Source organism: Pyxicephalus adspersus, chromosome 6 (genome assembly GCF_032062135.1).
Source record: "Pyxicephalus adspersus chromosome 6, UCB_Pads_2.0, whole genome shotgun sequence".
In the NCBI taxonomy this organism is placed as follows: domain Eukaryota; kingdom Metazoa; phylum Chordata; class Amphibia; order Anura; family Pyxicephalidae; genus Pyxicephalus; species Pyxicephalus adspersus.
The window spans coordinates 39,791,163-39,863,251 of NC_092863.1; the positions used below are offsets into that span (position 1 = coordinate 39,791,163).

The 72,089-nt window shown below is 35.5% G+C and overlaps 3 protein-coding genes and 1 long non-coding RNA gene across 9 annotated transcripts in view; 3 read left to right on the top strand and 1 right to left on the bottom strand.

The window, feature by feature from the left end:
- The window catches only part of KIAA1671 (KIAA1671 ortholog), a 55,884-nt gene extending 54,086 nt beyond the window's left edge, over positions 1-1,798 (top strand). For both annotated transcript variants that reach the window (XM_072415410.1, XM_072415409.1), the window contains exon 8: positions 1-1,798. This exon is cut by the window's left edge and continues 1,957 nt beyond it. The gene's annotated coding sequence lies outside the window, so the exon portion shown is untranslated.
- Positions 1,799-5,708: 3,910 nt separating this feature from the next.
- Positions 5,709-13,575, top strand: CRYBB3 (crystallin beta B3). Of its 5 annotated transcripts, none has more exons than XM_072415412.1 (6): positions 5,709-5,756; positions 8,834-8,914; positions 9,912-10,030; positions 11,609-11,741; positions 12,530-12,672; positions 13,216-13,575. In XM_072415412.1, the coding sequence occupies exons 1-6, from the start codon at positions 5,724-5,726 to the stop codon at positions 13,427-13,429; spliced, it is 723 nt and encodes a 240-aa protein (XP_072271513.1). In that variant the 5' UTR covers positions 5,709-5,723; the 3' UTR covers positions 13,430-13,575. The 5 variants fall into 5 exon arrangements, with proteins under 5 accessions (XP_072271513.1, XP_072271512.1, XP_072271516.1 ...); XM_072415411.1 differs by lacking the exon at positions 5,709-5,756 and adding an exon at positions 5,817-5,933; XM_072415415.1 differs by lacking the exon at positions 5,709-5,756 and adding an exon at positions 5,993-6,019.
- Positions 13,576-16,177: 2,602 nt separating this feature from the next.
- Positions 16,178-26,354, bottom strand: LOC140333627 (uncharacterized). Its single transcript, XR_011921398.1, has 3 exons — positions 25,750-26,354; positions 20,605-22,189; positions 16,178-18,992 (listed from the first exon to the last, which is right to left on the bottom strand). It is a non-coding gene; the product is annotated as an uncharacterized lncRNA (long non-coding RNA).
- Positions 26,355-26,385: 31 nt separating this feature from the next.
- Positions 26,386-41,039, top strand: CRYBB2 (crystallin beta B2). The gene is made up of 6 exons (XM_072415416.1): positions 26,386-26,436; positions 27,872-27,946; positions 31,783-31,901; positions 34,770-34,902; positions 39,334-39,476; positions 40,717-41,039. Exons 2-6 carry the CDS (start codon positions 27,893-27,895, stop codon positions 40,883-40,885), a joined length of 618 nt encoding a protein of 205 aa, XP_072271517.1. The 5' UTR covers positions 26,386-26,436; positions 27,872-27,892; the 3' UTR covers positions 40,886-41,039.
- Positions 41,040-72,089: the final 31,050 nt, after the last annotated feature.

Genomic DNA, 72,089 nt, shown 5'->3' on the forward strand with positions numbered 1-72,089 from the left:
GCAAATCATATTCGATAGAAAGATATTGGAAGCTACTGGGTCATTTTCTGTGCCATATAATGAGATGGGGAAACAGCAATAATTGTACATTCTATTCTACATGTATTTTAAATAGAAAGCCAGGGATAAACTAAAGGTTGCTGACACATATTTCAGGCCATTGACATTTTATAAATGGCTTCATTTTTTACTCACAAGATAAACTATCCATGCCTTGTTTTGTGGACCAGTTGATCAGCCCATTTGTTGGAAAGTTCCATTATTCAGCACAAAAATGCCTTTGAGGACCAGTCTGTAAAATTCAGAAGGGGGTTCCTACAAATTACATTGTACAGAACGCCTATTTCATGTGTGAGGACGTGGAACATCTACAGTGTATTATATTTTCTGGTAGAGAAATGGCTCACAGCCATAGACTTTCAAAGTTACATTTTAAATGTGTTCCAGCAAGTTTCAGCAGAGATTAATAATATTTTAGGTGCAGACAACTTTATCAATAAATTCTGTAAAGGACGGTGCTTTCTCTGTAATTACATGGAAAACACGAGGGGTGTGTGCAAAGCTGTGCAGGGCTGCCATGCAAAAATCACTGGAATGAGAAAGAATTTAATGAAGTGGGATGCACTCTTTCTTTACTAAGTAGACCTTTCATGCAAGAAATATGGAAGATAACTCCGCGGGACTCCTGAATATATTAGTTCCTGTGCTTGACCCAATACATGTATAGAAATATGAAGTCAGAGGTGATACTCATTCCATGTCAGTGACTTAAAGTAAGATAGTTTGCATGACACCCAGACATCTAGTATTTTAGCAGAGATCAGCAATGGTAGATTCTGTTGCTTTTTATGGCAAGCTTTCTTTAAATCTGCATTAGTGTGTCTTCTTGCACCTGCCATCATAAAGCCTTCATTATCTTAATATCTACTGTCCTTGCTGTATGCACTGCTACTGGGTGTCTAGGAATTAGGGAGGCCCACGGATTATTTGTGTATTCAGGGAAGGAAAGGTTTAGAAACCTTGGGATAATCTGATCTGCTTCCAAACAAAAATGAAATCCATATGAATAGAGTTCAGTCCATTGCTTTTTGGTAGGAACAAGTGACACGTTTCTGACTTTCTAATGTTCTAGTAGACTAATTATTGATTATAGAACCTTCAATTCTTTCTCTGACAGAAAGGAAAAACACTGTAGAACACAAGTTCATGGGGTAAACAAAACTGTTTTGACTACAGGTGACTTCATCCTGAAATAGATTGTACATTAATGTAAATTTTAGTGTCTTAAAACATTGAATAAAACACATTGCTGTAATTACCTTTTATAATATGATGAGAAAAAATGTTTGTGAGCCAAAACCAAATTATTGTCAACCCAGGTCTTCACAACCTGGTAGAAGTAAAGATGACCTCCTGAGTGACAGAGATGCAACAAGTAATGAGAAGGGGGAGCAAATGAGTTGTGTATACCTGAAATGTCAGTAGCACTCCCACTGTAAACAAAAGTGAAACTTGTATATATTCTCAAAATCCTTTGCACTTACTGTCGTACTACTGTACCAGCAGGAGATGCTTGAGAAGAGGCCTTTCAATGTTCCTTGCATCTCAGTGACCTGCTGCAGATTGTATTGTTGTTGCTCCAATCAGTCACAGAATAAAGTTTTATTCCACTATGTACAAATGATCTGTATACAGTGTGTAATATATATATACATGTATATGTATACACACAAGCACACATTATACAAATATGGTTGCAATAAAACTGGTTTTGAATACACAGAATATATATTTAAAATATGTCTCTGCGTTGTTATTGCTCTCTTTTTTATGTCCTACAGTGTTATCAACGAAAGCTTGGTGAACAGCAAGCTAAATGTGTAAATGACTGCAAAACTGAAGGTAGAAATAAAAAGTTCCTTCCAATAGTGTCCTCCAAAACCTTAAAAAAAATAGGTGTTAAAGACTTCCAGTGTGAATTACGAGAGATGTAAGTAACAGTGAATCCAGGAACATCTTCCAGTAAAAGCAGGTCAAGTCAAATTTCCAGCCCATCTAATGCAAGCTAGCAGTTAAATCCTCTAGGAGCATTATTTCATGAATTTGTTTAAACCATAAACCAACCGAGGGGCAGGTGATAGATTTCCAATACAATGCAATGCTTTTAGCCCTTACTAGTTGTTTTACTACAGATTGTTTAAAGAATTTAATAGGAAGTGTACTGGGGGATAGAAAAAAAGGCAGGATCACCATTATTATCATAGTAAACTTTTTATTAATATTCCTTATGTCTACCCAAACAGGCCTGATAGCTGGGCAAGACCAAACAATATGTAGTATAGTGCCATCTGCTTACTGGCACCTCCAACAAAGACGTCAGACTTCTAGGAGAAAGGTGTGTGACCATACCTGGCTACTATACCATCTGAACAATATTTTGTAAATGGGCGCCTGGTACCTACTACTATCTGAGGAACAATGAGACAATTGGGTAATCTGTTAAGACTGGAAAAAACAGAAGGATAGTAATCCTGTAACGGGGTATTAAAAGCTAAATACATGAAGCATATCTAGGGGAGTCCTGACCATCACATAGGGCTTTGCAGGGATTTGGGGAGTGGTTTGCTCTACACACATTCCATTTTAAAAAGAAAAACCAAAAACCCGGGTCCTCCACCCCCAGTTTGAATAACGGGTTACCTAAAATTGGATGTAGTGGTGACAGGCAGATGTTTTTTGTTTTTTTTTTTTAAACATAATTTTTGTTTCATTTGCTTAACTAGGTTTTCTTCATTTCCTTTAACACGGTTTGAAAATCAGTTGATGGTTTAGTTCATTTTCATATCACAATAAAGAACATTTTTAAGGGCTCACAACTTTCAAACATATATAAATATTGTCTTATAATATATATATATATATATATATATATATATATATATATGACAAATACATGCATTTTCACCACTGCCTTTTCTTCAGTATCTGATATTTAAACAATATTAATATAAATACTAAAACATTGCAAATATTGGATAGAATACTTACATTACATCCCTCCTGTTTCAAGCGAAACCCTATATTTTCTTTTTTTTTTACACCTCCTGGACCTTTAAAGCTGCAGTTGGCAGGTTTGGTATCAGCCAATATCCCCCATGTGATAAGTGGATAAATCAAAGCAATAAGTACATGAATAAAACATAACATGAAAAATATTCAGTTTTCAGTGTAGGTGTAACTTTTAAAAATTTAAAAGTAACTTTATCCCACTATACAAAAGCAAACATAAAAGTCTTTAGTACAAGGAGGACTTCTAAGTTGGTTGTACAAAGCCTTTTCTGATAGCAGGCAGGGGAGCTCTCTGCTACTCACTCACTGCAGCTCTTCTAACCATGATACCCTCAAGCAGGCAGTAGTAACACAAGCCTTAGGCAAGGGATGTCCAACCTGACTTTTTAAAGGCAGCACCTGTCCCCCCAGGTAGCATTTTACAGTACAACTTGTCTATGATGGTTACTAAATATGTCTGCTTTATTTTGGATAGCAGCAATAGTCAGGGATTACCAACACTAACTAACTATATATATATATATATATATATATATATATATATATATACTGTAAATGATCGTTTTATGGATTTTAGTTAGGAAGTAAAAGGACATTGGGACTACATGGCTTTATTAAAACCTTTTATTAACCTTTTATTCAAAGGTTGTTTTTTTACAAATAAAACTCAAACACAACTCTGCTGAAGGGTACAAAGTTTTTGTCCAAATTCATAATTTTAATAGTAAAAATCTATTGAAATAGAACATTTAATGTGAACAAAGCTTTAGGGAATGTCCTATTATAATGAGTATGTGTCCTGCTGTATTTAAGCCAATTTCCTGTGTGAGCTTTTATGATAACATGTCATCTATTAACTGCACCAACTACAGTAACTACATAAGGTTCAGTGTCTTTTGGCAGCTGCCAGCAACAGACTGATATCATGGTCCATCCATGGTACACTGGCCGGGAACAATGAGCTTCCCTTATTTAACTGCATGCACGGCTTTGTAGCACACCTCAGTTTTTTTTAAAGCATAAACATAGAAAAATGAGGGTGCTATGTTGTAATAATAAATAGTAAAGTTTATATACAAAAAATTTTCATACTAGATTTGTAGCAAAATAATTTTTTTATTTTATATTTTTGCTTCTGTAAGCAAACTATTTTGTAATGGCCATTTGGAAATAAAGTGGAGTTAAAGTGAATCGGATCCTGCATCGTACTGGTATCCTCCTTCGTCCTGGTGTGGAGGAAGCGCCAGGCATTGACATCCTATTTATCTTTCTTCCACCTTCTTCCTACATCACCGTATCTCGCACTGCGCAGGTGCGAGATTTAGTGACGTACATGGGAAATGTTTTTTTTTTTTTTACCTCATTGATGAAAAAGCTCCTTCTGCATGCTGTTGATTGGACTACAACACTAACATTTTCACAAAATGAGGGGTTCATTTAGAGGCAGATTTGTTTCACAATATTGTAAAGACAGCTAAGAGCGGCATATTCACCACAATTAGGTCATCTGTTATTATTACACAGTATTTATATAGCACCAACACGCAGCACCGTACAGTCCATAGTCATGTCACTAGCTGTCAGTCAAAGGGGCTCACAAACTAATGTCCCCACCCCAGTCATATATATTTTATACATTCCAATAACAATTATAGGGGGAAGCCAATTAACCTAACTGTATGTTTTTGGAATGTGGGAGGAAACCAGAGTACCCGGAGGAAACGCACTATACAAAACACACCTTGACATGTTGGACTGCAGTGGTTTATAGAAGATAATAGAGTAAAACTTACCTTTCCACCAGCTAAAATTGAAGTTCTCCTGAACCCAGTCTCTGGTTATTTAAGTATTTACTGTGTAAAATCCTAAGAAGCAGTAAAAGAACTTTAAACCAATTCAGTGCATGAATTGTTAATATTTTACATGTATTGATTCACCAAAAGATGCATATAGCATTCTTGTACTGTAATGCTAAGTGCTAGGCATCATCTAGGCAATGGTCAGGTGAACTTTTATTATTCATCCAACAGGTTATGGGGTGCTACTGCTTGTCTGACATTTAGAAAACACATTTTACAACATAAAGTTGTTTTAAGTGACTTTAAAACATAATAGATTGCTGATAAAAGAGTGCCATAAAATGTAATATTTCTAATAAATATACATATTTTAGAGGTAACTTCAGAAAACTAACACATACCACAGGGAAATTTGATATATTTGTATTAAGTGTGGTACAGAAAAGATAAAGTTAGGACACACTATCTTAAGACATGATTTAGTTTAATGTATATCTATTCACTTTTATGTTTCTCTTGTTTATTTGGATGTAGGGATTCAAATTTTTACTTTAGAAAATGCTGAGAGTTGCAGTAGATCTGACATATTTGGCATGAGATGGCGGAGTGAGGCAATCTGAACATGCTGACCCAAAGTTAATCACTAATCTTTTGTAAATGAGCTGTTGAGCTGTAAGGCAGGGCAATGTCTGATGGGCTCAGTGGATGCCCAGCTCAGGCTATTCATGTGAACTCTGATGGAGACAATGCGATAGACACACTTGCTGCCTCAGCACCTGTGTACTCTCTATTCATCGCTATCGCTCTATTCATTGCTATCACATATATATATATGGCACACCAGTCGAGCAGGACATGGACATTTGGAAAAAACAGTCAGCAGAAGAGGTACTGTGTCTTCCCTCCCTCTGACATTGGGGTTGGCAAATCTCTGGATTTCTACCTATTCTTGACCCTGGGATGATGGTTTTATCCTCTGTCCTTATATTTCTCTATACTTTGGTTTCTGTTACCTTATGCTGTGACTTTACTGCTTCTTCTATGGTGGATAGATCTGATGGAGTGGTAAAGAGACCAGCACAGTGTGGTTTTTAAACCAGCCAGTATATAGTAATTTGGATCCTCAATTTACAAGCGCCATGCACCATTTGGTACAGAAATATTCAATTTAACAGAGATGGTCATTTTAATGTTTAGAGATCTATTTTTATCTAGGTTATTTTAATATGAAAAAGGTGTTGTACGTATTGTATAACAGAAGTGGGAAAGTGTGATCAGGGAACTAGGAAATGCTGTTAGGTATGCTTTGCACTTTTGGTCCTAGTTAAGTAAAATGTGTTCTTGTTTATATGATTATTGCCATGATACAGGTAATCAGATGGTATAATATGTATGAAGTAGTATTGGGATGTTTTTAAAAAGTCAAATGATCAGCCATTAGCCTAAAATGTATGTCAGGCCGTAATGCAACTTTGCATGAACAATATTTCCGAAATGTGATCAATATTATAATCTATAGTCAATATTGTACTACAACGGCATGTTGATGAATACCCATCAATAGCTGTTAATGTGAACATTGCTTTTTTTACATTGAAATATAGTAGATTCCCACCTACCTTTCACTAAATGTATGTGATGTTTAGCTTAGTTTATTCTTGTTTTAGACAAGAATCTCCTGTTGCAGAGCGGGGTGGGCAAATTGTTGTAAGCTCAGCAAATACTTTTTTAAATTTAAAACCTAAACAAAACTCCTTATGATAACAGCTTAGGATAAAAGAAATGTTAGATTCTCCTTCAGATTTGTAACCCTGCAGGGGCCATTCACGGTATAACTGTTAGCAGTGGATACTGTTCTGATGACAGCTGTCAAAGCCATGATTTCCTTTGTGGCATGCACATAGTTTACTTCTATTCTGAAGCTAGGAAAACGTACTGATGTTTTCATTTTAGGTAGCGTCTTCATAAAGTTACAGATTGATCTTTCTTCTATGGAAGTCTGATTATGTGTGTTCTAGATCATGGCTGTCAAACTCGTTGGAGATCCGCTTGGGTTTTTAGAGCAGTAAATATTGGGGCAGAGATTTCCACAAAGTCAGAAAATGAATATTTAATATTTTATGATGTCTATATGAAAGTTCTGTCCTGTGTGTTGCCCTCAGAAAAGGCAGCAGTTGTAAAGCCCAGTTCTAGGTACTGTCCTTGTATTACTTTAATGCAGCCAAGCAGCCAGCACTTTCCTAAATATTCAGTTCAGGCATTAATGTAAATATGGGATATAAATTACTTTGATAAATGTGGGCAAATATACAATGATCCTTTAGTTTCAACTTTTTTTTTCTCTACATTTTTTAAGGCTAGCTATAGTATGGTGCCAAATGTTCTGATATAATTAACATTGATTTCCCTACAGAAATATCCACTGATGAGACCTATTGCATGTACTATATAATATTCTCTAGGAGTGACCCTTTAGTGGTAGCCCATATATAATTACTGATAAATTAGCACTGTGACAAACAAGGTGATAGTAGGGGCTGTGTTTGACATTGGTGGGTTTATTGTCTGCATGAAAAATAGTACCGTGGATCATAATAAAGGGTTTACATAACATGCACCTTCTATAGGTCAAAGAAAAGAAGAGTCAACCAGAGCAGAGACTTAGTTTATTACTGATGAGAAGACCTGAAAAGCTCATTCATCTGGTTAACTACAAAGCCTGCCGGGCTGGACGCTTTAATGTCTAGCAACCTCTCATTTCATGTAAAGGTCATAGGTTTTATATTCACAGATGGTTCTTATATTTACGCCTACATCCACTCAGAGTATTTGAATTGCACTTATAAGACATTCCCCAAACAGATTCCAACATTTAACGATTGCTTTATGTCTGTATTCATCCAGAGTTTTTCATTTATTAAATATTTATGTATTACCAGATGACAAGAGAAATAGAAAGCTACAATTTGATTTAACTATGTTTATGTAATGTTGTATAATGTATAATATACTTCACTATATCAGATGGAAGACTGATACAGACAAATAATCTCTATATACTTAGAAATATTACACTAAAATGGGTTTTATCTTATAGTGATTTACAGTATATGAATATCAGTGAAAAGGAAACAAACATGGTGAAAGAGAGTTATTTTGCGGCATTCTACTTATTGCATCATATTGTTCTTCTCAGTAAGCCAGCCATTCACCTAAACTTGTCCTGAATATAAAAAAATTGATGTGTTATAGGGCAAAAGTTAATTGTACCTAATTAGTACCCTTAAAAGAATCTTTTATTTGGAATTTCTTCTGAAAGTTATGTATTGAGTGTGCCTAGGCAAACCCGTGCCTGCACCTCCATTGCTGTATATCTGCAGTGTGAGATCTAAGGCCCCGCTGCCTCTGCTAGGCTCAGGTAATATCAAAACTGCTCACCTTGATGGAGACTTGACATGATGGCCACCTCCACACACACACTTTCTCCTATTTCAGAAAGGATGGTGCTGGCTGGGTCCTAGGTCTGCAGAACTAGTGCTGGGCTTTCTTATTAAACAGCCCTGCATGCACTGCAGACATTGACACATTTAACATTGTTTTAAATGTCTATTTTTAAACTAAGGATTTTGTACAAATTATAAAACAATACTATGATGTAATAGATTATTAGCTGATAAACAACATTAACCAAAACAGCTGTACACTCACCATCACACCACTATATTGCTTGCAAAGCACATTTTCTCGCTTTGATAACATACTAAAATTCAGCTCACTGACATCTGCTTTAATTTTCTTGTATGAAAAGTGTTGTGGAGGCTGTGCATGGGTCTTTTAAAGGATAATTAGTGTGAGCCGTCTAATATATCTTGTACAGAAAAGCTATTGCTAAGTTCTGCACTTTGCCATGACACTTTTTTTAACAATAGACAGTTTGCACAACTAAAAGTTGTTTAACTTTACAGGCAATCATGACTGAACCACAAAGTACCCCTGAACAAATGGCAGCTGGCAAGAGCCATGGAGGAATTGGTGGCAACTACAAGGTACGAAATGTCACACTCAATGTTGTAAATGTTAGGTATGCAAAATGATTAATGTTTATAATGATGTATTATATTTGCTTTGAGTTTTGCTAGGTTTTGACTATAAAACTTAGTTCATATCTAGGTTGAAGAAAAACATCAAGCATCAATTTAACCAAAACCCAAAATTGTTGACTTAGAGTAAGGCAAACATCCCACTTCCTACAATTTAAAAAAAATGGTTTGCCATACATACAATGCAGCATACTTTATTGGGAACTGGAAAGCAGACAAAACATTATTTCATCCACTGAATACAATACTGTATTACATGCATAGCAGCCATCACATGGATCTTTATTATTCCTTATTACATTTATTGCCAAATTGTGTATGGAAGATGCACAGACACATCATCCTCTGCCCCATGGTAATCAATGAAAGCACCAACAGGCAGACTTACGTAACCATTACCTGAACAGCAGTCATGCATAGAATTATCCCATAACACTCTATGGTGCATGCTACACAAAAAAAAACACAGAGTGCTTTTCACCCTTTTTGGAAAAATTTGCCAATTAATGTAAAAGTTGCACAGGCAGTCCTAAAAAAAAAATAGGAATCACCAAATATTTGTCTAATCATTCTCAGGATTTAAATAAAGGTTTATTTAGCACACTTTACCACTATATGTAGAAGCTTCATAACCTCACTTTATGAAGATAGACAATTCTCTGACATAGTCTCTGTTCCTGCTGTATTTTCTAAAAGAAAAGTAAATTAACAATGCAAAATGTGATGCCTCTTTGCATAGCTATAGCAGATTGTCACTACACTTCCCATGTGTCGCTCATACTGCCTGTACTGTATATACATCTACACAGAAATAACTCTCTACAGAAATAAGTAAAATGGGAAATGTTTTCTATTATATTGCTAGCCATGTAAAAATTTTTTTGGGAAGGGTAAAAAAAAGTTCTTGTCAAAGCAAAGTAAAAATAACATTATGTTCCTTCAGATCACACTCTATGAGTTGGAAAATTTCCAGGGAAAGAAGTGTGAGCTCACTGGGGAGTGCCAGAACTTGTCAGAGAAAGGACTTGAGAAAGTTGGATCCATGCAAGTGGAATCTGGACCGTAAGTAGTTCATACATTTCATCACAACATACCCAGCCTGATTCATGAAGTGTACCTAAACAGTACTAATGACCTTTCACCAATCTATTTCTTTGTATTTGCTGTCATCTCTAAGTAATAACTTCATTTATATAAGGTCAGCATTGGAGACGCTCTACTTTTTATTAACAACCATTCGCTTTAGTCCTTTGGTATTATATAACTATAACATATAATATGACTATAAAACAGTGTATTGATCCTTCTAATATACTTTTGGGTTGTGGAAGGAAACTGCATAACCCAGAGACAATCCTCAATCCTCAAAAAGACATAAAAACCTTTTGAATATTGTGTCCCTCGTGGAAAATTATCCAAGACACCAGCACTTTAAGGCTGCTTTGAAAAGCAATTACCCATTCTAGGACTTTCTACAGATTTGTCAGAAATATGATCACAGTGCTCACAAACAGAAGTAACAAACTTAAGTGCTTTTGTTTCCTAGGTAATAAGAGATTAGTACAGAACTCTGTGTTACTCAGAATCACACTGCATTAAGTCATTGCTTTGACAATTAAATTAGTCGTATATGTCTCGGCTATTTTGGGATCTTAAGTTTTAATAAACTTTTTGTTTGTGATTGTAAATATCTATGTCATCTGTGTTTACTGGAAGAGAGTTTATGGTGACACATAATCAATACCTAAACTAGTAGAACTAATGGCTGTGTGTGTTCAAGGCCATTTAAATTAAAAATTTTCATACATAAATTAGCTGGGCGTATTGCCAAATCACATTACTGCTGTAAATAAAAAGTACTCCATTACTGCCAGGAATAAAAAAAATGATGTTCTTGAGTTTGCATATGCCATGAAGCCATTGTGGATGTTTCACAACATTATAACTGCAGTGTATGCTCCATCTGGTATGCACGGTGTGTAATAAGATCGGGATCATTTACTGACATCTGTATAAATTTAAATTTATTGTCTGCATTTCAGTACCACTGATCTGATTGATCACATATAGAGGATCTTAAAATCTAAAGATAGAAACATTTAATATAAACAAAGATCCAGAACAGTTATTTTTAAACAATTGTCAAGCAATACAAATAATCATCATTCTGTCTGTCACTTTATTCTGTCCTAAAATTGACAATTTAATAGGTGATAGCATGTCACTTTATGATATTGCAAACACCAATATATATTTTATAGCTGCTAACACACCAGTGATGTTTATAGAATGAATAGAAAAGGATTTTGTATGATTTATATGATAAAGACTAAGGGTAACAAATAATTGGTAAACTAGTAGAATGAATAACTGTAGACTCAAGGTTGTCTTAACAGTACGTCTCCCATAAATAAAATGTCAGCACGATCCTTGAGAATGACAGAAAGGACGTGTTCATTGTCTGTAGTGCTGGGACTACATTGTGTCTCATGCATTGATTGTTGCCCCTCTCTTCACAACACACATAAACTTATAAAGTAATTCCCTGCACAACACTGCTTCTAATATGACTAACAAAGAACTATGTGTCACTGCTTACATTTAAAATAAATTAATCATTATTATCTCTTTCTCTTGTAGATGGCTCAGCTTTGAACGGCAAGCTTTTGCCGGTGAACAATTCGTCCTGGAGAAAGGCGACTATCCACGATGGGACACCTGGTCTAACAGCCACAGGAGTGACTATGTGATGTCCATCCGTCCCTTGAACATTGTAAGTAGGGAAATGCTGTGAGCTGGACCAACTTACTAAATGCAATATGTTTTCAGTGTTCAGTGGATCACTGAAATATAAATAAATAGGTAAATTGGTTGCTACATTTCATTTTTTAAACTTCACAAACTTTTAAATTGTTTAGTATAACAACAGCATTGTAAGGCTCAGGTAATCAAAAAGAAGACAAAAAAGGAAGAAATACATACAAATACTAGATTAAAGAGAACTGTCGGATTTAATTAAAATCTAATTCTATTTTTAAACTAATTTTTATGAGTAATGTGAATAATTGACATAATAATCCAGTTCATAGTAATGATTGGGTTTTATTGGTCTGTACAGGCATAGTGCTGTATATACTGATACATGGACATGGGATAGTAATCATCCAATTCAGATGTTTGCAGGCAGGGATCTTCTTTTATTGAAGGCCCCTGGAAACCTCTATGGGAAAACAGAAGAATAAGTGGGTTATGTGTGTTAGAAACTTGCCCTAATCACTCTTGTTTCCCTCCCAACATAAGAAGTGGTAGAAGCATCTAGTCCTTTATTATTATTATTAATATTACTCCTCTATATTCCCAGGAACAGAACTATTTAGGTGAGCCAGCCATCCATGTGCATAAAACATCCATAACGTAAAAAGGCTATTAGATGGTCTCCATGCGTCCAAATAAAATTTATATATATCCTCATGACTACAATTTTTGTCTTACACTATCTAATTTTTTAATTATGCATCCCGGTCAAACTCTTCAATAATATATATGATTTTTGTTTTACAGGATAGTGCTGACCACAAAATCCACCTGTTTGAGAATGCTGGCTTCAATGGAAGGAAGATGGAAATTGTAGATGATGATGTTCCCAGTCTGTGGGCTCATGGCTTCCAGGACCGCGTAGCCAGTATTAAAGTTCTCAATGGAACGTAAGAACATTTACTTTAATTGACCATTTTATTCCTAACATTCTGTTACTCAACGAAATATTAATTCAGAGATTGGTCTTAGTTAACATAGCAAAATAAACATAAAGAAACTCACACTATATACAGCATCCAAAGAAAATCTATTAAGACCTAATATTACTAAATGGTTAGAGGAAAAAATTAGTTTGACATGCACGAGATGCTTAAAATGAAATATTCAAATACTTGCAGAATCCGAGATTTTTCCGGTTAGCAGGTAAATCATATCTTGGTATAGACGTACCTTTCTCTAACTCTTGGGAACCTATTGGGCAGCAGAGACTGATCTAATGGCAGATATAGTGACAGAATTGTGGTCAGGGCTGGCTTCTTTATCTTTAGAATATGTCATACTGCTGGGTATGCTGCAAAGGTCATATGGGAAGGATTTAATCAGGTTGGTTTTAAGACAATATTTATATAACATGGTAGTTTTTGTCCATTTCTATGTTCCTGGAAAACACCATGAAACTCCTCTTTCAACCAGTTTGTCCTTCATTTCAGATGGGTAGGCTATGAATACCCCGGCTACAGAGGTCGTCAGTATGTATTTGAGAAGAATGAATACAGACACTGGAATGACTGGGAAGCCAACCAGCCCCAGATTCAGTCTGTTCGTCGTATTCGTGATATGCAGTGGCACAAGCGTGGGTGCTTCGCTCCTGCCCCTGTGGCTGCAGCTGCTGCTGCCCCTGCCCCAGCCCCAGTCAGTAGCTGAAGGAGAACAAAACAAGCTCACCAGATGTCACCCTCTTCTGCTGACAAGCACGGCAAGAAGAGACGCATAATATGATTTTAAAATGTGATAACGTCTCTTTAATGTGTCAGTCTGTAATCTTAAATAAAGGTTACTGCATCACTAAATCAAGGTGTTGGATTGAATTCTTTTTTTCTGTAAAAAAGGAAAGGTATACTATTTGTGGTGTAATATCATAATGTGCTAATAGGGCCAATATGGAAGGATAAGTTGACTAAAAAGCATATAGAAACAATAATTCATGTTACTGGGTATTCATAAAAAAAACTTCATAATCTAACTACCTAAAGTCTTGAAGACTTACATAGGCTTTTTAAATTCATAGATTGAAGATACCTAAATCTGTTCTCAGTTGTTGCCTTTTTGTAAATTCCCTATACAATAGACTTTTAAATGTTATTTACACATATGATAACAAGGAAAAGGAGAGGGAAGCTCATCAGTCTTCTGCTGCTCCTTTCCTGTCCAGTCAAGGTGTGCTTAATTGCAGTGGAGAAAAGTCCGGTAACCAAGCTGGTTGTGCTGTCTGGCCAGTAAAATCTCAATAGATGAACAAAACAACAAATGCTTTGTCAGGTAACACAGCTTTATATTAAATATTTCAACTTAGTTTGGCTTTAAAAAATAAAATGTTAACTTTAGAAAAACATTTTAGTATTTATAAGGCAACCAATGCCAACTTGATGACTTTTGGCTAGAGGACATCTGGCATCACTTAGCTCTTTTCTCCCCATCCCCAGTATCCCTGATCTTTTTTCATCGGATTTCAGTTCACTTCCTATCATGTTGGCCCAGAATTACATGGGCAATAAATATGGCGGTCACGGTACATTGACATCAAGCCATCAGGGAATTTTAGGGAATTTTACCTGTTTGAATTTGATAGCTTGACATGAGACTTTGGACTGTATACAAAATACTATTTTGGGAACAATGGAAATGCCAAACACCTAATAAATAATAAGCGTAAAACACTTAATAAAAACTGTCATTCCAGGTTTGGAAATAACAGGTTATTGATTGGTCAGTAAGTAATTTTACTGTTAGCACAATTTTCCTATATTACCCCCTGTGGGAGCTGAGCTCATTTCTAAAGCTTGCCCATGTAATCAGACATCACCAGATTTATTCAATGGAGCAGGAAGTGTACTTGCTGTGGAACTATAGATTTTTAATATATAAAAAAAACCTCTTCACAACTCCTTTTAAAATTACCAATACATTTCATTTAAAAAGATATATTAATACGGACGTGTTAAATATTTCTAAGGAGAAGCCTGAGAAATGTTTATCAGCATTTACAATTATAATTTGGAGAACAATCCAGAAAAGCATTTGGATCCATTATTCATAATTGGTGAACAGTAAAAAAATGAAATCCTATTGATATCCCCCCATCTACTTTTGGATGGGGATTTGCTCAGCTCAATATATACATTGCCAATGGGCAAGTCTTATAATTCAGCAGATTTAACATATCTTTATATGATATGATATCTTTAACATATTTATATTTTGATTCCATGTATAGAGGATGTGTTTTGGGCTGCTACAACAAAGTAAAATGCATGGAAGTGGAAGACAAAGGTGAGTGACTGTAGGTGATTGTCACTCTAGAGTGAGTTGCAGGTAGATGGTATAAAAGAATTCAAATTATACAATTTTTACATAATTATTGTAGGAATTACTACAGGAATGCATATAGCTATAATCCTTTTCCAATGGTCATTTCTGCCATGCTTTTTGTTGTCATGGATGTATATACTGCATCATTCACTCCAGAAAAAAAACAGTGTCTAGGTGGGGTACCAACTCCTCCAAAATGGCATAGATTCTTCCAGTAAGCAGTAAACAGTGGCCTTGTACATCCATCATATAGAAGCATACAATGTAACTCCATCAGATAATTTCAGAGAGAGAAACTTATAGTAGAGAATTTGTTTGCTGCCTTTAGGAACTACCCAAAGGAAATTATAGGTGGCCATTAGGAGCTGCAGATACGTTTTTCTTTAATACACACATTGCTTGATTACACCGAAGCATGCACATTGCTTTTTATCCTACACATGAACTTTTTTTCTCTCGCTCATAGTCCAGTGGTTATTATTTAGGGCAAACTTCAGGCAGGCTGCTAAACACATAGATAAAAATCAACTGCTGTTTACTGGTATACCTGCCACAGGAATCGTATTTCTGTATAGCCATGCTTGTCATTTACACACTTTCTAATACTGTACACCAAGACAGGGTACAATCATTCTTCATCGTAAAGTATGTTGGTTTAGCAATGCAGATACTTTTGTGACTTCTCTGCCTCTTCATCTCATAGTAAAATGGCAGCAACATGAGCAAGGGCCTAATCTAGGAAGTCGAATTGCTAAAACAACAGAGGTCTGATTGACTAGGATTATTTATAAATCACATGTATGGCTGGCCAAAATCATAAAATAGGTAAAAATTGAAACATATACCGTATTTTTCGCCGTATAGGACGCTCTGGAATATAAGACGTACCCAATTTTAAAGGAGGAAAATCTAGAAAAAAAAGATTCTGAAAGATTATTCCCTTCTGATCACTCATGTGCCATACAAATTCCCTTTCTGATCACTCTGTGCCTTTCAAATTCCCTTTCTGATCACTCTGTGTCATTCAAAATTCCCTTCTGATCACTCTGTGTCATTCAAAATTCCATTCTGATCACTCTGTGTCATTCAAAATTCCCTTCTGATCACTCTGTGTCATTCAAATTCCCCTTCTGATCACTGTGCTTTTTTTCCACTTTACGGCAGTTAGGACAGGGAACAGCAGGTGGCGCTGTGCCGGCTTCTTTCGCTCTGCTTTACAGACAGGAGAAGACACGCGCTGGCAGAGGAGAGAAGAGACACGCGCTGCATGCAGCCAGAGACACACGCAGGATCGGGTATCGGGTGAGTATATTATTTTAATTATTTTATAACACATTTGTCATATAGGACGCACTAACTTTTCCCCCCCAGTTTTGGGGAAGAAAAAGTGCGTCTTATATGGCAAAAAATACGGTACTTTTTTTACTCCTAGGATTTCCATGGTAAGGTTTGTGTTTAGAATTTCTTTTCTTTATGCTGGTGATAGAGATTCAGGGTTCTCCTTACATATCATTTAGCTGTGTTGTCAGAACTTAGGACTTTGGAGACAGGTTCACTCTGTTTTGTAAAAGTTCACTTAGTGTGTTATCCCTGCTGATTAATCCTCCTTCCTGCTGCATAATGCCTCTGGATAAGTATAGCATATCCATGTAATCCACCTAATTAAGATTTTGCATCTCCTTGTACTGGAAAAAGTCTGCTACCCCCTCCAATTGGCCTCTGGATCTGGAAAGTCAAAAAAGTAATGCTGATGGAGGATCTTTCCTTCAGGCTGTCTCTGGTCAAACGGGGTTTTACTGCAAAATAATATGTACTGTAAAATTGGAATAACCGGCTGGCTACCTTAGAAATTAGACAGGGAATGATGGGTCCTCTATGCCCAATGGCACATGACTAGTTGGCAGAGAGATAGTCTCTTTTCATTTTGTTTTTAATTTTGTTTGCTTAAATTGGGGTGTTTTTTTTCTTTTGTGTTCTATTTTTCACATGTACCATCCCCATCCTTTTCCTCTTGTTTAGGATCCCTTTGCCCCCCGCCTTATATTTCTACGCCCTTTATCTTTGTTCCCCTTTTTTTTATCTCCACTTTTTCCTTCCTCCTTCTTTGCATTTAGATCTTTGCGCTGGCTCTATCCATACATAGAACAAACATCTAAGTCAGTATATTCAATTAATGGAAACTGTTTATTTTGTTTTGTTTTTTTTGAATATGAAAGTATAATTTTTTGTATTTTAACATATAAACAAATGTTTTTAGATTATGAATATCCTCCTGCTGAAGAAGCAAAGAAGGCATCTGTGAAACGCGTTGAGTACATATAAACATGTAGATTGTATTTTGTATTGCCATAAAGTACTGTTTTTTGTAGAGTGTTTAAATAAAAATATTTTATAATAAGAATTATTGAGGAATATGGTAAAAATGTGTGGCCTAAAAAGTCCCTAGGTTATCCAAGATGTTTTTTGGAGACAAACCTTCATGATTATATAGTTCTAGTTGTAGTCACAAATGTCTGGCAAAGTTTAGCCCCTACTTTGGGAATTGTTGTAATGTCTGTAATGGGGGAAAGGATTTGATTCTTCCTGTCTGCAGCATATAAATACCATCTCAGCCTATGCAAAATCACCTGTATGGACCTCAAGGATTTATTTGCAATGTTGTAGTTCGTCCACAAATGACATAGTTGTTGTATATGATGACTTTTTTCATGCAATTACAAACTGAAAAGACTACACAGATCTGATCTTATATAATACAAACACAAACTGTGCAATAAACTTTATCCAGCAGATGGAGGCAGTGTCACATAATTACATTCACAATTGGAAACAGATACAACAAGGGTGTTCCTTGTGCTTCTTCACATTTATCATTTCAAGAACCACTTGACAGGTCTCTTGAATAAGTAGGGGCTTCATTTCTATTTTGTTAGTTGAAAATGTGACTGAAAAATATTTTCACTTTTATTTTAGACTGACGAGAACTCTGTGATAAATTACAATTCAAAAATAAAACAATTCATGTGGCTTATAACAATCACAGAGAACAATCACTTACACCTACTTCATAAATATAAATATCAGTGGAGGTAAAGTACAACTTTGTTCTGCAGCATTTTATATTTTCATACAATATTTGTATATTTTTGCCTGCATTCTATGCTTTTCTCCCCCTAATTTTAACGTTTATCAATTTTCTACCCAATAAACGAAAAGAAATATGATGTCCAAATAGGAACCATCCTTCGTCTAATAAACTTGTCCTACCTTGTCCTTTAGGTTCACTATTCATCTCTGCAGTAACAACCACAAAACTGCAATTGACATTTAGCAAACATCACACCTATCTAAAGTAAAAACACAACTTTACCTATATGTGAACAGTAGAAGACTGAAGTGTAGATTGTAAGCTCTTCAGGGCAGGGTCCTCTCCTCCTGTGTCATTGTCTGTTTTTGTCTGTCATTTGCAACCCCTATTTATTGTACAGAGCTGCGTAATATGCTGGCACTATATAAATCCTGTTTATTATTTAAAATAATATTAATAATAGGTTAACCAGATGATGTTCATTAGATGAATTTGCAGTCCAGGTCGCACAGTCAGTCGTCAGTCTGAGCACCTCTTTCATACTCCATATGTCTCCTGTGAATAATACAACATTCACTGTCACCTAATTTTTTCATTGGCTTTAGCACCTTTTCTAGTTGCTCAAAATGCAGAAGGGGAGAAGCTGACGTATACCATGTGTTCTGGGATTGTCCTAAAATTAAATCATTTTGGAGACTTCTGGTGCTGGTTATGCCACCACTTTTTGCCAATTTCTCCTGAATGGACAATTTTGGGAGTGCAGAATCTGCATAGGGTGTTGCCTGGGGTTGTAGAAACTTCCTTTCATCCCTGTACACAAAAAAAACAATTTTGCAGAAATGTATAGACCCGGATTCACCTTTATTTACTATGTTCAAAAATAAACTGTAAACTTTTCCAATGACCTGGGTCTAAATTAGAAGAATAGATTTATGAGTGTAAACATTTTTTCACATATGGGAATCCTTTATTCACACTTTGCCCCTGCAGATGAAACATGCTATTATATAAATTATTTGAACAGACATCCCGGTATAGGATTAGGTACTGAACATACAGTTTGTTGGTTTTTGTGTTCCATTTTCCTATAAAGAATAGTTATGCAATAATTCAATATAAGTTTTTTTCTTGTTTACTTTTAGACTTTGATACTTCAGTTGTTATTGTATTGTTTGAACATATGCATGTCATTGTCCTCATACTCTCTAATAAAAAGTAATAAAACTAAATTTGTTTTCTTGGGGACTCTTCTTATTGCTAAGAAGTTGGTCTCACAGATCCAGGTCTCAACTTTCCACAGCTATTATGAGAAAATCCTCTTACCTACGATACCTGTTTTTTTTTAAATACAATTCTTAAAGAACATTTTTCAGCCATGTGACAAGCTTGTATATCTTGCAAATAAAGCATTAGTTGTAACAGTATTCCTAAATAAATGCAAGAAAGTCGATATCCGTTTTAATAATATAGTGAAAGTAGTAGGGGGTATTTGGAGGTAAGCACCCTAGATCAGCATTGGAGGCACACAGCCTCACAGGTTTCAAGGTATATGTAACCAGGGCTTCTGTAGTCTCAGAAATGTCCAAAACCCAAAAAACCATATATGTGTGAATCTTTTCCTGACTATTAAAAGTTGCTGTAGATTCATTGCCCTTGGTGAGCCTAATCCTGACAGATGGGGGAAATTGTTTATATCTCAGTCTCACAATTTGTGTGAGACAGTACCATGTACCATCAGGTTTTATTAACCAAACACCTAGAACCAGGTATGGCAAAACAATATGCAAAGTATAAAATATTTCCCTTTGCCCTATAGAAGTTGGCTTTTAGATCCCTTTGGATCTAAAAACTTTGGATGGCATATAGGAATCTGGAGGTCATGGGAGAAGAGTGTATACTTTAGAGAGGGAATGGAAAGTGCACCAGATTCTGCACATCTGTATGGGCATAGGGTTTCTGTAGTGAACTAAACTGGGAAATTAGGAAACGTTATGTTTGCAATTTATTCCATCAATGTACAGGAGGTATGGTCATTGCCTGGATTTCTGACATAAGGAAAGCACCATCCAATAGTCTTAGGGCGAAAGGTTCTAGTAGTGAAAAAGTGTTTTTTTCTAACATTTCCAGTGAAAAATCTTGGCTACCTACAACAGGGGTTAGCCCTGTAACTATGTGTTCTGAGGAGGTGATGTATTCTGTAGTGGCAACAATCTTTATAGTGGTTTCTAAAAAGGTCATTGACCTTCTTTACTAACTATAGTGTACAGTACCATAGAATATTAGTGTTTTTTTTTGTTCTAAGGTGACCTATATTGGTAAGCTACCACCAAACTCAGGAAAGGTGTGATGTGTGGCAGTATTTGATGGAATCAGAAAAAATCCTATACCTTCAACATACCTCATGAATAAATAGAAGTCTTACCTTTATTTCTTTAGAGCCCAAAGGTGATCAATGCCCTGGGTGTGGTCCAATAAAATTGATAACGTATGATAATGGGCAGTGTTTGAAACATGTAAAGCAGTCTGGGTGGGATACTGATCTTGTGTATGGCATTTCAGGTAAGCCAGGTGTGGGTGCCCTTGGAGCGACTCCAGAGATGTGTGTATGTATGATAGACGAAGTAAACATTGCGTTTTGTTAAATCATCTTTGTAATGACACTGAAGTACCTAAATGTACTTCATAGCATGTCCCGTCCACCAGCATGCAAGAATTGTTAAGAAGCCTGCGCAACTGTGTTTTAACGTAAAGCCTAAGGCCTTTTTTAGTCTTGTGGTGGTTCCCCACATGGCCACAAGGTAAATGTTACTTCCAGGAACCCTTGCAAACGCACATTGCAAGGGCAACTGCAAGAAAACATATGGCTTCCCAACAAAATTGCAGTATGCAATACATTATCTAAAAGGGGCCTAACTAATTAAAAAAAAAGAAACAAATGTTTTCAATACCTATTTAACAGAGGGTTCAAGAAAAGTTGGAAAGAAGTTCCCAGTGAAAAGGATAAGCTTTTCAAACAGGAGAAGGAACGATCCTACTTCACTTAGTTGTAGGTTTAAAGTTTCAGGAAGAGTTCATTAATTCCACTGGCCAGGGTACAGCACAGAGAACGCTCTTTTACTCTTTGGTCAGGTTTGACAATCTTTTTGTAGCAGTGTTTTGCATATCCACCATATTTGCAATGTGATTTTCCTTGAACCCTATGTTAAATAGACTTTTAAAACACTTGTTTCTTTGTAATTACAAAGGGGTTGGTCAAAGAAACCAGTCTAATCATCATATTAGGGGGAACAAACATGTTTGGATATAATTCACACGTTTTAATTAGAAAAAAAAAAACTGCCCATGCAGTGGGACTTTGACTGCACTGAAGGGGGTAACAGCTTGTTTTTGTCTAGGGGGACTTTTTTAAGCAAATACATACCTTTAATGCAAAATATACTATTTGTACCTGCAATGATATGTTTGTCTTTTCCTCAACTACTTCAATTACCTAGTTTGATGGCTCTGTCTCCCCTGATGAACCCTTTTGGCGAAATGCGTTAGGCACGAGAATATATTTTTTGATTAATGGACAATACTCTTTTCCTAATTTGTATGGGAACCCTTTGTTATTTAGTTTTGACAACATAAAAATCATTTTTTGTCTATAGTAAACCATGTTAGTACATTTTCTTTTGTTATACAACCAATTTGCTGCAAAGCCCTAATCTTTCAAACTCATTAAGAATAACCCTTTCCAACTTTTGTCTAGGGGGAATATAAAAATAATTTTTACTTATTTCCTTACTCTCACAGGCACCTTGTTTGTTGGTACCCCACAGCAACTTTACTAAGCAGTTCTGAGCTATGGTAGCACTGACATTATCCCCCCAATATAACATGTATTTCTAAGCAAAGTCATTTGATTTTTAGTTTTGGAGAGGAAAGCGTTCAATATTTGATCTTTTTACTGCATCTTCTGTGCTTTGGGGAATCCACCCCTGTAATTGTACTGCTGATTACTGTCACTGAAACAGAAAGTGAGAGAAAATGTAAACTGTTAAAGATGTTTATAGAACAAAAGCTGAAGTGAAATTTTCTAATTTTCAAGGACGCTTGTTCTTGGAACAAATGTCTAAGAAGGGAATTTCCCTCAAACATCCTGTTGTGTTTTTGGGACAGGTGAAGGGACATTTCAACAGTGGTACATAAACAGAAAAAAATACATTTTTTTAAACCATGACTTACTCTAATTAATTTTCACTTAGATTTGTTAGTGATTTGTTCACTAGTGATTTGTCATTAGTGATTTGTTCACTAATGGATCTTTAAGGGTTCTATTGTATTGCCAAGCCTGAAGTTAAAAGAAGAGAATAAGGGAAAGAAAGGCAGGCTTTTTGTGGCAGAATTTCTAAAGTGTAAAGATATTTTTTATAGTGTGTATATTGGACAAACAATAAAATAATACATGAATGACAAATAGGTTTCTTTGGTATTTCATGGTGTACTAGGTAAGAATTCTGAACATATAATTCTCATAATTATCATATAACAGCTGTTCTTTACACAAAAATGAATGGTAATATACTCAAAGAATTCTCATTGTCTCAAATTTCCAGACGCGTTTCGCCCAAAAAGGGGCTTCCTCAGGGAATAGAGACTTGAGTACCATTGAACTGAAAAGAAAATAATAAACCATGTTTACATGGTTTACACTTTTTTTCCTTTTTTGTATCAACGGAACTGATTTAACCTTAAATGTATCTTTATCTAAATGCAAACTGCAACTGATTTGGGTACAATATACAGTACAGTACTGGTAGCCAAATAATTGACCTATATGTGATTGTTATAACAAGTAAGTGATGGGAGGAGGGAGTAGAGTGAAGGCTTATGCGTCTATAATATACTAAATACTAAATAGCCAGATATACTATTTGGTAGGTAAAACTGCTGTGGCATTGCAGCTCTTTTACTGAATGCTCTTTATACTTTTTTTCCACCAAGTTCGTTTTCTTTATGGTTCTTATGTACAGCAGAAACACTAATAATTTTATTACATAAAGATAGTTTTATTTGTAAGAGTGTAAGAGCCCTAACCCATAATAACAAATAAGAAGTCACGGAGCTGAAAATGAGGAATCAACAAACATAGTAAAATGGTCATATTAATTCCCAGGCTAGTTTTCTCTTTATTGCAAATGCAAAATAAGGAACACATTTAAAATGCTGCCTTGGGTATTGCAGAATCATATTCTGCACCAAAAGCATCTCATAGTAATTTGTTTCTTGTTATGTCTTTAAATTAAATTAGAAAATAGTGATTTTTTTATAAGGTTCTCTTAGAAGCATAAAGAAGTACGCTTGATTCTATATGGTGGCATTTATGTTGCAGTTTGTCAGGTTTTTTGTTCTCACAAAGACGCATTAACAGGATGTGTGCTAAGGACCATCTCCTCCCTTTGTTAACCACAAAGGTGTTGAAATAACAAACTGAAATGGTTTCATTGCCGTCTCCTTCCTCACATATTTGCAGTGGGGGAAGGAATAAAGGGCTCAGTTTTCTGCCCATTAACAGTGCTTAAAATGGAATGATCTTTTCAAGTAACTCTTTAACATGCACTATATATACTGTACATAAATATATGCATGGATTTTTTTAAATAATATTTCCATGTGTAGTTGGTGAGTATATACATACATGGCACAACCACATTACATATGTAGGCACTGCTTCCTATGTCTCAGTGTTACACAGCGGTTGTGTTTTACTTCTGTTCACAGAGACTATTCCGAAAGTGTATCTACATCAAGCAAACAATGATATATTGCAGATGTGTTGACTGCATCTTTTTTTGTATTGCCACCTAATATTTCTGCCAATATTACACTTCTTGTCCTAGGATGACAATGCTCAGATCAGATCATGGACTGATAACAGTCAGCATAGGCACATTAGCTCCCAACATTTCAGACATGATTGATGAGTACTAACTTATCCGATAAATATATATATGCTATATTTAACACACCAAAAAGAACCAAATAAAATAAGTTTATTGTTAGGGTTTGCATATATAGTACTTTAAAGCAGAAATACAGTTTGAAAATCAATAACTTTCATTCTGGAGAAGTTTCCTTTAATTTTTTAGCTTGGATGAATCAACAGAAAATCTATATTTATTACAAAGCCGGCCATTCATGTGATAAACTCTCAAATCTAATTTTTGTCAAAATTAGCAAGCAGATGAATAGTGGTTTTGATCAACCACAAAAAGTAGGGATCAAAACTGCCTCAGTGAAACTTCTATTGTTGTTCAATGCCTTCATCCTTTTTCATTTAGATCTTTACATAAACCAAAGCATTCTGTTTTATTTTCAATCTGTGAGTGTTAGATTGGCAAGTTTCCGTCATTTACTAGAAATTGGCTTGAAATTGGCTGAAATTGACTGCCATGTGTTTGGAGGGTTCAATAAAAGTAGGAATGAGTATACCTGTATGTGGAAGTTACCAAAAATGAGTTTATATTAAACAAAGTGCGATCTACGTTATACATCAGTAAGTTAAAGTGCTTGTTTAGGAGTTTAGATCAATTAGAGTTGGGTTATTCAGTCTTTTGCATGTGCCATGCTGTGTGATACAAATACATACAAGGGACAAAGATGCAGAGAGATTTTTAGTAAATGATCAGAGGTGAGCTTTAGTTTTTCCAACTTTATCAGACTGGTAAAAGCTGACATCTGGTTGGCCAATGAAGAGACATAACATTAATACCTTCATAACAGGGATTCATTGATATGTTACAGAGAGAATATAGAATATAGCTAGTCTAGGTAATGTCTGGCAAAAGCCACGATCGGTTGCTGCGGTGAACTCCGGTATTTTTATTTATATGAACTTTGATAACTTAGTGTCAACATATTATGCCATTCATGTGTAGGCCAGATCATGGTGTGGTAGAATATGGTAAATTAATGCAGACATTTTACATTTAATTTTTATATTTTACATTTTAATTTTACATTTATGTGTCTTTTGAATCAATTGCATTAGCTTTAATTTCTCATATTCACACAATACCCCTACAGGAATCTGCAGTTTCAGGAGTTTGTGATCCTGTTCTGTTCACAGTGTGTTGTACCTATGGGGGAGCAGTACTATCACCCAGAATAAACAATAAGGATTACAGAAACTCCCATTTTCTTTAAAAAAACATAAAATAAGTACTCTGAAGTCTATCGAGGGTGCTTGGAATGCTAAACCATAACAGTGAAACAGAGGCGGAAATCACAGAAAATTATCTTACAACATTCAATCAAAAATCAAAGAAATATTACAAAAACATTGTATATTTAAAGCTGAAATTCAGGAGAAACCCCACATTGCAAGGGTAAATGCATTTGTATCTCTAGGAGACTACTCTGATTTGCTAAATGCTTGCTTATGCCTGGGTGACCAGAACGTGGATGAATTGTAAACTTTCAATTCAATCCAAACATCATTTTTTTATAACTTGACTGACAGGTATCCAGCTTTTAAATGTATTTACTTCTCTGCAAACACTTATCATAGTTAAGTTCTGCTTACCTTCTTTATAAATGTAAAGATGAATAGTAGATAAAGAAAAGCTTCTGTAAAAGTCATAAAAGTCATTTGTAGTTAAAAAAAAATATTACAGCATAAATTGCTTTTTACCATCCTGTTGACTTGCGATGCATTTGCCCAATTTATATATATAAATCAGAGTTCAGTAGAGGTTTTAATTAAATTATAAAATTAAAGCTTGGAGTTTGTTTTATAAACTTTCCAAATACTTAGAGTTCAGAGTATGATAACTAAATGATTTCCACTCTAAATTCCTGTCCTGTGCTAGGTGCAGCTTCTACAAGGGACACATTTGCTGGCTCCAAAAAGCCCCGAAGCATAACTGGCTGGCTGCTCTGATTGTTCAGATGAGATGTTCCAGGTCTTGGCATTCAGAGGGCTGATGCATGCAAAGTTCAAATCTCCCAACCAACAGACCAAACAATGCCGGGCCAGCTGAATGTGAAAGCTAATGAAATAATTCTTCAACTCTTTGCTTCTTAAAACAATGCAGGCTGTGCATCAGCAGAGCTGGGTTTTCATTGGAACTGTAATCCAGTATTATCGCTTTGCATCACGCTGGAACTATTTTGTAAATAGTCCTGGCACTGTTCTCCTGTCTACGTCCAGTATAAATGTGACCCGGTGCAGTAGGCCCCTTTACTGGAACAAGCGGGTACTGGCATACGGGTAAGATCTGCTTACTTCTTGGATTTTACTCTTTTGGCTCTGATCTGAGTGTTATCAAGGAAAGCAACATACAAGTTAAATATTTAAGAAGAAAAAGTTATGCATGGTTTCTGACCCAGGCAGAGATCTATTTTTTTAGAATTCCAATCCATCATAAAATTACAAAGAAAATTGAATTTATTTTAAAAAGTCACTAAAGTAAGTTTGTAAGTAACGGTTTATGATCCATTGTTTAATTTTGTAATTTACAATTTGTAGAATGTAGAATGTGAACAATTTAAAAATTAGGTAATAAATAAACTGTCTGCTTCTGAGGCAGCAATGATATTATCAGTAGTAATTAAAAACTTCATAATAAATAGTGGTGGTTGGAATTATGTCATACATACTGACACTAGTAGAAAAAGTAAAAAAGATATAGAAACTAATACTTTCTATTTCATTTCATTTATCTAGTTTGGAATTGTTTGAATATTTAAAACAAACAAATCAGCATAGATATTAATGTATATTTCATAGTCATCAAAACATTTAATGTGTGCTTTCCTATTTCACAATGGTAGGGAAATTTATGTTTGTTGTGTATTGTAAATTCCATTGGTACTGTTTTTGTGAAATGCAATGAGTAGCTCTGAAGCGCAGTTTAACCTTGTGCAGCAAATGTAAAAAACTTTATAAAAAATTGTAGTTATGATATACTCAGTATGACCACTAATACATTGTTACAGGGTTAAAAATATAAAATGAAATCAAATAAAAACTATTACGGGAGTCTTTTTATGTCCCCTATGTCCTAATTTGCTTGCTATCTTACAGCGTCATGTATGAAACATAGAAGACATTAAAAAATATTGTGCAGAGATTTTTAAACTTTTTTTCACACTTAAAACTTTATTAGTAATACCATAAATTGGTTAACATTGCATAATAGGGATAAAACTAAGGAGCACACAATTATTGAAATATATATTTTCCTTCGGAAAAAAATAATCCATTCCTTACTCGTCTAGATTTTTTATTTTTAACAAGATTATTTAAAGAATGGGTCACTGGTACAATAAAATACACATGAATAGAAGAATGCTTAAATAAACTATTATATGCATATATGAAAAATATGGAGCCCATTTAAAGAAAAAGATATTTCTAGTGAGAATATTGTGCTATAAGTATATTGTTGATGTTTCAGATTTTGCTGTTACCTAATCTTTGACATGACTTTCACATGTTTAAATGCTTGCTATTCCATATTTTTCTTGTGTTATGTACAGAGATTTGTAGATTAAAAGTATCTAGTCATTCATAAATACTAAAAAATAATAAATCAGAGAAAAAAATTAGGTAAAAAGTAAAGCAGTTGATCTTGGTGCGGGGTGTCAATAAATAATACATTCGAATACAATTTTGATCATGTTGTCATGTTTTGTTTTTCCAGGAACCAAATATCAGAGTAACAATGGCATCTGACCATCAATCCCCTGCCACTAAACAACAGCAACCTAGCTCAAAGGTAAGTGAAAACAGAAATTGAAATTTCCATATTACATTATATGATAGGAAGAAGTACCAGTTTGCTTGTGCAATGTGAACAGAACTAAGTTATGTGTTTATTTGGGAAATAGAAGTTAATACTGCACTAAGACCTATTATTTTATATAACATTAATACCAACATTATACTTTTACTGCAAATTGGACTGGTCCTTTAAATTTACCATTTCATAAAATGCTAACCCTAACACTAGACAAACCTAAAAAGAACAAAATCTATTCACTGCAGGTAAATTTTCATTGTTTATGTGTTTGTCTGTTTGTTAATCATTACCAGAAACACACATAGGAAATGACAGGGAATCCCAGCAAAATTAGGTGCCTACTTGTCATAGACAATTTGTCTCTACTGGATAGACACAATTGCGATTTTATGGGGCCCTGTCATTTTAATCAGGCCATCTGGTACAGTAGTATTGGTTGTACTAGCACTACCACTGACAACATACTAACACCTGCTCTGTTAAAGTTTTTATATTGCTTTCTATAACAAACACCATATGACCACAATGATGCCATGCTTCATATTTCACAGTATGGTTTAGTGTAAATATGCTGGTTTCTTTGAAAGATTTCAGATGAGTGCTTTTCTATATGTAGAAGGCACAGTTACTGGGCATTTAACAGTCCACCAACCAATAATTTACCACTTTCCCTATTCTCCATTACTTGAATGAAGGAGAGTGTTTTTATCATTGACAGGCGGTTGGCAGGTGTTGGTCAACCACCAAGGCAGATCCATCATTATCAGATACTACTTACAGCATTGTATTGGTTGTAAACACCATTGTAAACCACAATATCAAAGGTGTATGCATTTATAGGTGGCTGCATGCGGACGATTTCTATGCCATAACCATAAGCTTATAGCTTTATTTTACATGTTCTGTTTGTGTTAACTCAGGAAACTGAACATGCTTAGAAGGTTCCCAACAAAGAAAACCATAACCCATATCAACCAATCACAATAATATTTTAGGGATCTTTCTACAGCAAACTAACATCTAAAGGATTCCTGTGTACTTTGTATGGTCTCATTACTGTATGGAGTCAAAGTCTACACTCTAAACCTTGTACGAGCAGTTCTCCATAGAATAAAGAAGTGTTTCTCAGCCTCGGTTCCTCTGGAGGTTGCTGGGGGTTCCTTGAGCAGTGAGCAATTTGTGCCTCTCAGGCCAGTTTCAGAGATACCAATGACAGTGACATTGTTCTGAATAGCCAGTAATGTGAGAAGCATTCTTCCTACTGACCACCACACTAACGTACAGTGAGCTGTAGATATAATAAATATAACAGGGGTTCCCTGAAGACCTGAAAGTTATATCAAGGGGTCCCCCTCCCCCATGTTAAAATGGTTGAGAAACACTGTGTAGGTAAGTATGCATAGTTTTAGGTAGTGAGCGATATTTCAGTTTTTGCCAGCTCCTACTATAACTGGATGCTGTTAGCAGATTTTTCCAGACCTCGCAACATTCATCAGTTCTAGAAGAAAGGATAGTGTGGTCATTTGTTTACCTTACTCACATTTAATGCTAAAAAATGTCATTGTGTTTTGTAGGGTAGAATCACCAGAAATGGCAATAGGGCTACCGCTTATTATTGTATATTTATGATTAAAGAATAGTCTGCGTAAAAGACGTGATAAAGGCAAAAACTGAACAATCCCGAATAAAACATTTATCTGCTTTGCAATATAAAGATATTCATTATTTTGTTACATACGGTAGTAGTTTAATAGAAGGAGATTTGTGAAAAAAGAATAAAAACATACTGCTTAGGCGCCTTGTTCAATCTGTGTGTTTCAAGTTCAGGAAAATATCATAAAAGTAATCAGTATGCTGCTGTGTTTATTATTGACATAAAATTGAGCACATGTTGTATTTCCTTGGATCCCAACCTGGAGCCCCTTAACACTTATTATACAGTCAATAGTCAGTGCTTACAATGGTGTTTGCTGTGACATGATCAGCAGTAGGAAACATATCTGTGCTCTTTTACTGTAAATTTGTATCATTTGACCTCTGAGACAGGGAACAGCTCCTGTGAGACATGTACCAATGTCGGATCAGAACTGCTGCGTTATTACCTGCACTGCCAGAACACAGGGAATTGAAGGGGAATGTAAAACAATTGCTGGTTTTTTGAAAGGACACTTATTCTGCCTGTTTTGGGCAAAGTGACAATGTCCCTTTAAAACCCACACATTCATCCCTCACATTCATGCTCATTCTATGACACCTTCTCTAAACTATCTGAAGTGGTTAATATAATCACTCCTCTAGAAGGTGAATGTAAGTGCAGTTTACCTATCTACATATGTGGTGGTTTTGATATCGGCAGTGTATGTTTTTTTTCATTTATTTATGTGCTTGTAGAGGTTCAAGTTTATAAATTCACTCATTTCGATGCTGTATGATATTAACAACTGAGGAATTGATTACAAACAAAAAAAGTTGAATCTTACAGTAATACAGAAAATCTAAAGCTGGCCATGTGATGACAATATAGCAGATAATTCTGCTAATAGTAAGGTGCCAACTTTGCCATCATTCACATCAGAGACAGATCAGTAGTAGTATTGCAACACAAAGAAAACTGGTGACCTGATAATTTATTCAGTTACATAATATAAATGTATTTAGTCACAACAATAATAATGGCTTTCTGCTTTTAAGTTTGTTACTAACAACTTTCTAAATCCATACGTATAACAATGTGACCTTCTGTGTTTTCCTTGAATAAATTAACAAACACCAAATTTGTCTATGTAGAGATAATGCACATTAATCCCAATAATGCATTTATATTTATGTTAGAAACAGCAAGCCTGGCAACCATAAAGAGTCAATCTGATAACATTAAAGAGACATGAATGATTCTGGCATTCCTCTTGATTGGTTTGCAGATTTCTTTCTTCTAGGAGACATTTATTAATTTTTGTAGATTAGTACAAGGCTTGGCCTTATCGCATATGTTTGTGTGTGCAAGGTGGTTTTTCAGCCTACCTGTTAATGAAAGCCAGGCTAATTCTAATTAGTTTACAAAGACAAAAGTATAGCAACTGAAGCTCTGCCATGGTACCCAAGAGCACAGTATTATACTATAAAATGTTCATGTAATATAAAACTTGTGTTAACACCTATAATGTAGCAGGCTTATCTTCCATGAAAACAGCTCTCAGTGGTGGAATTATGGTGATTTGAAGATGACAAAGACCCTATAATAATAAATTATGTTATAGGGTCACTTTTGCAGCACTGAAACCTGTAGGCATTTGATCTTTGGTACCCACAAGAACCTCACTCAGCCATGGCCACCTCTATACAGGCCATTTACATGTTTATTGGTTCCTAACAAGCTTAGAACATTGTGTTGTTTTTTTTTTTATTAAGATATTGAAGTTGTGTGGTGATGATAGGATAAAAATGTGTGGTTAATAGCTATATGAGCAAAAACGTCATCTTTGCCTATATTTCCCATGGACACAAGCCCATGGTGTCTAATGGTAGAAGTGTTTTTTTGGCTAGGTTAAACCCATGCTTACTCTTGTTGGTATTTTTTTACCAAATATATATTTCCAAATTCCCTATCCTCTTGAGTGAAATGTGGAACAAAGGCGTTCAAATACTTACCAGCTTTAAGCAGATGGGGAAGTGTTTTATTCATGGTAGGATCTAGTATGATTTTTAGTAATAGCACTGATCAGGAAGGAGTGTTGGGTGACTAAGCTTACATTTTAAACAGCGTTTTACAAAATGTATGATTTCTAAGAACATTAAAATGTTTCAACTTTCAGATTGTGCTCTTTGAGCAAGAAAACTTCCAAGGCCGCTGTCATGAACTCAGTGGACCCTGTACCAACCTAAAAGAGGCTGGTATGGAGAAAGTTGGCTCTATCCTCGTACACTCTGGACCGTATGTATTAGAGCATTTTACTGCAGTATATAACATAATTGTATCCTATGACATTAAGGACTATGTTTACCTATAGAAATCTGCATTCAAGATAATATTGCACAGAAAATATATTTTGACTAGCAACTATTTTTTTTTAAATAACATTAAATTTAACAGGTGGCACAGCTACAGTAGAGCTCAAACTCATTTACTTTAAAGGACATTCATGGCTTATCTAAGCCACTAAGTCACGAACATACCCTGGCATTTATAGCCACTCTCTTTTTTAGAGCCATTTTCTAAATACCTAACCCAATCATTTGGTGACAAGAGGTCCATAACAGGTATTAACCCATTGATTTGCATGGTGGAAGGTGTGAATTGTGTTTTAAATTGCTGTGGTAAAGATGTTACAAGATCCTAAACAAGCAGAATGAACTCTGTCACATATGACATCACTTAGTATCTGGCTACTATCCTACCAACCTAGTTAACAATAGAGTACACAGTATTCAGAACTCTAAAAAACCTTTTCAACAAGGCACATAGATTGATGTAAGAGCCAGAAGCAGCAGTAGTGTCCAATTATGTCACATCATTATTACTTGTATACCAGGCTATTGAGGCTGAAAAGAAACATGAGTATGAGTAAAGACTCTTGAATGCCAAACAGAACTCTAAGCCAGACCGAGAATGTTCCCAGTTGAGTCTTTGTTTCAACCCCACATAATTAGACAGAAACATGCCAGTTCAAAAGGATCCCCAGTATCTCTCATTATAGCCAACCTGTAAAAGGAGGCATTAAATAGGGAAAGCATTCAACTCATTCAGGGAGCAACGTGAAGTCATTGATTCAGGTATGTGGATGACAACTGGGTCAAAGATAAGAACATCTGAACTTCATGATCCCAGTGAACACATACGCTCAGTGGATAAAACAAAGTTTGCACTGGGAGATACAAAAAATAACACATTACCTTTTTTGGATTGAGTTTTATGTTTGATAGATGGAGGTAGCAAACCGGTATCTGCTTTGACTCCAACCACCAACTGGAACACAATCTAAAGGTTTATTAGAACTCTGTAACATCAGGCTGAAATGAAAACAATTAACCGTGTCTAAAGCAAAGGTCAATGACATCTGAGAAATTCTTTGAAAGGCAATGGGTAACCAGATTGTAATTATTTTAAACATTCGCAAAGTCAAGCATAAACACAGAAGTGTTGAAAAGAATGGAGACACCAAACACATGGTGTAATATAATGTAGTCATCCTTTATGTAGCTGGAATGTGAGAAAAACTCTGAGCAAAGAAAACATTGCATCCTTGCATTTTGCCTAGCAATACACTAAAACAGTAGCCGGTACATCCAGTACAAAAGAAAAAACAGAACACAAACATAAAAGCAAAATAACTAAGTATATGCTGTTTATATTGAGTGGACAAAACAACATATCAACAAACAGATGACCAACATAATAGGGTGAACTTTGCAGGACAGGACTCAGCAGTTCCTACACAATACATTTGAGGTTGACAAAGAAAACAACTGGTTTGCAAAAAGCTTAAAAGAGGCCATCTAGGTCACAATAGGGAGCTTAAATCTATCTGTCACCTACAAATAATGGTGTTTTAACATTTCTAACCTGGTGGTTTGTCAGCAATTTACACCTTCAACCATGAAAATCAAAGGAATATCAGCTGTTTCAGACTTCCTGGCATTTATATATGAAAATGGAACACAATCTTTCCACAAACTTTTACAGTACACATAATAATCTTGGACAATTAGCATTTGCATTGACACACTTCATTTTGTTTCAATTAATGGGAGTTACCCATGTGGCTATAAATGCTGGGTTATGGTTCTGACAAGCATTAGATATAAAGAAAAGGTCTGAGTAAGCTATAAACTTCTGCAAAAGTACAGAACAAGTTAAATGTGACCAACTACTACTATTAGCTCCATATTAATATCATAAGCTGTTTTCATAAGCTAATAAGGGAAAACAAAAATATAATGCATGTGTAACTTTTACCCGACTCTCTGCATTACAGAATTATGTTAGAGCAGATATGAAGCTGAGACTCATTGCTCCCGATTTACTTTAAAATAAAATATACAGTGAGAAGGAGCGATGTAGAAATCTATGTTGTGTCCCTTGCCATTTACTATAGGAGTGCAGTCCCGTGCTCACTATTTTTGCTACATTCACACATTAGATGATTCTTGTTCAATTATTGGTTCAAGGCTAGTATCTGACGAGTGTATTATGCTTCTGACAAAAATCCTGCAAAGAACTATAATGTTCATAATGACATAATGATTGCCAATAAAAATATAAATGGTGTACATCCTAAAAAGTAGTGGTTAACCTGTATACCACATTTTTACAAATACCGCTGGGAAGGTATGGAGTTTTATAAATTTAGCATGCATTTTGGAGGTGAAAACTTTCAGCCAATAATTCTGTTTGTTTTCCATTTCCCTTGTGCAATTGATTATGTATCAAGGTAGGTGAACATCCATACTCGGAAATGAACATCTGTCTAGTTAAATGAACATCCATTACTCCTTTTGCAAATCAGTTTTTATTTATTTCAATATGGGGACAGTTCCATCCAGAGTCCCATTCTCTTAATTTCTTGACTGTGATGTTTGAGTGGTGGCAACTAATCTTGTGGCCAGTTTTGTTTAAATTAGACAAGAAGCAAAGCCTTCTTGCCTTAGTATTGTTTTAGGAAATTACATTTTAGCCAGGTCTCTGTTGACCTAAATAACCAAATATTTCAGAATAGGTATTAAATATTCAGCAGTAATCTTAAATTACCTAGGCCTGGCTGGCACTACTATCCAGAAATGTAATGTTTCTTCTTTTCCACAGCTGGGTAGGATACGAACAACAAAACTGCAAGGGAGAACAATTTGTCTTTGAGAAGGGAGAATATCCTCGCTGGGACTCCTGGACTAACAGCCGAAAAAGCGACAGCATCTCCTCTCTGAGACCAATTAAAGTGGTAAGAACAAAACTTCGACATTTCCTGATATAATAAATTAAGTTTATGCAGAAATGACACATTCATTAAATCCTGCTTTGCATGATATACACAGGCTCCAGCTGTTTACCTCTCATACTGAAAAAGCCAACTGGCACTGACCTAGAACTAGTATGGGAATAATAATTCTGTCTTTTCTCTGACTTTGACTTGCTGCATGCTTGTTCTGGGTCATCGATTCAGAATTATAGAAGTCAAACACATTCAGACAACAAGAATTTTTAGAGCTAAATTAGGCTGACTCTCTGGTCTGTGATCCGGAGCTGGGCATCAACATTAACCTTCGCTTTTTCCTCTTCCAGACAATCTTTGGCCAACTTGATAGGCAGTGCCAGGATGACATAACTCTCCCCTATAACTCATGTCTGCACATACAAGGGAAGCCAGCTTTGCTGAGTTTTTCTGGCAACCAAAGCTGATACTGCGCATGCAGCTCAACTTTTTGCCCAAAACTCAGAGACATCAGGCAGGTAAGGCACATTATTTCAGAAGGGGTATCGCCTGTCCCTTTCTGCAACAATGACCTTCCTGATCATACAAACCTAAAATTAGAATTTTAGTAAATTTAGTTCCACTTTAAGTACACTTGACATGGGAGAAACATGTAGGCTAGCTTTGTTAACTTTCTTAACTAATCCACAGCAGGCATGTAGCAAGTAAAGTCATTTCCCAATGCAGGTCTACAGTGACCCTAATGTTTTAATTACAGGTTTCCTGACTGTAAATACATGTCCCAACCCATACACTTCCTTACTGTAAATACATGTCCTTCCCCAACAATTCTAAAACACAAACTTTCCTAAAATAATTTTTTAATTAGTTTTTAATAAATTGTATAAGGAGGTAGACCCTCTAGGGAGTTATTATTGTTGTCTGCATTCCTTCTAGGGAGAGTTTCCTCTATAATATTCAAGGTGAATGTTATCCCTAAGACAGAACATAGGTTGAATCTCCTCCTTAGAGTTGTCATGAAAGCAAGAGCCGAGGGTCACTATTCTGCTAGAGACAGCTGTCTAAGATGGGAATTCACAATACTTTGTGGATCTTTACTTATATATCCAGTTGTATCTCCAAGACTGGAAGTAAACCAAATGGTTAGGCTGGAAGGGCTGAAAGGATGCAGATGGTTAATATAACCTGATATGGCTTTTATTCCTTCTCTACTTCCCCCAAAAAAGTTGCCCTGGTGCTATCTAGAAATACATCTAGGCACTATTTGGCCTAATGCTCATTTTTCCAATTTAGGTAACCTAGTACTGCACTAATATTATCAGAAACCTATATTCTGTGGCTGGGAAAAAATAGCAAATAATAATCACTACTTGCCCTGTACATAACAACACATAAATGTTCTTTGAAATACATCAATATTCTTTAATGAACAATGCATTTTTATTTTATGAAGTAGCCCAAAACAATTAAATATATAAGTCAGTTAGCAATGACAACATAAAGGCTATACTTATAAAATGGGGACTCTAATATTCCCTCAAACATTCCCTGGTAAGAATCAAATACTGCTATTGAAACACATAGATCTTGAAGTTTCCCACAAGGGAATGTTTGAGGGAAAGTCTGATTTCCTGTTTTTATAAAAAGAGCTTTCATCTTACTTTATGTGAACCTGAGATCTGCTGGGCTCCAAAAGTTTATAGATAGCAACTACATTTTTGAATCTAACTTTTTCCTCTTCTATTAAAAAAATTAATTAGGACCAGCGTGCATTGTTAAAAACTCACAAGCATTAACTTCAAGTATTCATTCTATCAAAACCAATATTTTAACATAACACGGCAAAATGGACACCCACCACAAATGGTGGGGTATTACTCTATGCTATTGTGCATTGGCAAGGTTGCTAGGGGTACCATTCAGAATGAATAGCACCGCAGCACATTAATACACATAACATGCATTATTATAGTGCGAGCATATGAATCTGTCATCGCTAAAACAGTGAACTCCAACAAGGGTAGCAATAAATTCCAGACAGTGATTCTAACCTTTCCCCGTGCAATCCAAAGCTAAAATTAGCTATTGTGTATAAAAATCCAGACAGTTGCTCTGTGTTACTTCAATGTGCACATTCTTGTTTCTCTTACTACATAAACTTGTTTGTCTTTTTAATGGTTTGGCATGTTTTAGAACTTTATAGTGGAATATTGTTGTTTCTAAAGATGACTGAATGCAGCACTCTTTTATTAACCATCAGCTAAAGTGCAAAGCCAATATTAGAACAACAGTACATTCTTCTAGGCCATTGAGTCTTGTTTGTAGTGCACTACACTTAAACTATTGTTCAATCCTGAATATTGTGTGTTATTGTCCCTGGATGCACACTTCCCCATTGTCCAGATGAGCTCTTACAACTAGCTGAATATTATTATTCACTGTGTTTATTTGTCTGTTACTTTAAAGCATTGCTGTCAGCATTCACATACAGTACATGTTAAAGGTTCCTCTATAAATGGTTAGACACCGCTTTAAAAAACATTGCGGATGATTCTTTTGGAATTCACATTTAATTCAAGGACAACATTTAAAAAAATAAAACATACTGTACGTGATATCTTAATGTAATATGAAAATGATTGCCATAAAAGGTTACTAATTTCCATTTTAAACACAAATGGCTATGGGGAAGCTGAATTGATAAGTCCAGTGTGCAGAACTTCCCATAGCACATAGTAAAAGCTCTATTTACCAGATCATGATGCTATAGTACGCATGTATGAAGGTGCACTTTGGTGCAGACATTTTCTTTTTTAATTATAGCAAATCATTTTTAGGAAAACCATTACAGGCTTGCTGGGTCACCCAGGTTTTCTTAAGAGTCTTGAGTCTCGGAGAACTTAGATAAATCAGACTTAATACATTAATAGAACCTCTGCTAAAAAGAGATAAAAGGAGGCTACTGGTTTTGTTTATGAAGGGACTGTAGGAAGAGGCAACTCTCCATGTTACATAGAGAAAGGTAATGCTGCCATTGCCAGACACTTCTAGCTCAGCTTATCAGCCTAATGAAAAAGCATTTTGAGACAAAAACCAATTGACTTAAAATGACCAGCATTACTGATGAATATCTCCCCTTACTTTGATCAGTCAGGGTTTTATCAAGGCATCTTCTGGTGCCTACAGATATGAGAACTATCATCTAATTCAGCTGGACAGAGTCATTTTCATCTCATGTCTGCGGATACAATTACAGAAGAAAAAAAGGAAAAATCGTGTTATCTTAAATTAACTAGGAAATGTTTTTTAACCTGCCTTTTTTTTGCCCCCCCCTCCAACAGGTGCTAGTTTACAGTATCTATTATTATTATAAATAGTATTTATATAGCACCAACATATTATGCAGCGCTGTACAATAAATAGGGATTCCAAATGACAGACAGATATAAACAGTGATACAGGAGACCATAAATGCAAGGTCATATTACCCAACTCAAGTGAATGATGTTTTTCCCATTCTTTATTCTCTGAAATATTCCTATTTAAATCTGTCACATGATTTAGGAAATTGCAAAAAAATGACAAGTGATAAATGATATGACTTCATGCAGACCAGACACTGTATATATAGTTATTTTAGAAATGGCAGATGAGTCAACTGTTAAATCACATCTATGAATACGCTAAAACTGATGATGGGCACACAGTATGTTACTGGAAGTTTATTGGTAATTTTCATTGGAAGAGAGGCCACTTGCTTAGAGCAATGTTTTGTTTTCTACACTCCCCAATTCGTCACCCTGGGATAGTCCTTTAACAGCATTACCAGTGAATGTTCCCCATGACTAAACAAGAAAAACTGTTCCAGGGAAGGCAGGAAGACAAACACAGACATGTATTACACCTTATTACTAAATATATAATACAAACAAATATTGTAATAGCTGTGTAGAATTATAATTAAAGCTTAAAGTAAAAGCAAAACATGGATTAGGTGGAATAAAGGTATATAATTCTCCTGTACAAAGTTGCACTGCACATGCACTGAAAACATAGGCAAGTTATGTGGACTTTTGTCCCAATCAGGTATTTTATTTTAAAGTAACAAATTGAATTACTATTGTCTGGTCATCAATTAGAATTTGTATTTTACCTACAAGCCTTTTTTTTAAAGCTGTACTCCAAGCAAATTATTACTTTACACAGATAAAAACACACACACACACACACATATATATATATATATATATATATATATATATATATATATAATTTCCTTTTTCATTAGTATTATTTGTACGTTAAAGCAGGAAGCATAACCTAATTTCTGCACATACACATAATCACACTTTTTGGAGGGCAGAAATATCTCTCCAAACATACTGTGAATAAAACTAATTATAGAGAATTTGTCTTTAAAGACCTTTTTTTTTTTTACAGGATAGTCAGGAACATAAAATTGTTCTATATGAAAACCCAAACTTTACTGGGAAGAAGATTGAAATAATTGACGATGATGTCCCAAGTTTCCATGCTCACGGCTATCAGGAAAAAGTATCTTCTGTAAAAGTACAAAGTGGAACGTGAGTACTTGTGAGCAACCCCTGGCATTATTTATTGATGTGTTATACAAGAACAGTTTGTATTGCCCATTGATACCAACTAAAGGTAAGTATTTAGGAAAAGGCAATGAAAACAGTTCTTGTTTAACACACAAAGATAAATGTGCCCAGTTGCAGTCATTTGACTGCCATACAGAAATGAAAATTGTAGTTATTTTCTTTCATGAAAGCAATTCAGAACAGAAGGGAAATATCTGATCCTCACAGCTGTTTAAATGCTGCAGTTAACATATGTCATACATTAGGCCTTGGGGGAACATCTGAATATCGAAGATAAGTCTTTAGCTCTTTGTGGTTGTAAGGGAGGCAGGAGAAAGCATAAAGCAGAACAGATCGTGTTCTTTGTACCCATTTCAAATAATTGGTGAAACAGCATAATGGCAAGGGAAACAATTTGTGCTAACATGTTATATAATACATTTTGACTATGGGACCATACACTTACTGCAGAGACTTTTAGATCATGTAACATCGGCTGCCAGGACAGTAATATATCTTTCACCTATGCCTTGTAAGTACGGTACTCACATCATACCATCACCCATACAGCCATCTTCATCTTTTTTCTCACTAACCCCATAGGGCCACTTCTTTTTTGCGTGGTGAAGCCATATATAAAAGCTTCTTTATGCAGCCTAAGTGGATTAGGTTTTTCATGTTACATTTCATCTTAAGATAATTGATCTGTTTATGGACTCTGGACAGAAATAGCTTTTGAAGATGACAAGTACATGTTCTTTGATAACAAAAGGCTAGTATAGACAGAAAGGTCAATAAGCCAAGTATATAGGGCTTTAATTTGAATAATTATCACTATACAAGGCACTAGAAGATAAATATGGCATTTCATACCCTCATTTCTGTTCAAAGTAATGGCATGTAAGCATTCATTACTCACTTATACATTATATGGTTACATATACCGGGCAAAGTGGTCTCTGATAAACTCATTGATAGACACAAAGTAATTCTTTCATTACCTTCTAATTCAATGTAGTAAATGTAGATAACATACTTTTCCCTTTTTTTTAACATACACTTTTTTGTGTGTTCATTTTTGGCTACTGTACAACTGTTACACAAGTGCATGCACAATAAAAATGATCCAGAATTGCCCATGTACTCCCTAATAATAAAAGAGGTAAATAAAAGCAAGCTGAAGTTCATCTATATAAACAGTGTTTGTCATGTTCAATTGCAGGTGGGTTGGCTATCAATACCCAGGTTACAGAGGATACCAGTACCTGTTTGAGAAGGGGGATTATAAGGACAACTCAGAATTTGGCGCCCAGCACCCCCAGATCCAGTCTGTGAGGCGCATCCGTGATATGCAGTGGCACCAGAGGGGAACCTTCCACCCTACCAGCTAAAGGAAACACTCTCTTTGGGCCATTGCAGAGAAAGAGATACCGAAAGGCTTTTACGTGATCTGCTGCTGTTTTCCCTGCGGCATGGTTATCCCACATGCCACTGTGTGACTAAACCTTCTAAAGCAATTTAATAAAAGCTTTGAGTTTCAAACTCCTAGTGACTTCCAGCGTTTTTTGTGTAAAAAAATGTACAAAAAAAAAAACATTTCATATAATATAAAAGACAGTGATGACCTGCATATGCAAAGTTTAGTGGGGCTGTCCCTACAGTGTCCTTTCACCTACACTCTGTTTCACCCATAGACTTATATGGGAATTTAAAACTCAGTTAAAGCAACACAAAAACTTGCTGACACAGGCCTTAACACGTTAGCTGTAGTGCCAACCTTAGGCATTCTATGTAAAGCAAAGAGCAAACAGTAAGATGCAGAATTTAGACTTCCTAATTCATTAACCTGACTGATAAATTATCTTCAGATTTCAGGACACATGGCACTATGGGAAAAGCCATAAAAAGGCCTTCACAGCAAGTGATCTTCCACGTCAATGTTTTAATATATATTGAATGATTCACCACCAGTAACTTTAACATATAAGTCTTTTTAAATTTGTCCCTATCTGATCAAACCTAACTTTTACAAACCCACTTTTACAAAAACAACTAATTTCTAGGTCAATGAAAAGGTTCTCAAAGTAGAGGTGTAAAGAACGACACCATTAGATGATTTTTATGTGTAAAGGATAGATACAGATTTTTACTTTATCCAAAGTTTGTAATCTGCAAAAATATTTAGTTATCCAAAAAAAGTAATCACCTTTCTATGGAGTTCTATGCTAATGACTAACACAATACCACCTACTGCTACCAGCTCCAGCAAAGGCAGTTATGACTAGCTACACATGGGCACCTACTTTCAGAACCTCCCGGCAAAGTGGTACATGTAGCTGGGATGGAGATGGTTCTGTATGAGAAAAGGGGGAAGAATTGTGCTTACACATTACCTAGGACTCATACATTACATTAGGTCACCCAAGCTGGAGCTGGTGGCACCACCATGGAAGTCCAGAACCTCCACAATGCCTGGATGCTTGGATGGAGAGATTAGCAGAGCTGGAAGTGATGATCTAAACCCTCCACCCTCCTTTTCCCGGGCATAGGTCAGCAGAGGTGATTGGTCAACCTTGCTTACCTGCAAAAGGTGTCAAAGGTGAAAAGGTTCATCTTCCCATTTAGGAAGGGAAGATAGCATGTGACACTATACATTAAAGATGGATAGAGTGTTTCCCTAGTACAGAATCACTCCCTGGCTTGGGGACTGAATGAACAAGCAGAAAGTCTGAATTGAGTTCAGGTACACTTTGATACAAAATCTACTAAATGCTCCGCAGAGTTTTATTAAATACTGCAGGAGACTAATTTGTTATTACCACCCAAAGTGGAGCTAATTACCAATAAATACCAAACAAATTCAAAATTGGACTGATCTGAATTTTGCTGGCAGCAGTGGGTAGGTACCACTAGTACAATTTGAGCCCTGATAATATATTTTCAAAGCAATTTATAAATTGACAGATATTGCTTTATACATTGTACAGAAATGAATGTATATTCTGTACTGGCTGGAAATGTGTATATAAAATATTGCACACCAAGTCAATGACAAGTACGTACTATTTACTTTGCTCACTGTAAATGCTATAATTATAGCAAATAACACTTTTCTAAAATATGCTTCCATAAAAGCAAACAATGATTGCACTCAGGTTTAGAAGTCTTCTTGAGCTGCTTCATGACTTTAAACTAGTCATAATCTTACTAGAGTTTTGGCCTCAAGCAGCCTGTCATTAGAATAGTTTGATAAATATGATATCACTCTATTGACTTTAAATGTCTGATAATCTCCAATCATCTACACTGAACAAGAGAAAAGTGGTTTCGCAGGGCAGAAGGAAAACATCCACTACATGTGATGGGTGTTGTGGCAAGTGTCCCAGAATCCTGCACCACATTACAATTCTCTAATCTGTTGTTATTCACATTATCTGAAAGAACAGAACTGGCACCAAGAATCTTGTGCTGCAAAAAAAAAAATGACAAGACCGTGTAATATTAAATACTACAGAAGAGCCTATAAATAAAATTGCTTTTAAGTATATGGCAAGGTCAATGCATTATTAAATATTATCAATCTATTTTGTTTAAAGCTCTTGTAGAAAGTATTAAATATGTATAAGCATTTAATTGATGTACATATTTCCTTCTGCATCTTAAGAGCTTTCACAAATTGCAGCAATTTATGTTAGATTTACCTAGCTATTTATCAAAATTTGAAGTTTTAAAATATAGTACAAAATATCCTATAAAAAAAATCATAGTATAAAGATAAATATGAGAGTTATCCAAGTCATGTAAATAAATAATAAAAAACTGTATTAGTTAATGAAAATTAATAAAAAAGGAATATATTACATTTAATAACTTAAATTTTAGAAACAAATGTGCAACAATACATCAATTTACCAAAATCAACTTCAAACTTTTCAAACACACTTTTCTAAATTAGCTTAACTTTCTGTTGTTATTTCCAGACAACTTTTTAGGGTATTGTTGTTTTACAGTGTGCTTGCATTTATTGTTAACTAAAGAACCACTAAAGTAAATGTTACAAAATATTCAGTGCAAAGTCATATAGCCACAAAATCATATATAAATGATGAGTATAATTTTCTTGTGTATGCTGTGTCTGGATTAACGTGGTACAGCATCCAGCAGTAGTTGCCCATCACACTTACCTTTCTGACTTGGGGAACAAAATACTCCCCTAGCCTCTCACTTCTCTCCTCCAATGACCTACTAATGACTTCCTCACTCATAACCTCATAACACACACGGCTCCAAGACTTTTCAAGAGCTGCCCTGACTCTCTGGAATGGTCTTCCACATCCTATTCAGCTTGCTCCTACTTTCTGCTCATTTAATAACCCATTTTTTCAAACTTGCCTACCCATCTTCTTATGTCTTTTGAAATGATCACTACTTCCCACCACTACATATTTCTCCTCCTATTGTGTGTTACTTCCCCCACCTCCTAAATTGTAAGCTCTTCGGGGCAGGGTCCTCTCCTCCTGTGTCACTGACACTGTCTTATATTTTTTTTGGCTCCCAAAAACACACTAGGTCTTATTTTCAGGGGATGTCTTATTTTTCCATGAAGAAGACTACAGTACACATTTATTGTTGAAAGTCACTCATGATCACTCATGTTCCATTGATTGTCCCCTTCTGATCACTCATGTGCCGTTCAAATTCCCCTTCTGATCACTCTATGCCATTGATTATCCCCTTCTGATCACTCTATGCCATTGATTAACCCCTTCTGATCACTCTATGCCATTGACTGTCCCCTTCTGATCACTATGAAATGACTGTCCCCTTCTGATCACTATGAAATGATTGCCCCCTTCTGATCACTATGAAATGATTGTCCCCTTCTGATCACTATGAAATAATTGTCCCCTTCTGATCACTCTATTCCATTGACTCCATTGTCCCCTTCTGATCACTTACCCGTAATTAAGTGCAGGGATCTCCGTTAGGGCAGGGATCAGCAGCTTGCTTCCTTGTTCAGAATCGCGGGGGCACGTGTGCAGGCTTTTTACTTTCAGTTTGGCTCAGGAATAGACACGCCCTACAGCCAGCATCAAAGACACACACGCTGCAGCCAGCATAAAGGACACACATGCAGGATCAGATATCTGGAGCTGTCTCGGTGAGTACTTTTTTAATTTACCGGTATGTATGCTTTAATTTTCTTTTTCTCCTAGGTCTTATTTTTGGGGTAGGTCTTATATTAGGGCAGGTTTACAAAATAGTGCTAGGTCTTACTTTCGGGGTAGGTCTTATTTTCGGGGAAACACGGTATTATTATTATTATTAATAATAACAATAATAATAATAATATTAATAATAATAATAATAATAACAAAATAATAATATTTTTATTCCATAGGCCTTGGTAGTGACACTCCATTGACTGAATTTCCTGGTGAAAACAATCTTTTTGCTCAGCAGTCACCATGCTGAGATTTTCTGGAAAAAACTCCAGATGGGAGTGCAAGAAGTGTATTTTCAATAGCATACAACAGCTTAGTTTGTGATATGAATTAAGCACATTCTGAACTTCTTCTATGTATGATGGAGACTTACCTAGGAAGCTTTCCCAAAGCAACTTGAATGCCTACAAAGCTTCTAGCTTGTCTACTGAGACTGGTTGTAAAATCTTCAAAACCTGAAAAACAGACTTGATCTGTGCACCTATAAATATATTTTCCTTTATTTTTGCAGTTCTTGTGTTTGGAAATTTTTCAACAAGGTACTGAAAACCCCATGAGATCATCAAGTCCACCTTGATATGAAGTGGTGGAAGAAATATTTGATGCTGATCAACCAAAGGCAAAAATAGAATTGTTTGGATGGTCACTTGGTTCCCTCCACATCATCGGGATTGCACAGGCATCCCTGCTTTTCCTAGATTTAGCCATGCATTCCATTGGAACAACTGGTGCAGGTGACAAGATTTATCCTGGTCGCTAAGTGGACATCCAAAGTACAATTTATAAATCTACATAAGATCTGTGGTAAATGGGCAACGTTGTTTTTTCTTGTTTTTTTTCTTGTTTTTTCATAAAGGAACCACACACATAACAAAAACTGTCTGGATGAAAAATACAATTTTCAGGCATGATAGCAACCTAAATGAATTGCAGTTAATGATGTCTGTAACATAAAAATAAAGACATCTGCTGTATCTTGTAATACATTTAGGATAATTATATAAAATGTCATGAAATATATAACTATCATCATCACAAAGACTAGACATGCTATAGGAAAACCAAACATAGATTTGAAACCCGCATACAAAGTAATACAGAATCCATCCACATAACATTATCACTAATGAAAAAGGCCTCTTGACTTTTAAACACTTATAAAGCTGTACAAGTGTATTGTACAGATTAGGACAAATAGTTTATCTGCTACAAGGTTAACCTATCCCAGTAAATCATACATAAACAGAAATTTGTTTACACATCAACTTTATAAGCTACATAGTTCATAGCTAGGATAGGTTCACAAAATCATATAGTAATTTCAGTACCATGTTTGTTTCAGTATTTGCTTTTTTCAGGTCCCAAATAGATAAGATGGCTGAAAACAGCAAGCAAAAAGTAAAAAAGCATCATGGTACCTTTAGTTCACATAGGATAAACTTTTTTTTAGAATGTCAGGTTAGTATCAGCTACCAATTTTGCAGATTGGCTACAACTATGGAATCATACATTTTTAAAAGTGATAAAGAATTTTATAATCTAAATAGCAATGCCATTTAAAATGCACATTAATAAGCATATATAAAAATACAGTTTATTTGTGCTTGGAATGGACTGTGTAAGTAATCAGATTCAAGAGTAATATTGAAGCAGGAGGACTAAGATTTACATATGCTGGCAATGGTGGAATTATTTTATTGGTAGATAATGCTGACTTCACAAATAATGGATAGTCTTGACTTGCTTTAATAAATAAGTGTAATTCATTATTTTCCTATTAGTAATTACATCAGGATATTGTTGTATTGCCTCATATGCTATTCTGGAATTTGCGGTTTGAGAATGTCAAGAGTGTGTAAACCTGTCATTAAAGCAGAAGGTGACTATTTAGAAGAGTCTAAAATATAAAACTTTTCTGGTTTTTGTTTAAAATGTAACTTCATATGTGTTCCAATGGAAACATCATTGGGTCAGCTGTGTCCAGACTTACCTATTGTTATAATAATATTATTTAAATATTAAATAATTATTTATTATAAATCATTATGCAGCAAGCCTATGTTGACATACCTGTTTAGCGTTTGGTACATCTATACTTATCAAGAAATTTGTATTTACTGCAATCCAGGTGCACTAATAGTGACTTTGTTAGTTGTAGAGTAAGAGTAATAGGTATTAAGTCCTAATATATATACTGATATCCATATCATTTACCTTCTTTTTTCCATTGCAGAAATGGAAAAAAAGAAATGCTGCTAGGACAGTGCCAACAATATTACCGATCAGTCATAACTAGCATCAGTAATTAGTTTTCACAAACATTTCTTGACTGTATTGTGTGTAAAGCTGAGAGACATTTTGTAACATAAGAGATGACAGAAGGGCAATTAGGGAAGATTTGGAAGAAGAAAAACATAGTAGTGTGAAAGAACAAACATTGGGACAGATGGTCTAAGAAGTAGATAGTGAATTTTACAAGCTTGGCAACGAGAACCAGGGTTTCACAAGGAATAAAGGGAAACAGAGAGAAAAACACAAGATGAGACATCTTCAATTTACAGTGATTCTTATAAAAAATAAAGGTCAAACATAATTGCTTTAGTTTTTTAAAAATGTGAAGTTAACTTTTTTTTATGAATATTAAAATCATGGAGACATATGAGCTCATATCCAGCTAATTTCTCTTTATTATTTTCAAAAACTAAAAATATTTCCTTGACCCAGAAGCATTACCATTTCTGACTGTTGATGGTAATGATGCTGAAGATTCTAGCAGAACTTCTATGTCATCTATAAAGTGTTAGCTATATTAGTTAGTTTTTAAATGTATCTAATTTGGAATGTATTTCAATAAATAATTCAACTGTTATGGCAGTGTACTTTTAAACTGCAGCATCAAGCTCAGAAACTATTAACCATAAAAAAAGAAACAAAACTAGGACACTTTCAGCTTCTGAGCCCACTGAGATATCAACCACTTTCACTGAGTGAAAAATTATATACATCGTAAAACAAAACCATTGTCCTCATTTTATCAGCTGGTAGCACTGCAATTTAGCAGCTGGATGAATGTGGTTATGGTGGCCAACAGCAGCTGTCTCAATGCAGCCAGCATACCTGTACTGATATTTACTAAGTCTGGCTTTTTCCTCACCTCTTCTTAGCCGCTAAATTCATCCCTTGCTTCTTATGTTATTTACTTCAACCAATTATCTTGGGCAACTCTTGTTGGGTATTTTTTTTTCACTACTGGTATATTTATTTGTCAGTTTGAGTATGTTTACCTGTTTGGGTTTTAGTAGCTCTTTTATTATTTGCTTTTGAACATCTTGCAACACTGTATATTGCACATATGTGAGTATAATTTTCTCTTTGTTAGATATCAGTCTTTTCTCCATTAGTAACAGTAGTTTTCATCACTGGCTTACAGATACTTATTTAGCCTTCCCCTGCACTGCTAACTCAAATGCTTTTCCAAGGGATGTATTTTCCTGATCATAATTTCTAGAAAAAAAACTGCTATCCACTCTTTTATTAAAAAAATGTTCTTAAAGCTAATCATATTCCAATAGAAATAATAAGAGTATATAAACCCTATGTGGCCATGGATTCTTACATGCCAATCAGTCATCCAGACCATTGTTCTGTAACCCCCAAACAAAACCTACATTACATTTATCTGTTTGGATACATTCAACTCATTCAAACTCATCAACTTTCCTGAAGTTAAAAACCTTGATCTGTTCTTAGGCTTTGTACACACGTGCAATAATTGTTGTTGGAAAGGATCTTTCACGGCTAACAACTGCACGATACACGAACGAGTGTTGTACATACAGCTCTGTTCTGCTCTATGGAGAGGAATGGGGGAGAATGACGAAGCAGCACCCTGCTGCACTCTCTCCCCCTTCGCTTCCATTAAGATAGTTCGTCGTCCATCGTTCCTGGATCCACCAGGACATTCGTTTGGATGACAAATGCTGTACACATGCCAGATTCTCGTTCGATATCGGCCCTGAGCCCATTATCGAACGAGAACCATTGCATGTGTTTATTTAGCTTTAGACTCAGCTAATCTAGCCTATACTGTTTGTTTTTTAAGCATTTATTTCCCATTTGATCTGGTTTTAGCAAGAAACTAGTTTAAGAAAAGTTAACCGTACTTCATCTCTTTGTAATTTTAGAAAATGTCATCACAACCTTGCAGTCCTCATAAACATAACGTATGGGTGTATGGTTTTGCCTGCTTAGGTAACACTATATCAGTTAGGTCTTCAGTCTATGGAAGAAATTTTGTCTTTAAAATGCCACCACAACATTCCTTGCCCTTTTTTTCTGCCAATCCGAAATGTCTGTAATGCATAAAGCCGAACCCTAGGCAGACATAAAGGCCATAAAACAAAACAGCTCTGTTTTCATTATTTCACAACTAAAGTTATTTTTAAATGTAGGCAGTTCAAGCTCCGGAAATTAACTTGGCATCAACTTTTTCCAGCCACTGTACAGCAATGCTCAGACTCGAGAAAGTAGAAGCAGCACAAGGCAACAGTCCGTTGAGCTGCAGTTCAAGGAGCTTACTGAGGCAGGAGAAATGTGACAGTAAAAAGATAAAGCCACTTAACCAGTAAGAACTTTTGGTTTGCTCCCCTTTCATCGATGATTGTAAATCAGATGGCCCTGGAATTGATAACTTGAACAACAGCACTGATTTTTAGGTTCAAAGTAAGTCAAACGAGTTCCTAAGTATTGGGACACTCCTGACAACACAAAATAGAGGTAGTTCCTGGGCACAGATATTATATATATATATATATATATATATATATATATATATATATATATATATATATGCAAAAAGCTTTGGTGATAATGCTCAGGAACTGTAATCTGGATAACCTGATGAACGTGTATCCTCTCCAGCTTTAATAAATCAGGGCCAGTGAGGAGCAACTAACAAGACAAATCCAACAATTTCTAACCTTTCATGTTTTCTACAGATTTAGGGGTATATTCTCAGGAGTAAAATGGCAATCTAATAGACACTGACAATAGGGGGGGGGGGGGTCTTGGTCATCAAATGTAGCAGCACAGTGCTAGCATAATACCATTGCTTGTATTCCCTTCTGAATTATGATGAGTATAATATTTACAATATAGAGATATTACTTTCTTGTGAATGTGATCTATATTATGGAATATTCACAGTCTGATGGTCTAATTAAGAGCCACACTATAATAACAAGCCGATTGAATGCATGTCATCATACAGAGACTTCTACATTGCTTGCTTTAATTGTATAGTATTTATTCATAATTCTCAATGCAGTAGTTCTAGAGCATGTTAAATGCAGAGTACAGGTTCCAAATATCCCAAGGGAAAGGAATCCCCCCTGTATTTTTCCAGCTCAGCCCACGTAGACAACACTCTGCTGCACTTATCTATGACTCAAAGCCATCAGCAAAGTAACTCTGTAGGAAGATGTGCATTTGTTCCAATGTGAGCAATTACATTGCTAAAGATGGATGTCAAATAATAAGTGAGAGGGAACTGTCAAATAAGACCCGCAGACAAATTATTCTACAGTCTTTTAAATTGTACTGTGTTTTGTGAGAGTTTGGCTAGGCTGGTTCTTACCTTTTATATTGCCTGTACCGCTAATGCACCATGATTAAAGCACCAAAAAATATATCACCAAATATAACCAGGCAAGCCAAAGTCACTAGTTGTTAACATGCAGGCTTCTGTAAGACAGTTTATGGAACTTATGTTATTTGTATTTTTTAGGGTAAAACTTCAATATCCCTCTGTAAAAAGTACAAAAAGTCTTTCAACAGTAATATTGTATCTGTGGAACCAGCACATACCTGATCCATAACAATTCCTCGGGGAAACATTTGATTGAGAAAGTTATATAATTCAAAGGATTTCCTTTATTGGCTAAGTTAAGTTATAAAAACACATACACATTTTATTATTATTATTATTATTATGAGTCACTCAAGGCTATTTTAAAGGGTTAGGCTGTAGAGACATAGATAGTTAATAGAGTGACTAAGTCAGCTAAGCACTTACTGTAAGGTTATGTGTGTAAAATGAAATTCAAATTTAGGGCACTGTCAAGAGCTTTAGGGAGATTATTTTGATAATTATTTTTTTATCCATAATTTGCTCACCCTGGTACGAGGCCAGTAGTGACGATTGCTCAATGACATAACAGGAGAAAAAAAACAAAACACTTTAGGATTTGGTTGAATCCCCCCGGACTTGGTGCGCAAGGGATGGTGTGTGGAGATAGGCAGGCAGCCAACCCGGCGCCCACACATGCAGAGTACAGGGTCCACAAATGCGGAGTTCAGAATGTCAGGAAATCCAAAAACAAGCCAAGGTCAAAAACACAGGAAATCAGTCCATCCAGCGAAGTACAAGGGGCAAAGGCAAAAACAGAGTTGGGGTCTTAAGCAGAGGTCAGTCCAGGCAAAGTTTAACGGATAGTCAGGAACAGGCCCAGGTCAGTAACAGAGAATACTCAAAAATAAATCCAACACAGGTAAGACGCTATACCAGGCACATCTGACTGGGAGCAGAGAGGCTATAAAACCCCAGCAGACAATGCCAGCATGGGATTAACATGAACCACTCAGCAATCCGCTGCACACAGCTCCAATTCCCTTCAGCTGTGCAGCCTCAGTGCAGAGGATGCCGAGGGAAAAATCCCAGTTCAGGGCACTGATTCTGAAACCCCAGTGTTACCGCGAGCACAACCGCCGAAGAATAGGCTGCGCACGCCCTCCTGCGGTGAGGAATCACCTGGGATCGTAAGTCCAGAGGGCGCCTCCTAACATGGAGAGTTCAAAAAGAGACAGATGAATCATGGATATTGTGCCTCAAAAGGCCTTAATTATCTCTCAAGGAGAGTGGGCCAAAAAGGTGGATGAGCTTGTTTCATTTTAGTGGTTGTATTAGAATAATTCCTTCAAAGGAGGCTCATATTTCTGGACCAAGAAATCCAGATCAATAATATCATCATCTCTGAGAAAGTCCCCAATTCTCATGAAACACTTATCGATTCAGTGACTCCTTCTCATCCCAGGACTGAATAAGGGATTGCCTGATAATGATATCAAGGGAGTATGGGGGAAGCCCAGGGCTCATCATTGATTCAATATTTTCCACAAAGAAAGTAAGAAGGATTGGGCTGGGCAAAACATAAAATGAAGACCAAACCCTATTACTTTCCGTAGATGAAACTGGTAATTTTTGGAGAGACTTCTTGACATCTTTGCCTCCTAAGAAAATAGCTTCTGTAGAAGGACCTGAATCCTAATAAGCATGGATTTTGGAAAAAGGAGCTATGATTCTGAAAATTTGCTCAGGCACTTGACATTATTGCATGAAACCCAACTGGTCCAGATGAATAAACTGAGACCAAAAAAAGCTTAGTCTGTAAGATACAATCTTTATCATAATTTTAAGATCACAATTATTAGTTATGTTGGTTTGTAGTTAGAAATACCGGGTTTAGGGATAATGCAAAAAAAAAGCCTTATTGCCATCTAATGGCAGAGCATTGTCTGTGTAAGAAAGGTTAAACAGTTTGACCCTCAGTAGTGAAAGTATACTGTATTCCTTTTTTTTCTTGTTTGGGTAAGATTAGGGTAAAAATGTATTTTATGAACATTTTTTTGTGAAGTCCTAATTTTCTCAAACAATTGATTATGCACCTCTTTTTCTCTTCCCTTGTTGCTTACCACGGGTCCAACCGGATATTGGTTCAGAAGGAAACCAACTCCTAAAGAGGACTATACTCCAAAATAAATGAGAGGAGCTGTTTTTATTGAGTTGGGTATGTAAAAAAAGCTGCATGTCCTAGCATATTTTTCTATAACTAGTCCTAATATGCTACATATGTTTATAAGTCTGCATATTTTGTGCACATATGTGTTAAAACATGGTCCCGGACTGCTAAGAATGGGAGCAGAGCACAAAGCATCTTTGTATTTGTAAAACAGAGGTATGGACTTTGATTCTGTAATTTGTCCTTAGGAAGATACATTTTCTACGGCTGAGAGATCAGATGTGGCCTAGTAAGCAACTCAGAAGGAACAATAGAATACAGGAAAATACAGTCAGCGGGTTCCAGGGCAATTAGATGTCTCTGAACTATTTTGTTTCAGCATGAACTCCTGCTGCTGTTGTTACTGAGTTTTATCACTCATGTCAAGCAATATGTCTGTGGCAGTCAACCAAACTAGGATTAAGACAAGGCAGGATAAAATCTGCAAAAAAGTATATTAATCTGTAGAGGTGCTTTTGCTGGCATAAAGAAGCAAAGGCACCTGCTGTGATCACCAGCCACTTATGGGTACATTTGGCACTGACAGCAAAACAGCCTGCAGCTAATTAGCTCTGCCCTGCTGCAGTAACATTCACTGCAGTCAATTAAATAATTCAGAAGAATTTCAAAGACAAAAACAAAATCTATGCAAAAGCAGAACCCACTTACATACGGGACGCACTTAGTGACTGAACCAAGCCCTGTGTATGCATAGCTGTGAAATCTACCTGTAAAATTATTACAGGTAGATTTCACATGCTAATATTCACTTTCTTGTAAACAAAGCTGATCAGTAAGCTCTAGCTAATTTTCTGAGATGTGAAAGATGGACAGCTGATAGTCTTTCATGCAAAGGATGGAAGAAGGAAGATGTACTACTTTTTTCTCTTTGTACTGGCATTAAAAAATAACATATGCAACAATCTAGTGATTGCATGATATCATTAGTATAATTAGTATCCTTACATGTGCTAGCAAAAATGTTACTGAAACAGCCTGCTGGTATACAGAAAAAGTTTCCTTGCCTCTGGACCTAGTGTGCAGAGGTACAGCAGGTGGAACTCCCAACCACATATGAGGACTGAGCAGAAAGTGAGGCCTGTAACGAGCGACGAAGGAGCATAGAGGAAGACCGTCATGATTGGGCAGTCGGGGGCAGATAGCATAGGGTTGAAAGTTTTGGACGAGAGTGAGCGAGAGGAAAGGGGGGGGGGAGGTTTAAGCAGGGACAAGAGTAATTAAAATGGGCGGGAGGAGGAGGGACCCCCCCTTTCAGAGCGAGACAGCCTTCAGGAAAAGTTTTTCTCACCTTATGTGGTTGGCAGTTTGGGTTTTTGATTGCTGGTTTGGCTAATAGGGTGGGTGGTTGAGGTCCTCGGGGGGAGTGTGCTGGTGGCAATATTTTGGTTAGGGTTCCATCTTTGGTATGGAATCCCTGGTTTGGGTTAATGGTTTGGTAAAGTGTTTTGGGCAGGGTCTGCACAAGAAAAGGATATATTCATTCCCGAGCTGGGAGTATAGGCGGCTGGGAGCAACTGTCTTTAAGGTGCAGACCCCAAAAGGTGTAAAGTGGTGGCCTTCGAGGACCTGCAACCAGTAAGAAAGTTGGGAAAGCAATATGGTTAGGATGTGTTATTGTTTATTTGGTACTTATTCTTTAATTATGGTGTTATTAAGTTATATTGGTTATTCTATGTATGTGTTTATTTATACTGTTTTATTGTTATATTGTTTTTTATATTTTATTGGATATTAAGACATCTGCACGGCTATGGCTTGCCGCAGTCAAGTAAACCATACTTGCTGCTGATGTAGGGAGAACACCTGCATCATAAAAGGTATGAAGACTGTCTCCAGGGAATCAGAAGCAGTGAATGGTATACTTGGATCTGCCAATCATAAACCATGAGATATGGTAGGATACATTCATGTTGACAAGATGTTGGAGATAGTTTAAAAGTGTAAACCATAATGCCAGTGTGTTTCCTAAAATATACTCCAGCCCTAACTTCAATCTTGCACAGATGTACAGGCTCCACTTTGCTGCGCTGAAATAGTTTTCTTTGATTTCAAGGCACACTGTAAGCTTATCACACTCTGCATTAGAAACTGCAGCCAAAGTCAGAGAAAGCCCACCTTATTTTATGGCTGGAGGAAGACCAGCGTCATTTTTAGTTTTTTTCACCCAGCCTTACTAGCCTGCCCCCTTTCATTCATGGGTTTCAGTTATTTAAAATGAGTAAGCATCACATCTGGGCATTACCACAGCTTCCTGTTTTCAAGAAGCCATGTACAGCATCCTGCCAGCCCTTTCCACAACTATGACATGCATTGCATACACAAGCACAGATATCTAGTAATCATTTTGCTAGGTCTAATGTTGGATAAATAATGTAAATAAAAAATAGAAAGGTTCTTTTCAATAATTTGGTTAGCTTGTTGATTAGGAGCAACGGAGGAACCAGGAATGACTTCAGCTGCAAAAACAATGATGATAGACACAATATATATCATGGACGTAAAATATCTATTGCTTTGTTACTAACGAAATTCTTTCAACAGAAATGCAGCAAGTATCTATTCTAATTTATTTGTGTGATTGCTATTTATTTTCTTTGAATTGTTAGTGGTAAAGGTCATGTACAGTGATTCTCAAAAACAATTGCCCTTCTGATCTTCTAGTGCTCCAGCAATTCCCTGTTATACACACATGCCCTCTGCATATACAGTTAGGAAATCCTTGCTATTGATGAATTATTAAACACTCTGGTGCTAACCACAAGCATAAATATTAAGCATGCTGTCACCATAGAGATTAATTAGCGTTGCTTAGTTCCCCATGTCCTGCATTTAGCTGCTGTTGTGTAACAATGAGAAGTGAGTAGCAGTATATAGATTGGGAAACCAGTGCTTACCCTTAAGTGCTAGGTTACATCTCAGTCTGGGGTTGCAATCTGCAAATCTACTTGAAATCTGCATTTCATTTCAGACACACTCCCAATATCATGCCATATCATTTGTTAACCTCATCATTAATGTATTTCTAAAGAGCTTGTTCTACTAGCATGTTATAGGACTGATAATTAACTATTGAGAGATTCATTTTCTACATGAAAAATTAAGCGCTGAATGTTCTACTTTGTTGGTACTTTAATAAATTGTGCTTTTAACCTAAGGCTTAGCAGATGTCCAAGATATCATACAGGTTTTAGCAAGGCAATTGCTATAATTTTTATTTAATTGGATAAACCTGGTTTTGGAAATATGTCTGCCTGACTTTTTTTATTGCTCACATAATAATACATATGTTTTTCTACCATCTAATACAAAGTATTTTTTTTTTTAATTTGAACTACCAGGCCCATGCTTCCTAAGAATAATTGTATTTGTTAGTTGGAACTCCTCTTATGTAAATGTACCTACAAAAAGTGTGATTGGTAGTGAAGGAGTAGAAGGGTTGGAAGCAATGTGTATACCTCCTTATCTTGCTCGTTGTGTAGAGAAGTTTGGCTTCCATGGTTATAAAATTGGTGATAGGCCACTTACTGCTGAGGTAGGGGAGTTATGGAGAACTTGATACCCGACCTCTGGAAGTAATTTCTGCATGTCTAGTAGTGGATGGGATTCAGCATCATCTTATCTTGTAATGCTTTCCTTCTCTCGGGCTCCTGGGGTTATTGGCTTCACGGGACTATTTGTATTCTGTTCCTAGGTAGACTGCCATTACCCTGACATACATCTAAAGAATTGTCTAAGATAACCCGTGTATGGGAGACCTCGCTACAAGAAGTTTATCAGAAAGTGATAGGGATCAGAGTCTGATGGACCAATAATACAGCTGAACATCCAAAGCTGAGGAGTGTTCTGATATTACACCAGCTGCTTGTATGACCCAAAGTGTATGTAGAGCCATTTTTTTTTCAATAGAGCTTTTTTTTAGTTTTTTATATATGTCCTTTCAGGGAGATTCTTTAACTTCCTAAATTCCTTCCAAAGTTATCAACATTTGAAACTAGAGAGTTGCCAGAGCAACAGGAATACCCATTATTGGATTTTCCATAACATTGCTCTGATGGCAACTCTAGTTGTTTGAACTTCCCCTCACCATTCTGTTGCTTTTGTTTTAAAATAAATATTGTAAAATATAAAGCATATTTAAAATATTTTTGCAAACTTTTTTACAGTCTATAATTCCACAATTGATGCTGTTCAGGACTGCTGGGATTGGCCTGGGAAGGGAGATATATGTCTCCAACAAATGTAGCATGGACACTTTAAACCAGGGTAGGAAAAGAGTCCAATAATAATGCAGAGCAACTTTGCTAGGGTTACAATTATTAGGATATTTCATGGCTCCGAACTAAGGAATGGGAGATGTGGGTATCCTCTTCCACCCAGATGAGAGTAGCACAGGTGCGCTTTCAGGAAAGCAGTGGAATGGCAGCAGGTAGGCTGCAAGCCTGTGTGGGAGCTTACTAAGATGCTGTGTTTTCTATAAAATGCTATTGATTTGCTTTATACACTGTAGAATCCTCACTAAAGATTGTACTACAGAGGACTGTACTGTGAACTCTAAGGACTCGGCACCCTGCTTGATGTAAGCGAATGTTTTTGTTTTGTTTGACATATGCTGACGGAAGCTATAGTGTTTTGGAATCAAATCAAACATGTTTAACAATAAGGTGTATTAGTATTCTTTCAAGTGAGCATATACATTAGATATTGAGGTGATAAACACGGATCAAGTGATGTATTATTCCATCAATCGATAGTTCATTCTATGGGTGTAAGATACATAAAGAAATATATAAATTATATACAGGCATAGGAGACATGTATCTAGGAATGGGGTTATCAACCCCAATACATTCTGTTTTTAGGCAGAGTTTAGTTTAAATATATGGTTTATCCATAAACTAATGATTTCTGCTCTGTTTTTTTTTAAATGATACCCTTATACTTCTCGGAAGACCTTCAAACTTCATTGACCTTCAGAGGCAAAGGCTTTCTCTGTTGAATGTTCACTAATAAAAACCATAAAAGCCTATTTAACAGTAAGTAGGAAGCCAGGAATCTGCATTTTATCCATCAGAATCAACACAAGGCTGAATTGGACATTGAAATCGCTGCAATCATTCCCCAGTAATACACATTAAGTAAGCAGGGGGTCCATTCAGCAACTGTCATCAATAGGCAATCTTCAGCCACCTGCACAATTACAGGTTAGGAAATAGATAAGCGTACAACATGTAACTTGATTTAACAGGTAAAAGGTAAACCTGGTTCTACAAAATGACCTGGCTGAGGACACTGAAACCAGAGAAGTCTGTCACTACAGAAAAGTAAGATATAATTCAATTTTTTGATATCAAGCAAATCACACACATCTTGCACAGATGAAATATATCTATTTGTCAGCAATCCACAGACACTTGAGTCCCTCCAGTAATAACATATCGCTGTTTCACACTGTGGCAGAAAGCAGTAATAAGTACATTTACAGAGGTTATGATGTTATAGTAACCTAGGAAATATCAATTTTCACTTTCTTTTCTCTCTGGAATCTCATTTTAAACTTAAGTAATTAAAAGAGGACTTTGGGATTACTTCCTTTAGGAAATGTTTGGGTTTTGTTATTGCAACAGTGAAATCAGACAATATTGCAGAATTCAGCATAGCTGGTTTTTAGTAATAGATGAAAAAGATAGGTGACAAAGACAAATTTATTGAAAACATAATATTCTGAAACAAAAGAATAGAAAGATATGTGTAAGACTTGTTTGTTTATAGCTGTTATTGTACAATGCAACATGTACTGTATGATACAGGTTTTATAAGAAAGTATGCTATTGAAAATATTGATTGGTATATGGCACTACACATATACCACAAGTAGTAGTAAAAACTGCACCAGTATGCATTTGACTTTATTTCAGTCTGCAGTTATTACCACAATGGTACAAATTAGCCAGCAACACAAGGAAATGACCATGATGGTCTTGTCACAGAAAAATAAAAACTAAGGTTATAATACAAGATAGTTTAAAAGTTGTACATAGCAATAAAGAAGTCTATGGGGAGATGAAAAACATATAAAGGTAGAATATTTATTGCTAATGACTGGCTAGAAGTGGACTCATAACCCATTTACACTTCTTTTCTGTATCATATGCCCACTCCACAAGTCAAGCAATGTCTTTATGGGTGGCCACTATTACAAAACTGCCCTTATTTGAACTTGTACACCAAATGAGGACAATCACATTAGGAAGCACTGTACACCCTAAGGCCATGCACAACACAATCATTATGTAATACAGCATCTAGATAGGAGCACAGGTGGGTAAGGAACACTCAATAACAAAGCTTAATTGAACTGATAAGGAATGTATGTGACCTCTTTACCAGTTCACAGGGTAGATTAGGTAAACCAGCTAAGGTAATCAGTGACCTGCAACAAACATCTAATCAACCCAAATCTCCCAGTTTTCTGTTCATCACTAGCTTTACAAATGGAAATACTTCCATTGTCCATTACTCATTTTCTTTAATAAAGTTCAGGAAAGGGTCTTCAAAGAAACGAGCTTCATTTATCCTGCATTAAACAAAAATGGTGAAACAAGAAGGAAACAAGATGTTTATTATGTTTATGTTCATGTTTATTATTCAGGAGTCCCGCTTGAATTCACAAAGCATATCTAAGTATAGATCCTGCTAGAGGGGTTCCCACAGAATAGCCCTCATACTCCTAAATATGTGGAAGCCCAGCCTTGAGTTCTCATACAAGTGCATTTAACATAAAAAATGTCTGACTGCTACCAGGAGAGCTTTCCTTAGTTATGGTGTTATATTTTTATACCTTACCTTATTTATAGCATAGCTCTCAGATCTCAATTCACCTACATGTCTAAAATACCTACAGGCAAGGAGAGAATGCAAAGAAGCTGTAAGAGGTAGTGATAAAATAACCTTTCACGCCATAAACTAATAATTTATGACATAAAAGGGTTTTGAATATATAAATCTGAATTCCAAAGTGCTTTTACTGGTACCCTAGGCAGAATGAGCATTTGACCATTTCAGTGTGTATATCTACAGCTTTCACCTGTAATGCTCACTTTCCATGAAACAAATAAAGATTATACATAGTAGTTACATGGAAATCTATTTTAAAGTATATGTAGACCCTAAAAACAAACCTCCCTTTTGGTCTATTAAATATACCATTAGGAATGTTCCTATCTACTAGATAAAGACAATGAAATACCTGTTGCTCTTGTCAGAAAGTTAGAGTTGTCCTGAATCTTTTAGGGCACTTCCCATGGATAGTAATTAGGCTTTCTAATTCTTGTCTTGGGACTAGAGAATGAGTAGACCCTGTATGCACTCAATTGCTCTTGGCAGTGGGAGCCCCACCTGTCCCTTCTTTTATTTCCAAATGGGAACAGGACTCTCATTCTCAGATCAGCAATGAGTCCATCTGTTGTACTTTGGCCACCATGCCCCCATCAGTAATAAGTACTTAGGAATTAAATCTGAACTCTTAACTAGGTGGTATAGGACATCAAATGTTTTGTCCAGAAGGTATCCACATTATCTTCTGTATATTGGTGGTGTCATAATGAACTCAGAACTCTCTTAGATATTTTTGGCTATGCCAGTTTGTATGTCTTTATGGTCTGGAATCTTATGTTCTCATGTCTTTTTAGTCTGGGGTCTGCAACTTCATTAATTTCATTAGTGAAGCTGGGTGATCCAGCAAGCCTGGAATGGATTTCTTAAAAGTACTGTTCTATTTGTTAGCAACTGTTTTAAATCATGGACCAGATCCATTCCAGGTTTGCTGGATTGCCCAGCTTCACTGATGAAAGTGAATCCTCTCCAGCCTTGGAGAACATTCATCAGGCCCATTGAGTATGTTTTACAAGTAATGGAAGCCTATATATTGTTCTCAATTTCCCCATTGCCATTGAAAATCATAAAAATACCTACTTCTTAAAAAATATCTAAATATTTGTAACTGACATTAGCAAGTTATTTGGTGAACACTAAATAGATGTTGAGATCATGGCAGTTCCCCTTTCATCCTTTCAGGTTATGTGGAATATAGAAGTGCTGCAATTCTTTAACCCTACTGTCTTTTTTCCTTCTTCCTGTTTCAGTATGTGAACATTAAATATTGTGGTTCAAAATGATAACAAACGTAAAATGTATAAACTGGGTTATTTTAAATTCAGACCTGAGAATAAATGTGTTGGAAACCAAGACACTTGTACACTTGTTACCTCATTCATTACACGGAAAGTAATACGATGCATCACCTTGCTACAACTACTGATGAAATAGGATACATTGCTGACCTTCTGCTATGGGAAATACAAAAAATTGTTATTTCTTTTAAACTTCATTCCCCTTTTATTCATTCTTTATGTGTAAGGGTATGGTATTTATTTCATGGCATAAATATCAATTTCTAACCTGCAACTTACATTTTATGTTGCTGAGTATACAACCTCTGAGTGATTAGAGAGGGTATATACCCCTGTATATTAATGGAAATCATTGTGATCCTGTCAGACAGGTCATTGATTCCTGTCCAAAGATCACTTTTTTGTAACATATACTTTCTGATAACATGGCAGTCTCTATGGCAACATGGAAGCTCTTTCTGGTGTCATAGCAACACTGTAGTAAATATGCAGCACTCTCTTGTAACATAACAGCATAACCAACCAATTTGCTTGTCCTTCACTGTTGGTATAATTGTTTAAAATGACCTTGTATTTTCGTGTCAGTTAAGTTGATATATATCAGTGCATGGCTAATGTATACTAGGTTATATATAGTGTTATTTTACCTTTGTGCACTGTAACTAATGCCTTTACATAAGTGCGAGTTTAGGTAAACAGAATGGTAAGGAACAGCGTTGCACCTGGAGCATGAGAAAGGTTACAAAAATATATTTCTGACACAGCCAAATAAAATATTAAAGGGTTAGTCCATCCAAATACAATATTTTATTTATAAATGGCCTCTGGTGACTCTTGGCTTTATATATGTATTTAATACTCCAAGAGAGACATGACATAAATTGTGTGTTATTTATGTTTCATTATTTCTGACATGCACATTTGTTATGTGTATATATATATATATATATATATGTGCATGTGTCCGTGAACACACATCGTAACAGGGAAATTCAGTTTTACAAAGACTGCTGTTCATGTTCACACTTCTAATATTCTTTTGGTCCTTTTCACCCCAGTGATCAGTTTATGAAGTGTGGGTTGTTTTTCATCACTTTATTTTCCTACCTCTAAACCTTCTCCAATGCTATGTCCTTTTCACAATGCTGTGTCTAAAACCTTTAATTAGATGCCCTACAAGTGATATACACAGAAATGACACTATGTTAGCAATATTACTATTATATTTTTGTATCTCCCTTTTTATGTATTTTTTTTCTTTTAATCTAAGATTGGTTGCTTGACATTGGGAGAACTGTTTATTTTGTTGTTCACCAGCATTCAACCAGTAATGTTATCTACTTAGCCTAGGTTTATAACTTGCATTTTTTCAGAATAAATTTGACATAAAACAGATAATGCCATTTTGTCAAAATTCTTCTATAATACAGAGTATCACTATCCTTCAGATTTTATTAACTGCTTTACAAAAATTTTATTAAAACTTTAGTATCAACTAAGGATAAAATGATGGAGGTAAAGCCAATGTAATAGGCTGATATTATATAGTCAAAACAAATTAAAATATAATAATACATAAACACGATTATTAATTCTACATAGCTTTGTATCATTAACAATGAAAGTACACTTGTTCTAGGCTGTATTTTAAGCCGAGTAGAGTTGCATAATCTGAGATATAAGGCTCCAACAATACAGGCCTCAGGAGTGAATGACCAAATATCTATCCAAGCAAGAATAAAACTAAACATTTTTTTTATTTATTATAGGAAGAAAATGCAATTATGTGTGTTTGGTGGTGTAGTAAAAGCAGCTTGGGTATTATAATCACTATAATGTTCTACAGCTTTTTTAAAAATAGCTTAAATATGTCTGGTCAGCACAAAATTCAATGCCGATATGTAGAAATTACAGACTATTGGTATATATATGCTTTCCTTGAAGTGGACCTTGCAGCCAGGGTTGGACCCTGAATACTTTTTTCTCCTATGCTACCTACAAATTGTGCCATACAAAACACAGGTTAGTTTTAAACAATAATTTTTCTTCCTGTAGGTTTCCATACTTTAGCTTTCATATGATCACTAAAGCCTCCATCCCAAATTAGAATTTCCCTGTTGCTAAACAGTAAACACTCAGTTTAAGGCATTGCTTAGGTTCTGCAACCATGGTACCCTTCCCAAAAAAGACCCAAATAGCATGACCAGAGCTGGTGAGCAGACTATCTGGCAAATATCTACCTGTATATGTAAATCCATATTGTTGCTTTTTAGTGAATTTTAATTATAGCTTTGCAAATTATATACCTACACCAAGGTAAAGCAACATGATTAACATAATATACTCACCAGGGTAATTTAAACCTCCAGTCCAGCTTGATGAACAAGCTGTTTATTGGTTTTACAGACAGGTGTAACTAAATGCATCTAACATGTCATTTCTTCATTGACATAATGCTAACAAATCACCACTTGTTTTTTTTTTAATTTGTTTTAAAGCTTTAGACACATACTTAAATGCACAGTTGAAATACATACATGGGATTTAGATTATTTATGCTCTAAACATTAGTGTAATTTGAAGTAGCTCCTTATATCTATACCCATCATTTGAAGTGTTAAACATGAATGATTTATTTTTAAAGCCCAACTTCTCACTTTTTTGGTTCCTGACAATGGAAAATGGTTTGAAACTTTGTCTGGATTTTATCACTGTATGTGTATTTACCCATTAGGGGATATTTTCTTCTTCACTTACTTTCCTTCCTTGTGTGGTGACTGAGACAGGAACAAACTCTTTTAGGCAAGGCCACAGAAAGTATTGAAACAAATTATAAATGGGGTTGGACTGAGGGGCTTGATTTTCTTTTTTTAAGTTTGATTTCTCTAATGGGGACACATTGGGCAACAAAAGTCCTAATGGGGTTTCAAGCCTTAGATACCATAAACAATATTCTGTTTTCACTGGAAGTTGTCATTGGGGTATATGGACAGATGTTTTTTTATTATGGCTCTTAATCCAATTTTAGTGAAAGGATAATTGTATATTTGTGTGAGCTAGGAAATTCAAACATTTGCTAAACTAAAAACTGAATGAAATGTCAATTTCCAAATGTCACTTGTAAATAGGACATACTGTTTGCCATACCAATGATTACCACTAAAACAACATAAAAAATGCAGTCAAATATATATTTTATGTTGTGATTATGATATTCCATTTTCTTTTACCTGATATTTGCATTGCCGAAGCAGTGTATTGCGCTCGCTTTCTTTGATGTAGTAATCCGGCTTTACACTACTTAGCCCTTTATGGTCTCTTGTGTCAAATACATAATTGTGCTTTGTATGTATGTCTACATAGCAATCAGCAGGTAACATTTTTCTATTATTGAGAGTGATTCAGGGATAAAAGGCACATTTGTCCCCTATACAGTATACAAGGTCAGGTAATAAATCCTCCCGCACAAATACTATTACATTAATTTCCTCTGCTAGGCTTTGTGAATAGTTTTTTGGCCTTTTTAAAATAAATAATTGCCATCTACACAACAAAATCTGCCTATGAAATATTTATTGCATTTTTTCCTTACAGCTAAACCTGTACAATTAAAAATGTATTACAGCCATTTTTTCCTCATCTGTGATCAAACTTTTTGGCAGCAAAATTGTTAATTAAACAACATCTGCTCTTCACAAGGCCCGCCTAAAATAGCCACATGGAAAATGTAATGGGATTAAAATGTATCAGAGGATTATAGGAACACTGTAGAGATTTGGGCACTCATTCCTCTCATCCAAAAGAACTGTGGTCTCTATAGCACAGAGACACAGGACAATGTCTTCAAAGAGTCTGTATTATGAGACATTGCAATTATTTATTAGCTGGTTAAATGGTAATAACACATTTGGCTAATGGAAGTGTCCAATACATAGGTATCAAAACTGAACCCAATGGTAGCACTGTGTAGTTCAGGCATCTGTGCCCTTTGAGTCATATGGTAACCATCATGCTAAATATTGTTAGGACACAGGGTGTTAGATCACTATATTTAACACTTTTTAATGTGCCATCATTAGTTATGTATATTGAAATGTCTCATCTTGTACTAATAAATTGTACATCCCTTATTTTATTACCTCATAATTCACAAAAAATATGCTCATCGATAAGGTATATCAGTGAGACAAAACCAAATATTAATGTGATGTGCATTTCTTTGGGATCCATTACTGCATATGCTTGCACTAAGGATAAGTGGGGGAATTTCAGTAAAACTGACTTATTGTCCCCATTTAAAAACTTTTGGTAAAGCAGAAGTTCCTTGTTTTACTTACCTGGGTGTAAAAGAAACTAGCTGTCTAGTTCTAAAATCTAACTTTTTCTTTTATTAAGAGGGACAGTTCTGTTTATGTAAAGTTGCTTGGCATATTTTATTTAGTGTTCTTTGTATTTACTATACATTTATATAGTATTTTTTTCAATTAATTTGTATGTGTATTTAGGAAATTGTTTACATTCTTTTTTTTTTTACCTTTTTTCCCACTGCCTACTTATTACAGTAAAAATATTTCCTAAATATAGAGGTTTAAAAGCCTGAATTTTTTTACAATTCAGGACCTAGAAAAGTTGAACAAAACTAACAACAACAACTAACAAAACTGCATCTTTAAAAACTGTGAAAGTCACTTTATTAACTTAATTTTTATTAAGTGTTGGATAAGGGAAAACTAAAGAAAATCTGAATTTCAATCACTTATAGCCAGCAAACTATATTTGATGTGTGTGGAGACAACCAAATCATCTCCTTGTGCTACTTAATATGCATTTGTTGGGTGATGATGGGTGAATCTGCCCATGTTTGATTAGTTTCAAGTTCACTGAATGATCCAGTTTTCCCAGACCGTGTTAGAATTCATCACAAACCAGTGTTTACCTTGCCAATTGCTTGGTTGGCGCAGTAAACTGCACCTAGTTAACTGCTCCTGAGTGCTACTAATGCTGAGCCTACTTTTTAAGGTCCACAGTGGTCAGCATTCCCATTGCATGGTGGTTATCATAGTTTGTGTGGTAGACATTGTTTGTACTCCTGAATTTTCACATAGGCCTGCAGAAGTTGCAGAGTTGATCCTTGAGGGGATCAAATTGAACCATATCATATAATACATTTCCAAGAGGTATGTTTTGCTGTGACGTGTGTACTCCAGGAACTGAATGTACACTAGGGATGGAATTATAATAACAAAAAAATTAAAATATTGAAGCTTTCACTTTAAATCCCGGACATGTGTCCTATAATCCTGCTGTCTCATAGCTCTGATCCTTCAGTGTTAATCTTAGAGACAGATGTACAGCCAATAATAATTTTTTTTCACTTGTTGCATTTGTGCAGTCTGTTGCACACAAAACAAAAACCAGTTACTGTATAAAAAAACTCAATGAAAGTATGCTGTGAATTGAATTACAATAGTAACAGCTCAGAGAACCTAACAAATATATTTGTTTCAAATAAAAAAAATGATCAGTACAGAACTTTATAAATTCAGAATGAAATAAAATACCATGGTTGTGCCAGCTGAAATACACATTTGGATAAACCCCTAGGCATCCTTGTGCTTAAACTGTCTGATCTTATAAATCACCCAATACCATGTTCTAACATATTAAATACTCAGTCATGCTTATTGGTCCTGTTCTTTGTAGCTCAATTTTCCAAGAATGTTTAATTGTTTATTACCTGAATTTATAACCAAGTAACAGAAATTATCTATAATTCCAGGAATAAACATGAGTCACTATATAATAGTATTTATATTCACTTGTACACATTGTAACTGTAAATATTTGTGAAAGGCAAGGTCAGAACAAGGATATTGATATATGGGAACATTCAGACTTTGCCTATGGCTCAGAAATACATGTCTAGATAAATAATGCTGTAAATGATAGTTTTTTTTCTGCATAACACTATTATCATAATCAAAGAGCATCCATAGTTTATATCTTATTTAATTAAAGTCTAATAAAGTAGTAAAAAGTAAAAAAAAAAGAGTGGTTTACGCATTACATAAAAGAAATATGTATAAAGTGAAAAAGTTTAGAGAACAAAAAACAGCAAATGAAATGATGAATATAAAGAATAATTGTGTTACAAAAGGCTCATACCTTTCTTTCTGTGCAATATAATTATCTCATTTTTTGGGGTGCATTTTTTTTTCAGCAGTATTTATTTGCACACCCAAAAACTCAATAAGGTCACGCCTGAAAAAACAAAATAATACAAATTAAACAAATTAATAATCAAGCCCTTTACATCGACCAAATTTCTCACCTTAAATAACCCTTAAATATATAGTATATAAAGAGCACACTTTTTTAAAATTTTGGATATGGTGGGAAATGTGGCCATATCAAGAAGTAGGAAGAAATCCATTCAAGTTGTTAAAGCATTTATTTTATCACAGGTGACCCCAGTGGAGGATCGCTCCTTCTGCTGACAAAATTTAGGATTTTCCATGACTATGGGCACAAGAAAATTATGGTTTTACATACACTTTAAACAGCACCTTTACTCTACTCCTATCTACTGGAACCTAGCTAACCTGTAACGAGTTTAACTAAAAGTATATTTAAAGAACTTTTTTGGGATAGAATTGTGATTACTAATAACTTCTGTCATGTTTGTATTACTATGTGTGTCTTTGACAGGGGGATTTTCCCTCTATTTTTATCCTGATGACCACTCTATTGAAAATGTTGGACACACCAAAGTGTCTTACCTGAATGGCAACAGTTGGGAAATCTAATACAACTGGTAAAGTAAAAACTGTCTAAGGGGCCTTTAAAAAATGGATAATGGATAAATTGTCAGTAAATTGACACTTTTATTATGCCATTCCTTATAAAAGTGAGAACAGGTTTTGTTCCACCTAGAGCCCCCTGATATGACCTGGAGCTCTGACATGGAAATCAGGAAAAAGCTGACAAATCTTGGTCCCTAATCCTTCACCTGCTATTATTCTTTAAGCATTCATAGGGATCCCAGAAACTAATGGTTAACTGAAGAAGACCTAAAAAAAGGAATGAGAACTGGTAATGTCTTAGGTATAGTCATTGGACCCGATTTCATAAAGCTCTCCAAGGCTGGGGAAGATACACTTTCACCAGTGAAGCTGGGTGATGCAGCAAACCTGGAATTGATTATTTAGGCCATTTTGTATTTGTTAGCAAATGTTTTCAGTCCTGGAAAAGTTCCATACCAGCTTCACTAATGAATCAGGTCCATTGGAAGGAGCCACAGCATCTGTGCACAAGGAAATATCGGTGATTGTAAAAAAACTGCATCTAACGCAGTGGCCACTCCGGCATTTTATTATCATCTGCATGGTAAACACTGCTTGCTTGGTGGCTTATGTCTGCTGACTAAGTTGTGAGCCGCACCAATTATACTTTTATACATAGGAACTTCTGATCTAAAAGTCTAAAAATAAAAATTATTTAATATTATAGGTTTTGACAATACAAAGAATAAACAGCAAATCAATAAACCTTTTTTATTATTATTATTATTAATATTATTATTATTAAACAGGATTTATATAGTGCCAACATATTACGCAGCGCTGTACATTAAATAGGGATTGCAAATGACAGACTAATACAGACAGTGATACAGGAGGAGAGAACCCAATGTACAGCGCTGCGTAATATGTTGGCGCTATATAAATCCTGTTTATTAATAATAATAATAATAATAATAATAATAATAAAAATAAAAGCTCTGGAAAGAAAATGAGCCGAATACTGGAACAGGCGATATATAAAATTATTATTAACAAAGAATTCCTGGTTTCAAAAGCAAAATATAGCCATTTTATCTTGTGAATCTGCAAAAGAAAGACATTGCAGTATCTGTGCACATTAAACTGCAGAACGATGTCAACTTTTCTTGTGCAGAAATGTTATGGCTCCTCTTGATCCCAGGCTATTCATTTTTTATGAGTCTTACATTAAAACCATTATCAAGTATTCCCATATTAACACAATTACATTGGTAATTTAGAGAAAACATTTGAAGGGCTAGAATTATAAGAAACATTTTCTCTTTAAAGCCCAAGTAAACCCCAAATTGAACAAGGAACATTCCTATGTTTATTATGTTTATGATTATTGTGCATTATGATTATCATAATTCAGTAAGTATTACTTTTCAAACTGAACTTTTTAAATTCAAAAAACTATTTTGTAGCTGTGCTTGGTTGTAGCTGTGCAGCTATCCACACAGCCAGGAGATCTTGTGTATTTTGTTTTTTTTTAACAGATTGAGGTCTTACAATTGCTTACAACCTACCTCTTGTGACTGCAAATGTTGTCCCTCTTCAGTTAGATGCATGATTTACATTGTAATGTAGGGATGCTGTTACATATAGTCTGGCATCTATTGTTCTTCCTACTTTGGGTGTCACATGGTCACATCATATTACCTCTTCCAATCTCTGAATTTAGAGGGGGGAGTCAATGGCTGTAGTGCAGTGTGCAGACACATTTGGCCCATTCTACCCAACATCTTACTTCTATACACAAATACGGTTAGTTTCTATAAACAGCAGAGCCATTTTTTTTTTAGTTTTTATAAAGAAACTCTTTACTACTGTGTGCAGTCTAATAGAGAAGAATAAATTGTCTTATCAGTGCAGGATTTTTCCCATTTCAAAGCATTCTGAATTCAGTCACTAGCATAAAACAGCAGAAATGATCTAAGTAGCAGCAGGTTTCACATAAAAACCATAGCTGCCATTAATAGCTTGTAAACACTGTTCTGTGTGCCTTTGCCAAAACTGGTGTCACCTTTTTATAAAGTGTCTGACTTTTTGCTAGATCTGCTGTTGCTTATCTATTGATAAATAACTACGGTTTAGAAAAGTATTGGGTTTTTTGACTACATTAAAGGCATGTTCAGACAAGTTTCAGGATTCAGCAATCCGGCGGCTCCCTATAGCTGGCACCTTGCCAGTTGATTGGTCACTTGACCTGCAGTGCTGGTTATTACTACTTTAGTCTACACATTTTACAGCAGGCGGCAGTGAACAGGAGTAGTACAACTCACTGACACCGCTATTCATCCACTATAGAGCTGCCACAGGGAGGCGCTAACATATAGTGTCTCCCAAGAGGCAGTGGTTCCCTGGCATGTGGAAGAGGTAAATGCACCACACGACCAGTGTGAACATAGCTTAAAACAATCTCTGACTGATTAAATTTTACCCTGTTTTACTGTATACATTTAGATCAGACACATGAACTGTTTTAAATTTTAATAAATATGTGGCTAGAATAGGAGAGAAAGGTGCACATGGCCAGCCAATCAGAGTCAGTTATTTATTGTATAATGATGTCATTCTAACTTTTTATTGGGCAATAGGAATTAGAAGGTGCATAAACAGCTTACAGAAGATGAGACTAACAAGAATATTTAGACAAAGTCAGGGGACAAAGGAAGCTACGAATCTGCAGTAAAGCATATCAGCGTCACTGTTCTTGAATTGCAGTGTGTATAAATAGAATGACTAAACACAATTACATTTTTTTTTTTGATTGTGAGTAAACCTGTTCATTTGAAGCATTTACCCATTTATTAAGCTGTTTAGAAAAAGCACTATTGAAAAAGCACAGCACTTTTTAGCAATGAAGTAGTATTCATAATTCATTGATTTTATAAATTGTTGTGGCCCACTACATTTGTACAATATTGGTTTGGTAACATGCTGTGTTTATTCATGTGTAGGTTTACTAGTATGTTTTGTGTGGGTAATAGTTGTGTTTTAACATCTAGAAATCAAACAGATAAAGTGAAGGTAAATCTGTAGGCAATGATAACTCATTCTCCAGATTTTTTTTTAGAACAGATGTAAAGCATGCTTCCAATTAGAATACAGTGGTCTACATAAAACATGCAGTGTACACTTACAAATCTCTGACTCATGAACTACTTCTCACTAAGTTTATTCCATGTATGAATCACATCAGGGTACTTAATTCATTTATCTCTCAAATGTCTCAAAAAAATGAACACATGGAACAAGAGGCAACATACTGGTTTCCAAAGTAGTTCCTATTCATTACACGTATTAGTGAATGGCAGGATTAATGAAATACAAAATATCTGACATGTGACATTTTCTTCAATACGTAATGCTAGATGTATCCAAAATGTATACCATGTAGGCAATAAACCATGTAGGCAAAAAGGGGGAAACACCCTACAAACTCTGGTAGTTATTCATTGTGCCAGCCTCAAACTAAATAGGAAATTGTAAGAAAACAGCTTGTTTTTTTGCAGCAAACATTAAATTGTATTAATAATATACATCAGAATAAGGTGTAAATCACGCAAATTTCCAGTGAATATCATGTCAAAAGAAAGACAAAAGTGGGGGTTACTGCCTGGTTGCTTTTATGCAGAACAATACATCTCAAACACGACGCACTTCACCAACAGGCTTCCTCAGGGGTTATGTTGAGATTGCAAAAGAAATTGTTAGGTGGCAGGACGTGATGCTGAGAGGTGAAACGAAAAACTCTTGAGTGGGAATATTCTTTTGAGGAATATGCTCAGAGCATAGCAGAATAGGATGGTTTCATTGTGAGTAAGTTCAGAAAAAGAGGCCCCAACATCAGAGGAATGCATGGTTTAGTTGCATTATGGAAATACCTCAATGCTTGGTATGTTTTAACATGGATTATCTTATTATGTAACAGGAGAAAAGGGTTCAATGAATGACGTAATCAGTCAAATTTTGAGATAGCTCACTTTTTGAAAGTTTGGCTCCCACAAAATGTTTTCCAAAATGAGGAATTTTGAGACAATTGAGAAGAAAAATTTGAAATGTATAAAAGGATAGGACTACCCAGGACCAGGGATTTACTTGATTTAGTGTTTTTTCTATATCATTTTTATACTCCTATACTAGCGCGCAGGTAATACTATTTTACATGGACATATATACTAATAATATAGATTGCCTTTGGATACCCCACAATCTCTTGTATGTTTTTTGTTATAGTTGCAAGATTTCTGCCTTTTCTTTTGTCAACATGTGTGGGTATATGAAAGTGTGATTGTTCTGATTCATCTGAATGTTATATATAATAATCTGAAAGCTACACTGTTATGCTACTGTTTTGTTACTGCTCATGAAAAATAGAAAAACAGGGGTTTGATCTTTTAGATGACCTAAAACTTGCAATGTAATAATTTTTGAACATTTTGCACTCAATGTCTAACAAGACAGGGTGGCTCTTTGGTTTTAAAATGATTTCATAATT

Coding starts and splice junctions, on each gene's coding strand:
- CRYBB2 (XM_072415416.1), top strand. CDS start 27,893: ATGGCATCTGACCATCAATCCCCTGCCACTAAACAACAGCAACCTAGC. Junction 27,947..31,782: donor AACAGCAACCTAGCTCAAAG/GTAAGTGAAAAC, acceptor TTCAACTTTCAG/ATTGTGCTCTTTGAGCAAGA. Junction 34,903..39,333: donor CTCTGAGACCAATTAAAGTG/GTAAGAACAAAA, acceptor TTTTTTTTACAG/GATAGTCAGGAACATAAAAT.
- CRYBB3 (XM_072415411.1), top strand. CDS start 5,829: ATGATGGTTTTATCCTCTGTCCTTATATTTCTCTATACTTTGGTTTCT. Junction 5,934..8,833: donor TGGATAGATCTGATGGAGTG/GTAAAGAGACCA, acceptor TTAACTTTACAG/GCAATCATGACTGAACCACA. Junction 11,742..12,529: donor CCATCCGTCCCTTGAACATT/GTAAGTAGGGAA, acceptor TTTGTTTTACAG/GATAGTGCTGACCACAAAAT.